The following is a 60,948-nucleotide window of genomic DNA, read 5'->3' as shown; positions in this document are numbered from 1 at the left end:
AGGCTGCGCCAGGGCAGCTTCAGGCTGGACAGCCGGAGGAATTCCTCTACAGAAAGGAATGATTCAACATCGGAATGTGGCACCCGGGGAGGTGGTGGAGTCACCATCCCTGGAGGTGTCCAAGAAAAGACTGAATGTAGCCACAGCCAGTGCCACAGTCTAGTTCCCATGGTGGAGTTCAGTCAATGACATCAGAAATCTTTTCCAACCTGATCCTGGGAGCCGTCTTGTACTGTGTATGAAGCTCAAAACCTGGGGACGTCCAGCTCAGCACACAGGCCTGAATGCTTGGTCTCACACAACCAAAGCAAACACAGTAGTATCAAGAGACAGGAGGATCCTACTTGAGAAGTGTAGCTCATGGTTATGTAGTTACTGTAAACTGTGTGTCTAAATAGGTTGAGTTATGGCAGGACAGGAGGATGAGGAGGAGGAAGTAAAACACTGACTAGTCAGAGCATACCTTTGGAAAAAAAAAAAAAACCTGCACTTTGCTTGGGGGAAGGGAGGCACAGCTGGATTATTGAGTTACATGTTCTGCAGTTAAATTTGACAGTTGTTGCTTAGGCTCTGTAGCAGGATACTTGCCCGGAATGGGGAAAAAAATTCAAACAATGATTATTGGAAAAGCTATCCATGGTAAATGAAGAAGGGGTCATAATGCTGCTTTTGGTGCTCAATAATGCTGAAACTAGTCTGACTCATCAGTCTCAAAGTTAAACATCCTGATAGTGGGATGAAAATGTGGTAGACCTGGTAAAATACTCAAAACAAGTAAGTGATACTACTGATAATTTATCTAAAGTTGCTGAGCTGACACAGCTGGCCTGGAGACCTGTGATTGACAGTCAATAACTTCATACTGTAAAAGCCCAGTCCTTAAATTTAAGGGCAAGGTCTTCTAACATATCCCCTCTTGAAGTATATGTGTGGCAATTTCTCCCTTGACTCAGGATGCTGCTCAAGGTTACTCCTCATGACTGAGCAAAAGAAATTAGTCCACAGTCATTAGTATGGGTGAATAACATTACCTCTACTTAATTGGTTTTTTCCTAGCTTTTAATACACTTGCTTTAAAACAACAGCTTCAATATTGTGTCATAGTGCACTATAAGAGCTGTATACCTTTTATACTGTGTAGTAAATAATTCTGATTTAAATCTTTTTGTCCAATCATTTATCATAATAAATCATACATATTTATATATCTGGTTTTCCATCCTTAAATCCTCCAGAACAAAGTTGTATAAAGGTTCATTTACACCTATATAATCCATTACACATAAACCACTGCCAGTCTAGGACTAAGATTGGATCCAGCCACATCCAGGCTCCTCTCTGAGAAGGATTTTAGAAAGCAAGGGGGCCCTGTCTGCACCTTGTGACTCAGTGCGAGGGCTTACTTAATAAACTTTGTCTGAAGCTCCCACTCTGCCTGTGACAGGCTCACCACACGTGGTATATTTTTCTTGCACGAGATTATCAGATTGGTCTTGGACTCCACAGATCTGTATGAGTTAAACACCCTTCTGTGATGGTCCCCTTTCACTAGCACCCCTTCCCAACCCTTCCACTGATGCTGACAATGTATTGCTCTGAAACTGTCTGAGTGTCACACTACCTGACAGCTGTCTTCCAAGGGAAAACACCAAGTCTTGAACCTGCCCTGCATCATCTGTGACCAGCTCAGCTGTAACCCACCATCTGGAAATGCTTGATGCCATCCCAAGACAGGTAACAGTTCAGGGATAACATCTCCAAGGGCACATCCAAGTAGACAACCAACTAGAAGAAAGGATCCAGACCTTATAGCAAAGGAGATCACACTGTAGATATACAGGTCTGCTTTTGTCAGTGAAAAGCTTTTGTAAGTGGACAGTATTAATAATTAACCTCTCTCTGTGGATGTTTACACATTGTGCACCTTCCAATAAGAGTGAAAATAATCTGGAATACACCACTAACATTCTTAGTGTTCTAGCGAAAAGAGGACACACTCAGAAATTAAACCAAAGATTATCACTCTGTTACCAGGGGAAGCATTACTGAATAAACGCCAACATAATAAAATAAATATATATTTTGCAAAATGAAATGAGAAAAAAAAGCACAGCAGTATAGAAGAGATACAGAGTAGAAGAATTTGCAGTCCTACGTAACCAGAGTATTTTGCTTCTACTCCTCTTCATCGGAAATGCCTGTTCCACATCTGCCTAATCCATCAGCATTTTGAGGAATGCTCTTCTCTCATCCATTCTAGGAAGCATCTATTCACAAAAGAAACTCTCAAGAATACATAAAGAAAGTGAACATTAAAGAAGAAGAATACAGATGTAATGTCTCCTTCACAAAAGAAACCTTACACTAAGGTTTTAAGCAAGCTGCCTGGCCCACAGATCAGGCCTCCCCTGTTTAAATCCCACCAATCAAATTTGTCAGAATACACTACTTCCTTAGGACATTATTCATGCACCTTTTTAATGGTATCTTTCTTGGTGGAAGAAGTAAGAGGTATGATTGTAGCTATTAAATTAGCATTAGGGTAGTCACAGTCTTGAAGGATTGGGTTGTCTTTTATCGGTTTCTGATTACAAAAGTCTTTCAAATAACTTTAAAGTAGTCACACTGTGTACAGCAATCAAAATATGAAGCAAAATCATCAAATTATATAGTCTGTTTTCTCAAAAAAGTCCAAAGACGACTAAAAGACATTCATCTCAGTTGCTGCACCAAAGAAGACTAAAGCAGAAATGGATTTATATTTTCATTCTTAAACAAAATAAACATACAAATGAAAAGGTATATACAAAGAGCCAAAGTAGTATTACAGATGAGAAGGGCTTCCCCATCCTGTTCTCACAGTGTAAGAGTCCTTTCCGTGTAACAGCTACGTCAAAAGCATGAGTCACTAGAAAATGGATCTCAATAGACAAATACATGATCGGATGAGGCAAGACTTGATCAGTCTCTTATGAACGAGTGATTTGCCGTGAGGGTAGTACAATCACAGCTCGACACTTATGTCTTGTAAACAATAAAACAAAGTGCTTCATTCTGTACCTTGTGGTTGGCTACAGATGCTGCTTTCCTACCCTGCCAACAGGACATTTCAATAATTTGGAGAGTGACACACCTGAAGAGGCAGAGATTCCTCTCTTGCTGCTGATTATATGTTTTTTAAGTCATTGCTAAAAATTTCTGGATGTTCTGCTTCCCAGTTCTAAAACCCTTCATGCAAAAGCCTGAAGAGGGAACAAACCAAAGACACTATATTAAAAGAACACTAGCTAAAGACTCCTGGAAGATTTAATCTTCTCCATCCCCATCTAACAGAAAATGGGCTCCATAAACAGAGCAAGCCAATGACCAGCAGCTAGCTTACAATGCACTTGCAGCCAACAGTGTCTGTATCCCACCCTTTATTACCTTTAATGCCAAAGGCCTGAGATGACTCTAGCTGCCATATGAAATTCAAGAGGAAAACCCACATTGGCACTTTTTCCTGACATACCTATCTCCTGCCTGCTGGTGGGGAAGGCCATGTCCTCAAAAGGCTTGGGACATTCCTTCTGCTGCCTGAAATAAGGGATGCTGATGCAAACATGTAATTTACTAAAAAAAGAGCAATGATGTAATTCAAACTATTTCATTACACTGAGCAGGTCACAAGCTAAGGTGGAAGTTTAGGGTTTGTATGTCAATTAGCCAGCATAATGGCAATCTGTTCTCTCACAAACCCAATTTTGTTTTAGAAATCAAGCTTCTGTGCATTCATTTGGAAATCAAGATCCTTCTTCCAAATGCTGCTAGTTTACAGCTCCAACCTCTTCACAGGTCCTTCCACTCCTCCAGCAGCAGTCAACCAAACACCTTTAGGTTCCTTCTAGGTAGCACAGGGGCAATGAGTGTGCAGTAACAATGTTCAGGTTACATGGTAGGTTTCACTATAGGAAGAATCCTCCTCAGAGTCCTCACTGTCACAACTGCTCATTGACAAGATGGAGTAGGTGGAAGAAGGGACATAGTTGTCATTGTCTTTGGCTGGTTTCACCATCACATTCTGTTTCTCTGCATTCAAAACACACAGATACAAAAGTTAGCTGTGACCACTGTACACACAAGTGCTACTTTTCTTTGAAACTATATTTTAGCTTCTCATTGTCAGTTAGCAATAGGTCTTTCAAGCTGCAGGACATAGGCCTTTTTCTTTTCAGTTTTCAGCATAAAAGAACAAAGGTATTGGAGTTATTTGTTTGCTGTTTTCTTAAGAGTTCTAAAGTGTTCTCTATGTCTTTTCCTATTAAGGTAACACAGATGAGGAGGAGACATTCTCCACCCCTTCACAGGCACACAACTGGCAGTGGAAGTGGCTAACTATTTCAGCATCTTGCCAGGTAAGAAGAGGGAAAAAAATGTGATAAGAGGCTCTCAAACAAGTAGTGATTGTTCAGGACATTTATAGTCTCATCAAAAGCTTCATCTATTTAAGACTGCAAGCCCTCCTTCTAGTGCTGGGGCTACTACGCCTCTTAGAAAGGTTTCTTGGAAAGCCCTGACGGATTCTTAAGTGCCACTTGCAACAGCATTAAATTAACAAATGGTTATCTTCATTTCAATCAAAATGTTACCATCACTGCACAGAGAGGCACAGAAACCATTTCATCTTCCAGCTGAAGCGTATCACGGTAAATTTGCATGATTTCCTACAGGCAGTTATTTCTGAAGGTAGGCTATGAACTCATTCACTTTTTGTTCAAACAGGGATGAAAACCCTGGTTTAGCATACAGTGGGCTCCAGTGAAGGCAGCACTTCAGCTAGAGCCCATTGGTACCTGACGAGACACTTCAGGAGCACTGTGGCACTCTGCAATGCATGCACTGTGCAAGGGCTGCCTCAGCTCCGCAGAGGTAAAAAAGCAATTCTTGTAGCTGAGCTGGGCAACCTCTCAGCAATGCAGCATTTCCTGAGGGAATCAGACAAAGGCTTACATAGGTTATAATTTCAGGCTTGAACTAGCACTGCTTAGTGATGTCATTCTATGTCACCATGGCAGGTCTGAAAAGTTTCAAAAGCACCTTTCTTTTGGTAAAAAGCTTGATACATTGCAAAATTGAGGATCATGCACTTATCTCTATGAAGGGAAAACAAAGACAATTATTTAAGAGAACATAGCAATAGAAATTTAAGGGATAGCAGGAACAGACATTTATATTTCAGCACCTAGATACCAGTGTCAAATGCTCTAGAAAGAAATTTAGAAGAAGGAAGCAGACTAGGAATAACCCACACTGGGGATTTTATTAAAGTAATCTCCATTATCCACAGTATTTTAGCAGCAACTAGGCAAGATGTTATGCCTGTAAGCCACAGCGGCTTTAATTACACAAAAATAAACATGTCAGAGCAACTGTCAGTTCACCTATACACTTACATGATATATCAGTGTCTCTTTCAGAGATTTCCTACATAAATCTAGCACACAGAAAAAAATTCAGAGCTTCTTGTCAGGTGTGCTGAGTTTCTGTAATTATGTACTCCACAGATTAATCAAAGTGCCTGGTAAATTTTTCAAGGACCATTCGATATATTTTTGCTTTTATTAAGTGATCTCTTTAAAAGAGCATGACCTTTAGCATGGTTAAATTAAGTTGTCCCACCAGACCGTGGAATTCATACCAAAGTTTTTTCCAAATTTTATATTAATTTTATTTTACTGTGCAGTAAAGCTAGTTAGTCAAGAGATCTCATTATTATTTTTTAGTGTTTGTACAGCATTCCCAGAGCATCTTCTTGGTATATAGGTGCCAAAGAAAGTTGTACAAAACAGATGGAATAAGAGATTGTGCTCATCATGCCACATCCACCCACCTCTCACCTTTCCGCTCTCTGATAAGGTTCAGGCGATGCTGTTTCATTTCCACATCCAGTTTTTCTACCATCCTGTTAATGCAGTTATCCAGCACCAGAGAGCGTGTCTTTGATTTGATCTCCTGCCTGCAGATAGGGCACTCCACTTTCCTTTTCATCCACTCATTGATACAGTAGGAGCAGAAGCTGTGTGCACAGTTCAGAGTGACTGCCTGTGGAATTCAGCACAAGGACACTGGTCACAGCATGCTCCCACAGACACTGTCAAGCAAAAACATACTGAATACAGGGAATTATTAGATGAATATTTTGTATAGGGAAAGGGACTGGAGAGCCCAAAGCCTTTAGGGCCTTTGCAGGAGTCATACACAAACTCCACCCTCCGTGCCAGAGGTCAGGCCTGCTTTACAAGTCAGTTAATGGAGTCACTGTAAGTCATAGCAAATCAGAAAGAGAAAAAATTCATTAATTTTATAACAAGTTACCCCAATTTGAAAAGGATAAACTTCAGAAAAAACCTCAGATACTGCAAAATAGCATCTTAATATACTGAGAAACCAGAAATTAAAATTTTAGCTAGCTCTTAAGCCATTATAACAAGGCTAACACATCAGGTTCCCCAGAGTAAAAACTAATGTAATGAAACTGACCTTCTAGCAAAACATGAACAAAAATAATGGCCTACATGACAAGCATAGCCTATTACTCTTAGAATCAAATGAAAACAGACAAATTTCTCAAAGAAAGAGCTTATCTGAACAACATAAAAATCTCAGAACTTGACTGAATACTGTACCTCCCTCCCTTTACTAACCTCTCCATCTATCTAAACCTCAAACAGTCCAACTCTAGTCAGCTTAAAGCAAGGTCAACTATAAAATAATTCTTCCCCAAGCAGATGTCAGCAACAACTAAGAGCACCAGTTCAAAGACCTACAAAGTGCTCCAAACTTATGTGCATTTTAGGATTAAGCATTCATGTCTATTCAGACAGAAACATTAAAGCTGAATTTGCTGGCAAGCAAAGAAGAGTCAGGGCAGACAGAACAGATTTCTGGATCAACTCTTTCCCATAAGAACTCACTGTGGGTCTGTTGGGACTGTTAAACAAGTGAAGTAAGGAAAAGGGCTCAAATATTGTGATACTAGAACTATGGAAAGGTTCTCAACTCTTTTATACTGGCAAAGCAATACAGGTTTAAACATACCTCAATAAAGTGCTCAGAACATATTGTGCACTGCAACTCATTCTCCAACACATCATTCATCTGATTCAACACCTCTTCTTTTTGGGCTCTCACCTTTTCCTTCTCCTCCTAGTGGAAAAGTACATGTGGTTGTGTATCAACAAAGAACAAAGGTTTTCTCAATTGGCAAGAAGTGTGTGTGCAGGGGAAGAAAATCATACTGTAAATCTCCACATGTCAAGTCAAGTGGGTATCTATCATATACTCAGACCTGTAACCTCTTTCCTCTGTGTAGTCTCAGCAGTATTGAGAATATTCCCACCCACTACACAGAATTTGGAAGAACAACAGCAGCCATTACCAAAATGAAGCACCTCAAACACTTTTGGTTTGTCAATGGATATTTTTCCTGTTATTTCTGGTTTGATGTTTTGTTTGTTTTTTAAAGAAAGGGTGCAATGGGCCCATTTCACTTCCACAATGCACTGTTCAGGTGCTTTGGGCTTTCTTTATGATCAAAAAGGATCTAGGAAAAACAGCTGGACATTAATTTATGAAAAAGGTAAGGTATCTCCTCCCCCAGTGCTGGAAACCAGAGTCAGCTGCCACCTCAAAACACAGATATTTGTACCACAGGAGGCCAGGCAGTACCAAGACAAATGTTAAATAAACCATTTTCTTTGCTGCAGCATCTCGTGTTTCACTTATGAATAAAAGTAAGAATGCAGTTATTCCTTACCTTGGTTTCTTCCAGTTCTTTATTCTTGGCTCGAATTATCTCCTCAAAATCTTTTTTATTACGATTCAGTTCTTCCATCAAAGCACGGTGCTGTAACAACACCATTCCAGAAGTTATAAGAGTACCATGATAAGCTATCCTATTAAAGATACATTGTCATAGTCATAAGGTTCAGCATACCCATTTCTCCTATTTTCTTCCTAGAACAGCAACACATTTGAGAAGAGCTCAGTGTTAAGGCAGTTTATCCTTAACTTAAAATTGGAATGCACTGCCAGTTATTTATGACCTTCCCAGTGCCATCACACTCTGCATTCCCTCTTCCAGGTTACTCTTACTTCAGTTAGGTTTTACAATCACTTAAGGCAAAGTGCTTGTCTTCTACCAAGAGGCCACAGCACTTGGAAAGATTTAAATATCCAAATTGCACAGTTAAACCAAACCTAGACTCATAATCACTTGCCTCTTGCAAGACCTGGGCCAGCTGCTCCTTCAGATTCTCTTCCCCTTGTTGACACTTTTCTCCCTGGGTGGGGTAAGAAGTGGGACAAAAAAAAAAAAAAAAAAGACTTGAAGAACATAAGAGACATAAAATTACTACTCTGGACACTCTTTTTAGAGGATATGCTTAAAGAAACAACACTGATATTCAACAAATGGCGAGATGTTCCACTCTAGGGTTACATGCGTACAACAGAAATTAGAGCTATCATTTACTGTGAAGAGTTAAAATGGATATGTATCATTTACAGTTCTATATTTGGAATATCTCCACATTATTCTAGCTCAAAAGACACCAGCATATTCATAGAAGCAAAGAGATCAGCAACAGCTTAAAAGCTGCAACTCTGAGCACATTCAGGTCAGAGGTACCTAAAGCTCCAGGTAAATGTCCCATTGTTTCTAAGAATACAACTCCAAACTTTCTCTACCTCTGATACTGGTATCTTGCCTTTAGCAGCAGATTTTAGGAAGTAACTAATAAATTATTAGATTCACTCCAAGATGAATTTTCACCTTCTTTAAACCAAATTTTGAGCAGTCAGTCTCAACTGTTCAAACAGGTTTTGGTCTGTTACCAAAAAAACAACTTGTCACATATACTTAATCCTTAAAGGGACTTACAGATTGTAAGAAAGAGTTTTTTAAAGGAGGAAAAGAATCTCCTCCTCCCCAGGGATTAAGACATGCAATATTTCATTGATTGTAAAGACAGTGCATTTACCATGAAAACTGGGCATTATTTCACCCACATACTGAGAGAAATTCACACTTAAAGTGATTGCTTTTCAACCTGTCCTCTCTATAAGCACTAGAGATCAGGCAAAGAGTTTCGTTTTTTTATTTAAAAACATGCTTCCTTAACGACTGAAATGCTTCATTTTGCACCCTTTTCTGAATTCCCCATACAGTTAAATCTCTTCTGTCTCTGCACTTTCTTTTGGTACGTGCACTGTGTTACACGCTAAGTTAAATACTTCCACAAAAATTTTAGCACGGGTAATTCACACAAACACCATTTATGTTACTGTATAGTTCAAGACCTATTTTGGATCAATGCCTTATACAAGGCATTCCATAAAAGTGAAGACACAGGCCAAAATTATTACCACTATTATACCTCTAGCCTCTGCTGCTCTTTACAGAATGTCCTCTCCAGCTCTTCCACTTGCTGCTGCTGATGCTCTTGTTCCATGCAGAGTTGGTTCTGCAACTCCTGCAGCTCCTGCTCCATTACCAGGATCTCCTTCTGATCACACTTCCTGCGCTTCTGCTTCACATTTAGAACTGCAGTCTGCTTCTCCTGCACTTTGACCTTCAATTTCATTGTATCTACTAGAGATTTCCTCAGCATTTTCAAGCCAGTCCATGATTCTGCAAGACCGGAGCCTTTCTGATCCTGCTGGGGGAAGGTCACAGCTTTCTTGGAGTGAACAGGGCCACCATGCACTGGACCACTGTCCCCCTCACTGGGTCCAGGAGAAGGCAGTTTGACATCCCACTTCTCCGTTAGCCGTTTGGCCTCTTCTGCCTGTCCCCATGATTTATCTAAAGGTTCATTGTCACAGGACATTCTGTCCCTTTTGCACCTGGAGTTTGAAGGGCCTTCTGATCCAGATGTCTCCAATTCCTCCGAACTAAATTTACGTTTATTTCTTGAACTCTTAGCTTTCCCCAGGTCACTTTTTTGGGCTAAAAAAGGTCTAATTTTTTCCCATTCGTCTTTAATTACTTCATACTCGTATTCAGCAGTCTCTCTGTTTTCCAAAGGCACTCCCAACTGGATACGGTCTCCTTCAGCAATAGGATAGACTTTTGATGGATCCAGGCGCTGTTTGTTAAGCCAGACTCCATTTAGACTCTGCCAATAAACACAGAATCACCAAAATTTACTATGTAGTTACAGAGTCCTCTGAAAGTTATTTCTGGGAACTGTAAATAAACACAGCCAACCTCTTCAGTGCTTCAATCACAACAATTCACCTCTTTAAATAAACCTTGTAATATCCAGTTTATTGGCTCAGTGTTGCATTTATTACAGTTACTGCACTGTATTATTTACTGCACGTTATTCTTGCATTACAGTTTTGTGTACAAGCACCAAGAACAACATTTTGACATATGTGCTTGTGCAGAAGGAAAACAATGAACTCTGAGGGAAAAAGCCTGAAGAAAACCTTCAGAAATAAGAACTAACTAATAAAAAGATCATTGTCAGGAATATAGAATATGACAGTAATTATTCTTGACAATTAATGTTACCTGAAATTCCAGAAAAAGCAATAGGAAAGAAAAAGAAGCATTGGTTATACTCCTTGAAGAAAGCAATGTTTTCCATACATACAAGGAGACTATAAAGAAGAAGGAAAATGTTCTTCTAGAGATAATGTTCAAAGCACAAAAAAGGTTTCAAAATTAGCTCAAGAAATAGTTGTCAAAAACACCAAAACTGGTCTGTGCTTATGATGAACTACAGAAACAATAGGAACTGACAAATCTCAACGAGACTCAATGAAACAAACTGACCAACTGGTCAGCAGTGAAAATAGACAGGAATTGTTAATACTTTACCTATGGTAGATGTTTCCTATCATGCAGTAACATTAAGTTTTCAAGTTTATACATGTACTACAAGAGGGTTTTGTTTAAGACCAGTGTAATTTTAATAGTAGCCACTCCATTCCTTTCTGACTAATCTGCTGTCAACCCAAACATCCTTCAAATCTGCATGATGTATTGAACACTTGTTCTACCAGTGCTGTTTTAAAGCAATTTACTGTTTTCAGACTGAATGAGAAAGTGGAGAGTTCATGATAAAAACCAGATTACTCAAGTCAAAGTGAGGCCCAGGTGAGGACTCTGACATCAACATTTTATCCTAATCAGCTGAGAAGAACTTTCAGGAGAAATTCATTTGAACACAACATGAAGCAGGGTTTTTCTAACACTAGATTCTTGTGGAAATTAATTATAATTAAAACAATTGAGTCACTACAATAAGGAGTTGCACTTTATCTTTTCATTAGCACTACAAGAATGTTATCCTTTTGAAAGGATAAGATCCTGTGTCAAAATTCATGCAGGATATTTTTTAAGAAAGCAGCACCAAACAGCTTCACAGACTACAAAGTGTCCTTGGCAAGGCCACACTGGCCTGAAAAATGCTAAACCAAGAGGTGGATCTACATACATAAAGTAATACAGTTTGCATCCCAACTGCAGCAGACTGAAGTTTCCTGCTGGAAGCACACAACAGGCAAGACACATTCCCATGGACCTTCTATCACACTTATACTATATCATAGCCCATACATTGCTAGATCCAAAACAATGGTACTCATCCATTCAATGAATCTCAGAGGACAAGGTCTTCAGTTGGTGTCTGTACCTTGTTATCCTTGACAGTCCACTGCCCTTCTGCATTCTGCTGGAAGACACAGTGCTTACGAGAGATCATCAGGGGACAAGTTTTTGACACCAGCTGGTATGTGATATCTAATCCTCGACCTATAGTCACCTAAAAATAAAATGGTTTAGTTACTGCAATCAGTAATGACATGGTAAATTCAGTTTGTCATTTCAATTTAAGTACAGCAAAACTCTAGATCAATAACTTATGGTTATTTCCAAGAAGTCTGGCATAATACGATTTTTTTTTTCATTTAAATTTAAGAGTAGACAGAAAATGGAAGCTTACAAAGTTTGAAGTATTATCTTTCCCTCCCACTGAGGAAAATTTGTTTTCTCTGAGGCACATTACAACCTTAGTTTCATGGAAATCTTCCTCAGCAGCAAAGCTGCTTGAAGCCACTCACAAACCATCTGTGTCCCACCTCAATCATGACCTAACCAAACACCATTTCTTCAAACCAGCACTGTTGTGTGTGGGTTTCAAGATTACTTCTTACCCTCTTCCTTTGCTAGTTGCATCTGTTCAACCATTTGTGAACAGGAAAGATACAGGAAAAAATAGCCCAGAAAACTGCCATCAAAAAAAGTGCACACTCAACGTTGCCCTAAATACACAATACTTTTGTAACTCACACCATTGATCTTACATTCAGAATCTAAGCTACATGCAGCTCATAACCAGCAGTACAAGTGATCTAAATAACTGGATTAGACTCTATTAGTATCTTCTGGAAGAAGGGACATAACTTAATTGTACTATTGCACAGTATCTTATTAAACCTCATCTAATTTCGTACTGCCATTTAAAGTACATCCCTGCTCTTCCTCCTTCTGCTGCCTCCTCTGCACAATTCTCTTAATTAATCTGTGCTCTGCATTACCTGAGCAGCTCTCACCTTGAGTTTAGAGCAAGAACTCAGACCCCCATGTCATAACCAAAGGCAAGGAAGCAAATTAAGATGACAAAAGCAAACTTAACCACGTTAGTGCCTACCTCTTAAATGTTTCATGTAGTGTTCTGTCAGCATGGATTGCACATGTAAGAGGTACAGAGACTCGAATGGATAAAGAGTCCCCTCTTCACGAGGATTCAAACATAAAATCAGCTTTGCATTTGTCCCTGTGGTGGCATCCTCAGGACCCAGTCACACACATATACAGGATCTCACACAGCAGTATCAGTAAGAGCAAACAGGGCCAGTCACAAAACTCACCCTTGATCAAGCTCATTTAGTAAACAGGGGTCCAAGATGTCACCACAGGCCTGCTGGAGTTCAGTGCTGCTCACAGCAGACTGGCAAGCCACAGCACATCCCCACAGCTCAGCAGAGTCCTCTGGCACCAAAGTGGTCACTGCACCAAGCCTGACAGGGGTCAAAAAGTGTTTGGACAACACTCTCAAACATGTGGTGTTATACCTAGGGCTGTCCTGTGCAGAGGCAAGAATTGGACTCAATGATCCTTGTGGGTCCCTACCAACCCAAGATATTCTGATTATGATTTAAATCTCCAGCAAAAGCAGTTTGTGCTCTGTGGCCTGGCACAGCAGCAGAATGCTACCAGCCTCCCTGCTGTCTAAAACAACCCCTGTGCAGGCAATCAGAGCAGTAACATCCCAAACTGGATTCTCTGCACAATTATCAACATCCTGGCTGCAAGTTGTGTTACCTCCAGCCCTTCACCAAGGAGATCTGCCCATCTCAGGACTTCAAATCCATGATGGGAGAGTAACAAAAGCATACAGTCGGATGGGTGCCTTTTGCAGTGTGTGAGCACAAGGCCCTGGCCACAGCATCACCCACAGCACATAACTACTTGTCTGATTTTGACCACCAGAACAGCGATCCTTTTACACCGCCCCAACCCCACCACACATCTTTGCCTGCTGAATTTCAGGGAGGAGCATCAGGGCCAATTTTCCAATTAAAAAACGCTGAGAAACCGGCTATTCCTGTACCGAGCCAAAACATAACCAAAACCATTAAACATGACCTCGTTTACACGAGGTTTTCACCTGAATACCTTATGCCTTATCTACTGTTAACCCTCACCAAAGCATCGCCTTGTAAATTAGGCTACAGACTCCCTTCGTCCTCACTTACGTTACCGTCACACGAACAACTCTACCTAAACACGACAGAGGAATTTAAAGATATAAACAAGCGAAGGCTCGGTCAAGGCCGGGTGGCACCGGGGCAGAACGGCGGCGCTCGCTCGGGCGGGGAGGCCCCTCCGAACGGCCTCGAACGGCGGCTGCTCCTTCAGCGGGACGAGGCGGTGCTTTTTCCTCCTGGGAAATGCTGTAAGAAACAAGGAGACCCCCTCCTCCCCCGCCCCGAGGGCCGGATCCGCTCACCTGCGTGCCCGCCTCCAGCAGGAGCCAGTCGCAGCTGGCCCCGACGCGGCGGAGGCACCAGGCCAGGCACGGCGCCCCGCGCACCGCCATGGCGCCCGGCGGGAGGGAGCGGCCGCTGCGGCGGGGAGGGCACTGGGACCACACGGGACCACACGAGACGACACGGGGAGGGACAGGACGGGACAGGAGAGGGCGGGGAGGGGCGGCCTCCCCCGACCGTGCCCGTGCCGTGCCCGGAGCCCGCGCCTGCGCCGCTCGGGGCCGATGGCGCTGCTCTCCCTCCCGCGGTCCCGCCGCGCTCCCCGTGTCCCGCCTCTCCCTGTGGCGCCGCCCCTTCCGGCGCTGCCATCCGCCCCGGGCACCATGGCGGCGGCCGCCGGGCTGAGGCGGCGGCTGCTGCTGGCCGTGCCGTGGTGCTGGCGCTGCAGCCCCCGCCGCGGCTGGGCCGCCTGCCCGTCGGCGGGGCAGATCCGCGCCGCCTTCCTGCGCTTCTTCGAGGAGCGCCACGGCCACCGCCGCCTGCCCTCGGCCCCCGTGCGGCCCCGCGGAGACCCGCGCCTGCTCTTCGTCAACGCGGGCATGAACCAGGTGCTCTCCCCGCTCCCGCCCGCCCCTCCTGCTGCCCCGGCCCCGGAGGGGACAGGCCTGTGCCGTGTGTTGTAGAGCCAGCTTGCTCAAGCGGGGAGCTTGGACTGGATGACCCACTATCATCCCTTCCAGCCTGACCCGTTGTGTGTTTCAGGAGCCTGAGGCGCAGCTCCCTGCGCTGGGTGGCCTCTGTCCACAGCGGGTGTCTCTCGTTCCCAGTTCAAGCCCGTTTTCCTGGGCACGGCGCACCCCCGGAGCGAGCTGGCCCAGCACCGGCGGGTGGTGAACAGCCAGAAGTGTGTGCGCGCAGGGGGGAAACACAACGACCTGGAGGATGTGGGCCGAGACACTCACCATCACACCTTCTTCGAGATGCTGGGCAACTGGTCCTTTGGGGATTACTTCAAGGTGAGGTGACAGGAGTGAACTCTTTGTGGGGGAAAACATAGCCTTTTTGTCAGAACTGTACTGTAGTGCCGTAGGGCTGTGTGCAGAAGGTGTTTTGGTAAGATTCAGGTTCATTCCTGGGAGCTCTGTGGCCTGGAACAGAGGTGGTCAGCTCATGGGCTCTGTCACTGAATGTGTTCTTTGGAAAGAAAATAATCTTTGTAACTCTGCTGGTAATCACATAGACGCACACCATGCTGAAGGTTTCACAACATTTCAGGAATGTCAGTTTTCCACTGGCAGCAGTGAGCTGTCTCACTCTTCTGACCTTCATCCTGCTCTTTGCGATACACCTGAAAATTAGAAAGGGAGATGAACAGCTGAAATGAACTTCTTTGTTGTTTGACTCCCATTGTAAAGACCCTTCCTGAATTACTGTGCTTCATTTATGTTCCCTATCTGCAGGAGGAGGCATGTAGCATGGCCTGGGAGCTCTTGACAGAGGTCTATGAGATCCCCAGAGATCGTCTCTACGTCACCTATTTTGGTGGAGACCCCTCGCTGGGGCTGAGGGCAGATGAGGAGTGCAGGGACGTGTGGCTCCGCCTGGGGTGAGTGTGTTAGAGAAGAGCTTCTGAGCAGCAGGTGCTGACATTTCACTTTCCACAGTTTTGCTTTTGCTCGTCAGTTGATCAGCTATAGGGGCCAGAAATTATGTTTTAAACCCATTTTGTTTCTGGTTTCTTTGTGCTGTTAAAAGTCAGCTGGGCTCTGAGCACACTGGGTCTCTTGAACTTCTGGTTCATTCTCAGATAGTATCCATGGGGGTGGGTATGTGCCTAAAACTGGCTGTCCGGGATGAAGTGTGTACAGGATCTCCAATCCTTTGTTTCCTCCCCCTATGTTCTCCTCTGAAAGCGAGCAATAGCTGCTTCAGTGAGAGGGTGTAGCCAGTGCAGAGAGCACTGCTGTGCTTTGGGAGCTTGTTCCAGGCTGTACATAGGCTTTGAACCCAAGGCAGCCCTTGTGCCACTGATGGTGCTCAGGTCTTGCCTCTGCTCCAAAGAGCAAAATGCTCCACTGACACAGTGGAGAGCCTGTCTTGGCCAGGCTGTGTTTGCCAGTCATTCTGGGTGGACACTAGGGTCCTCTCTGGTTTGGCCCACTTAATCTTGCTAAGAGTAATTCTGTGTGAGCAGAAGCAGAGGAATTCTGATGTGCTTGCTTATTGAGTCTGTAGTAGGAAGAAAGGATTCCTTTCTTCCAGCTTTCTCTGTGATCCAGGCTACTGTGTGGTTTGTGTGTGTGCCTCAGCACTGCTACCTCTGTTGTTTGCCTTTCTAGGGTTCCTGCCAGTCATGTGCTTCCTTTCCCATTGAAGGATAACTTCTGGGAGATGGGGGACACAGGTCCCTGTGGTCCCTGCACAGAGATCCATTATGATCACGTGGGTGGTGGCAGAAATGCTGCAGCACTGGTGAACCAGGGCAGCCCTGATGTAGTGGAGATCTGGAACTTGGTCTTCATGCAGTACAGCAGGTATCAAGCATCTCTTCTGAGCCCCAGAGCCTTTCCCCCTAGCCTGACTCCAAAATCATTTATGTGTTCTCAGACTTATCACTGTTTTCCAGAAGGTGGCAATACTAGGAGCAAGAGAGAAGCTATGGAAATTTGTCCAGCATGGCTCTTGGTCCCCTTTCCTTTATTTCCCTGTCTTCTTCAAACTTCAGTGCTTAGTCTCCCTTAATGCTGCATTCCAGAGATCTATTGAGGTCTGCAGCAGCCTGGAGGAGGAGGAGAAGGCCTTTGGCCCTGTTAGGGAAGGCCTTTTTCCTATTGCAGCCTATCCTTACTATGTGATGGTCAGATCCTGGCAGCCTAGAAGGCTGCTGTCACTTGTCCCTGAGCTTCTTTATGCTGGGTCACCCACTGTTTACATCCCCTGTCACTTTCCCATTCTCTTTGATTCACCTGTTCTTTATTTTTGCCCATGAACTGATCCTTGCTTCTCTTTTGCCTTTTATTTTTCCTGCCTGGCTGACAGAGAGTTGGAGGGGAATCTTCTTCCCTTGCCACAGCATCATGTGGATACAGGAATGGGTCTGGAAAGGCTGGTGACAGTTCTGCAGAATAAACGGTCCAACTATGACACAGATCTCTTCACTCCCATCTTGGATGCCATTCACAAGGTGATGGTGCTTCTGCTCAGAGTCACAGCTCACAAAAGTTCCTTGAACACAGACTGCTTGCTGGGTAGCATAGTACAGCCTTCTCTGAATGTTAATGAGCAATATTTTGAGACAGGAGGTTGTGTCCTGCCAAGTCCAATGTGTTCTAGAAAAAAGGGAGAATTCCAGATTGGAAATCTGGAATATAAGCACTGCTGATGCATTTTTCCTTCAAAGTGTCTTAAATTGCTCAGTGCCAAGACATTGGCTGACCTGTGTTAGGTACCAAAAGTCTTGGTCTGTAGTGCTGTGGAAGGATTTAATGAGTACATCTTAGGTACACAAGGTTCAGAGGTAGTTGAAAAACACAGTGTCAGGCTGCCTCTTGCATTGAAACTTCTTTCTGCTAATTTGTCTCTCTACTTTCTCTTTCAGGGCTGCAGGGCACCCAGATACCAAGGTTTGGTGGGGGAGGCTGATGTTGGGCATGTGGACATGGCCTACCGCGTGGTGGCAGATCACGTGCGCACCCTGTGCATCTGCATCACTGATGGCATCTACCCAGGCTTCTCCGGAGCAGAGTAAGGACATAAGGAAATGGCACGGGATGGAGAAAATCAGGTCTACAAAGGAATATGAACAGCCAGGGAAGAGAATCTGGTCTAGGCCCCAGACAGGGAGTGCATGAGCTTTTGGGGAAGCAGGAAGGTGAGAGCCAGGAAGTGGTTCCAATCTGCAGACTTCCTCTTGGATGGGTTTAGAGTGTTGGGAGCAGCTGGCCTGTGTTGATGAATCAGACCAGAGGAGCTGGGGAATGTTGAATGTGGGAGCTGGGCAGGGATGCTCACAAGGCTGCCTGAGAAATCCTGCCCTGTTTTCAGACTGGTGCTGCGTCGGATCCTGCGCAGGGCTGTACGCTTTTGCTCTGAAGTTCTACAGGCTCCACCCGGGCTCCTGGCCTCCCTGGTGCCTACTGTAGTGGAAGTGCTAGTGAGTAAAACTGCTGTCTTGGGGTAAAAAGATCATCACACATGTCCTGTCTGGCCCCATATCCCTTTTCTGCACATTGTCAGAAGTCAATCTTGGATGTGAAGGAGGTCCAGGAAATTGTACCTGATGCATTCCAGCATTAAATGGGAGGGAGGGGGGCCTAGTGATAGGAGAGAGGGTGCCTGGTGTCATCAATGGTACAGTCAGCACAAGCACGTGTAAGTGTAAAGTGTATGCCAGTAACCTCTATAATGTTTGTGGCATGTGAGATCCTCTGAGGAAGATGCTGAGGATGTTTTCACTAACCAAGGCTCACTTCCACAGGGAGATGCTTATCCAGAGCTGACAAAGAATGCCAACCAGGTGAGCAATGTGGAATTCCCCTGTCTCCTGTTATCCTTGTGAGGCACTGCTCTCAGGGCCAGAAGTCAGCCTGCCCTTGGGACTTAGCTGGAGGGGTTTGTGTAGCCTCCTCCATAACCATGTTCTCGTGGGTGGGCTGAGATGTGCTGAGCACAAGAAGTATCTGTGGCAGATTTCCATGTGGGAGCTCCGCTAGGTCCTTACCAGGGACTGCATGTCCTGTGTAAGGCAGCTGTTGCTCTAAAAAAGCTACAGTAGCTTTTTTGGTTGAGTGCAAGTACAGCCTGTCCTCACCCGGGTACCCTTTGTCTAAAGTGGAATGATGATTTAAGGCTAAGATCCTAGCTTGCTTCCACTGACAGCAACTTTTCTGGCTGTTCTAGACATACAGTTGTAATTGGGTCACATATATGAGTACCCAATAGGGAACATTTGTCAGCCTAAAGCTTTCCCCACGTGGATGGTCAATATTTCCTTGACAGGAATGATGACAGGAGGCACAATGACTAGCACTATTCAATAATGCATTGGAGCCATGTTGTGATGGATACGTGCAGAACAAAAAGGCTGGTTGATATGCTTTGAGCTGACTGAGCAAGGCTGAGCTGAGGAACTCCCTGAAATGTTGTGGCTAACCCTTCTTCTGATCCTTGGGCAGATCAGTGATATCATCAATGAGAATGAGGCCGCATTTCTGTCCTCCCTGGAGCGTGGGAGGCACATCATTGAGCGGACAGTGCAGCAGATGGAACCCTCCACAAATTTCCCAGGTGAGTGTCCCTCCTCTGACAAGCTGCAATTAGAGACAGTTTGCTCCAGGTCCTCACAAGCATTGCAGTCAAACCTGGTGGATGTTTGCCTCCCCTGCTTTTCTGTGACTGTCTAGCCCCAGACAGAGGAGCAGATGTTCCTTTCTCCAGATTGCAGTTGTTTTCTAGTACTTAGTCCTCACAACAGAGTAGGCACCAGGCAAGTTAGAAACATTCCCTTGCTGTTTTATTGACTGATCGACAAGGTCCTTATCAGGCACAGCTGAGAGGACAGCACAGGACCCCACCAGTGCAACTGCCTGTCTAGATGTGCTGCACTGTATTTTAGCAGGGAAGGGGCTGGTGGAGCATTAATACTCAGTCCTGTGCAAGAAGAACTCCATGGCTTCTCTTTCCCATTAACCATACAATTGCACATAATACAGGTGGATCCAGTTACCAAAGCACACACTAGATTGGTCCCATGTCTCAAGACAAATCTTGAGATGCCTTTGCTTTCTATATTCACACAAAGTTCCTGTCCTTTTTGTCTTACAGCTGAAGTAGCCTGGTCTCTCTATTCGAGTTTGGGATTCCCTGTGGATCTGATTGACTTGATGCTTGAAGAGAAGGGAATCAGTTTGGATTCAGCTGGTTTTAACAAACTTGTTCTGGAAGATGCAAAGGTAAGAGGGAAACCTGTCTTGTCAGAATAATACAAAGCCTTACCTGTCTCCTGTGAACATGGAAGCAGGACCCCTTTCACTGCTGAGACTCTTCAGTGCACCACAGGGAACATGCCTTTTCCCTGAAGGGAAAGTGAGTCTGAAATGGCAGTGTCATCACAATCTCCTTGTTTCTGAATGTGGAACTGAAGTATTGGTTTGTGATTTTTTTCTTCAGGTATTTTATGATGCTGACTGTTGCTGGAGTGAACGTTATGAAAGATTTATATAGGTTAAGACAGTCCTCTGTTAGTTATGTAGTCTAACTTCTCACACAAAGTAGAACCAGCTTAGACAGCTCAAGCAGCAAATTATTTATGAAGGGTTTACAAAATCTCCTTGATCTCTGTAATGCTGAAATACTGGCACTGCCCACCCACCACCACCACCCCCAGTGCAGTAATTGGTTTGAGGCCTTGCTCTCCTGAGCTTTAATGGCCTGGAAGCTTCACAGCTACACAGCAAGTTGTGCTGGAGGGATGTGTTAATAGTTGGTATGGCCTGGCTCAGGGCTAGCACGGAGTGGTTATTCAGTGCTTGTGAGGTTTGAAGGGATGGGGTTAGCTAGCAGTAGCCTACAACAGCCTGGATCTGAACAAGCCTTTTCTATGAAGATGGAAGAAGTCCTCCCTAGCCTTATAACTCCAGTTACCTGTTTGCTTGCCCCCAGGGATCTCCCATCTAACTGTGCCTTTGCTCTGCTGCAGCGGAAGAGTGGTGGCCTACAGGCAGGACAGCCAGGGAACACAAACACGCACCTGGATGTGCACTCTCTGGCTCAGCTGCAGAGCAGCAACGTGCCTGCTACCGATGACTCTCCGAAGTACTCCTACACGCTGGGGCAGCACGGGCAGTACGGTGAGTGCCTGGTGCACCTGCAAAGCAAGCTCTACTGGAGGCCCTCACATGACTGCTTCTGCTGCCTGACCCCATGCATGCACAACGTGTGCTTTGTGGTCCAAATCTGTCCACCTTGCTGCCACATCTTTTCCCTACCCCTGCACCTTGTCCCAAACCGGCTGCATTTCTTAGTGCTGTTGGTACATCCCTAGGAAGGCTCTGGGCTGGTGGCAAGTCTGAGCTCTGGGTTGGCACCACGGAGTGCAGTGGTGAAACAGGGACTGTTGATTTCTTCTAGAGATAAGTCTGTCTCCAGTAATGAGGCTTCTGGGTGTGTGTGCTCGGGAGAAAGAAGGATAATTACACAGAGGTTTTAGGTAGTTGTGTGAAACTGTGCCCTTGCTGTTTCCTGGCAGACCACTAGGTGCCAGGGCAGGCTTTTTGTCATATAAGGGTAACTGAGGTTGCTGATGCTCTATGAAAAGCATGAAGATAAGCCACAGGGAGCAAGAGGTGGTGTGGCTGTCACAGACAATTAGAGATGGCCAACTCCCTTTTACCCAGTGTGCTGGTGGCAGCCCATGCTAAGCAGAAAGTGTGGCAATTCAAGCTATATATACTACAGCAAGAGAAAAACAGAGGAAAAAAAGCCTAGCAGTGACATTGGCTGAAATATCTAAGCTAGAACTGTCCCACCTTCTCAGCTTCTGAATCGTGGAATAATTTCGGTTGAAGGGGATCTCTGGATGTCCAATTTCTTGTTAAAAGTAACATCAGTTTCACAGTTGAATCACATTGCTCAGGGCCTTGTCCATTTTTCAGTATCTTCAGGGACAAAAATCTCACAGCCTATCTGTTCCCTGCTCTTTATCACTCTTAGTGTGTAAAGGTTTTTTTCTTTACGTACAGCCAGAATTTCCTGTACTCTAGCTCTAGTCTCCCAAATGCTGAATAGGGATGAATAACTTATTTCTTTGACCTGCTGGCTATGTTTGTGTTCATACAGCTCAGCAAGCAGGCAGCCTTCCTTGCTGTAAGGGCACCCTGCTGGCTTGTGTTCAGCTTGCTCCTGAGAAACTAAGATTTCCATCACTTCATTTCTGTAGACTGCTCAGATGCCTTCAAAAAACAGTCCAGTTCTTCAGTGTATCAGCCAGTCCCTGCCAATTAAGTGGGATATGGGTGCATCCCATCTTGTCATGGATAGTCATTAATGAAGAAGTTTAGTGATGTTGTCCCTTGTATCAGCCACCAAGTAGCTCTCCTAGTAGCTGAATATCAGTTGAACATTGAGCTACTGAGCAATTCTCGCTGGGGCCCTCTGCCCAGCCAGTGACACATCCATCTTATGGTCCACTTGTCCATAGTGCCCAATTTTAGGTTCAAGGAGCCTGTGTGAGAGCACATCAGAAGCTTGCTGCATCCAGGAAGGTGACATCCCTGCTGTCCCCTATCCACAACATCTTCAGAAAAGTCAGTCAGGTTTGCCAAGCTTGCAGTGTGGCAAGATGCAAATGTGTCTGTGCCACATTTTCTTCTGCCAGGCTCATGTGGAGCCAGATTGGGTGTCCCTGCCTGCTTAGCTGCTTCTCAGCAGTTCTGTCATTAGGTAAGTGAGGGGTGACTTAGTTCCAGTCCTTTGTCCTTTCTGCCAGTAGCTGTTCTTCTACCATAGCCAAGTGTCAGCTTTCAGTATAGCCTGGGTGCTGGCAGGGTCGGCACAGGGAAGTGATCTCTCCTTTCCTGTTGCAATCTGACAGGCTGTATGCACTAAATGCTGCTGTCTTCTTCCCCTTGACAGAGTTCAGTCCGTGCCAGGCCACTGTCCTGATGCTGTACAGAGATCAGTCTCTCCATAAGGAGGTTGGGGCAGGGCAACGCTGCGGTGTCATCTTGGACAGGACTAACTTCTATGCAGAGCAGGGAGGGCAAGACTCTGACCAAGGCTACATGATACGTTTAGGACAGCAGGTAAGGCCCTTTGCTACCTAACACGGGGCTGCCATGGGTTCTGAGGCCAGGCAAAATTCCCCAAGTGATGGGTTGTTCTACTGTGTTAATTTGCAAACTGCTGACTCTTGACAGTTCCCTTGGCTTAGCATCAGAGTTGGTGGGGTAAGGCAGAATCAGCAGTAACTTCACAAGGGCATTCTTGCTGCTCTGGTTGTCTCTCACAGCCCTTTGCAATTTCATCTTGCTGAGGAAGATGAAAGTCTTCTCAGGTCTTCCTTCAATATGCTGTGTTCTTGCCAGCTGGAGTTGTAATGGAGAGAAGGCAATCATTGATCAGAGAGTCTGTGAACTGAGTAACTTCTCTCTGGTCAGTCCTAGACAGCTGCAGGTGCTGCCCAACCTGAGACCCAGTGCAAAAACTCTTATTCCCCCCAAGAGTATCAAGGAGGACCTCCACTTCTGCAGCATATTCCTTCAGCCTTGCCAAAGGGAGAGCTTTAACCCTGTCCTGGGAAGTTACACAGGATGCAGCCTTTTCTCCTTTCCCCATTTCCAGCTCTTGATAATCACCCCTGGGCCTTTTTAGCCTTGCAGAGTGTTACAGTGCCTTGATCAGCACTTCTCCCCAAGCTAAAGTGGTGGTTCAGTTTTGTTGCCATCCCAGTGTAGCAGAAATGGTACCTTGGATGCCAGAAACAGGTGCTTTGGGAGATGCTGTTCATTTTCTCATGGATGAGCATACTCGTTAAGAAACTTTGTCAGCATGGATGGTGTTACTGCCCCTCCACTGCAAGCTGGCAGCCTGGGCATACTGTGTAGTGAGTGGCTGGGTACAGGCGAGGTCTGAGACACTTTGGCTATGTTTGCAGTAAACCTCTCTCTGCTTTTCTCACCCCATGCCTGTCTTTTAGGGATTGGTGGGAATTTCCCAGTTGGGTCAAGCAGGTACATGGTACAGGTATTTGGATTTTCTCTGTGTCCTAACCGATTTTTCTGTCTCTTTGCTCAGGATGTACTCTTCCCTGTAGAGTCAGTTCATCTCTGTGGTGGCTACGTGGTCCATGAGGTCACTGCTGTGGAAACCCTGCGTGCGGGCGACCAAGTGCAGCTCTTTGTGGATGAGGTGATAACTGAGTGCTCTTAACATTTTCCTTGGGATGTGCAGAGTAACCTGGGCACAGCAGATCTTTGTCCCTTGTATTCTTGAGACTGTTCTTCATCATAGTGTGCAGTAGGAAGGAGATATCACAACTGACTCGGTAATCTTTGTGAGTCATTGGTCTGTCAAAAAGTATCCAGCCTACCTTTACTGTTTTACAAATATGATCCCATAGAAAAAGGAGTTAGATCTGCCCTGTCACATAACTCATTAGGCAGCTGTACTACCCGTTGTTCTTACTCCATCTTCTATCACCTCACATGCAGTCTTTTCCTTATCTCTTCATGCCATCCCCTGCTCCCCTGAGCTGTGGAGAGCCAGCCCTCCCTGCTAACTGGTGTGTGCTTTCAGTCACAGCGCCTGGCCTGCATGACAAACCACACTGCCACCCACCTGCTGAACTTCGCTCTCCGACGTGTCCTGGGGGACAGCACCGAGCAGCAGGGCTCCCACGTGACAGCAGAGCAGCTGCGCTTCGACTTCGATAACAAGGTGACCCTGAAATCCAGTTTCCTAGCTCTCAGCAGTACCAGCATTCCAGTAGGGCTCTTCTCCCCAGGGATTTTTCCCCTCTCCCCATAATCACCCCCTTAGAGACAAGGCACATTTTATCTGAGTAATGAAGCTTTGTGCTCTGGATGTGACTGTCACATTTTGCATTGACTGACACAGAATAGTGTAAAGGAGTCTTGGAGAGATGGTGCTTGGCTGTGGCACATATCTGATGACTGTACTGGACATTCAGATGAGAGTATTTGTGAAGCTTTGGATCAGGCTGAGTGCCCTGGTAACCTGTCACTCATTCCAGTATCTGTTTTGAAGACTAGCTGATGCTCTTGCATCAAAAATCCTTATCTCTCATGGGAGGAGAAGGTGGGAGGGCCATGATGTTCACAGTTCCCTTTTACAAGCAGAGATGATGATATGCAGGGAAAGAGTGGTGTGCCCAAGCTGAGTCATCTGGTGGCTGTGCCCCAGTTCTCCCTCCTTCATTCTGTACCTCTCAGGAGGCTTCTCCTAAATGTGGCTGATTTTCTTCCTCAGGGCCATGTGACCGTGGAGCAGCTGCAGCAAGTGGAGCAAGTGGTCCAGGACCTGATCCAAAAAAATGAGGTGGTGCATATGGCTGAAGTCCCCCTCACACTGGCAAGAAGAGTTCAGGGACTCCGTGCAGTGGATGAGGTATGACAGGATGGCAGCACACATCTTCATGAGCCTTCTCCTTCTGCAGGAATCATCTGGGACACGAGATGTTGACACAACATGTTTCTGCAAGGGAATTGTCTCCCAAAACCCAGAAGGGAAAATAGGACAGAGATGAAATCTCAGGACACTGTTGTAAAACATGGAGACTGGTGATGCACAGGTTTATGCCTGTGGACCAAAAGCCTGTCATGTCACCAACTGTTTCTTTGTCCTCATTGGTGGCTGGTTGTGGGGCAGAAGTAGTGCCACCCTTGACTCAAAGGCTGCTCTAGAATAGGGGAAAAATGAGGCAGACACCTGAAGCCATGTAGTTAGTCTGAAAGTGCCCCTAAACAACCATGTGGTTAGCTGCTGATCCCTGTCTCCTCTGTCAGGGGTATCCAGATCCGGTGAGGATAGTGTCCCTGGGGGTCCCTGTGGAGAATGTGCTGACCTGTGACTCCGAGGCTGCAATGCAGACCTCTGTGGAGCTCTGCTGTGGGACGTAAGTGACTTTTACTTGCAGCCAGAAGGCACGTTTGTGGGCACTGGTGGCTGAGGTAGAAACATCACTAGAAGCTCACCTCCCTGTCCCTATGAAACTAAGTTTCCTCACTGGAAAAATATTGTGAGGGCAGGATGGGCTAGTTACAAAGCTTTGGAAGTTCCAGGGTGAGCAAACTTTAATGAAATGCACAGCATTTTTCCTTACTTCATAGTCTGAAACCAACCTGGAAGCCAGAGAGCAGCAGCAGAGTATGGGAAAGGTGGGAAAGATGTGTGTGACCTGTCACACCACGGTTGTGGTACTTTGCCTTTGGGGTTGCAGGAGGGCTGGGGACCTGGCTGGAGACTCCAATTCAGCTGTGAGAACTTGAGACTGCTCTGATTATTTTAATTAATTATCTTCACCCTCTTCTGCTTTTAGCATTAATGAGAGTAGAAGAAAAGTTAATCGATCTTAGGACAGTGCTGACACCAAAAAAAAAAAAAAAAAAAAGGAACAAACTGGCCTTAGAGCAGATAGAGCTGAAAATGACCAATTTTGTAACCATGAGATCATCTTGTGGGAGTAGAGGGACAAGAAACTGCGTGGGAGAGGAGATGATCAGTTCTTAGGAAGATGTCTGGAATGATTACTTGTGGTCACAGAACCTGAGACACCGTAGTTTTCATATCCACAGTTGAATAAACAAGAAGGAAAAGGGAAGGGGGGTTGTCAGTGTCCTGAGACTGCACAACTATTCTTTTTCTGGAGTCTACTGGCCAGGTCTGCTGGCCTGACAAGAGAGTGGTGAAGTAGCAGCTGAGTAGAAGAGAAAAATGCCAACTCATCTCTGCTGAAAGAGAAGAAAGGAGACAGAACTTAACTGCACCCTTTAACTGGAGCCTGCTGGGCAGGTAGCACAGAGGTTCCTCTGGAGTAGCCTCAGCTCTGCTGTCTCTTGCCTGACAGGGTACCATCAGGATTGTAGGGATGGGAAAGGATTCAAGGTATTGGGATTAGAATTAGGAAAGGGCTGCTGGACTTCAGAGTTTTCAAAAAAGAAAGCAAGGTTCCTGACTTCTGTTTGCAAAGACCAACCTGCTTTCTTTCCTGTTCTCTGCTGACATTTTAGGCATCTTCTCCAGACAGGATCTGTGGAAGATCTGGCCATCATCAGTGAGCGTCAGCTTGTCAGAGGGATTAGCCGAGTCATTGCAGTGACAGGGGGACGAGCCAAAGAGGTAAGAAAGAGGAAATAGATTTCTGCCATGTCAAGGTAGTGCCAGAACGACCAAACTTTGTAGGTTCCTCGTAGACAATTACCTCCCCACTGCTTTGGTTGGAGCCTTCCTGCTGTGTCTCATCTGGCTTCCTGCTTCAGCCTTGGACTCAGCTCTGCTACTGTATCTCACTATTCACTTCCTTTCCCTCCCATCCTAGTTCTCTGTCTCCTTGACCTTCATTTCTCCCTTCAGAAACCCTTTTCCAAGATAAAAACTTGCAGAAAATATCAGGAAGCCTCTAGTCTATAAATTTCAATCCCCCAGTAGGTATTTTAAGGTGTAATTCTTTGTGCATTGATTTTGCCTCCTGCCTATCACAGCTGGATTTGCACTTTGTGATTACAGGGTTTTGGCCTCATTCTTACAGCCCTTTTGCTTCCTTTTCTGTAGTATTTTTTCCTGCTAAACTGGATTCTGGTCTGGCTGGTTCTGTATAAAAAGTAAGCAACCTACTATTGTGATTGTGAGATCACTCTGTCCTTTGAGAATTTGGAAGTGTCAGGTGCCCCATAAGCCTTCCCTCTTCCTTTAAGGCTGCTGTCAGAGGAGAGTGACTCATAGTCACTGGAATTGGAAAGACTAAAGGCAAAGCCCACCCCTGCAAATCTGTTACTTTTTGGCTGGCCATTCCCTGTGCATCTGTGTCCCAGAGAGGCTTTTCTTCATGCGGAAGAACAAAAAGCTGCAGGGCACATCTGCATGCTTTGCTGGAAGTGCTGACCTGGAGAGCCCCCGAGAGGAGCTCTGTGCAAGTGTTAATGAGACAAGGGATATTGCAGGCATGAGAAAATTACTCAAAACAAGGGTTGTCTATCCCAGCTAGGAAGAGCAGCCCTCTGCTGTCCTGGGCTAAAGCCTTGCAGGACCATCCTGGGCACAGAGATCTGGCAGGGAGGAAATGCTCCAAACAATAAGCGTTGACACTGGTGAAAAAAGCTTGTAATAGCTTTTTAAAAATTATTAATAGTAGCATTGTTGGTGAAAACAATAAGAAATATATTAGGATAGGTAAACTCAGGAAATATGCTTGAATGGCCGATGAGGTTTCTTTCAGTGTGTTTCTCCTGTTTCTTCAGTCAGCAGTTTCAAGATTGCATTTGCTAATGGAAAAATATTTCTAAGATGTTCCACAGAGCTCCCCAGTTTTTCCTCAATGAAATCCTGATGATTTTGGTGCAAATTTTTGAGGAAACATGAATTTTGACCATAAATATCACATAAAGCTCAACACCTGGGTCTGCCTGAGTGTAACCATCTCGTGTTGGTTGCAAATCTAGAGAGGAGTGTTGTATTTCAGAGTCTTGCTGGAACAGCCATTCCTAAACCATCTGTAGGTGTCTTCTTAATGGATCCTGAGCAACTTCTGTGTTCATGACCCTGCTGTCTCCCTGCTTTTCCCATCCCTGTGGACTGTTTCTGTTGCTGCATTTTGAAACATGCATTCCTTCCATCTCTGCAGGCCCGGGAAGTAGGCCAGTGCTTGGCTATGGAAGTGGACTCTGTATCCCTACGAATGAAGCAGAGGATCACCTCTATTCCTGAGATGCAGAGCATTTCCAAAGAAGTGGGCCAGTTGACCAAAGTAAGGATTACATTCCTGTACAGAAAGAGCTCAGCATGGGCACATGAGACACAGGACTTTTTCCATGTCAGGTTCACATCTTACCATGGTCAATAGCAAGGGCAAGTTGCTACCTGCTGTTGCCTCTTTGGTCATAAGGATTTTTGCCAGTGTCCAGGTGGCTGTGTTGCAGATGGCCAGCTGAAAAGAGAAAGCTGCTCAGCACAGTGACTGGCTGCCCTGATCACATGGGCTGAAGCAGGGTCTGGGAAGAGGCCATGCTTCAGCCTGACCTTTAGAGAGCTAGCACTTTTTGTCTAGGGATACAGTTTAATGTTCTTACAGAGCAGATTGTCTTGCAGGTGGTGTCCAGCACTGCAATGCCCCAGTGGCAAAGAAGAGAACTACTGACTATCTTGAAAGCCTTACAGAGAACAGCCAACACAGCTATCAAGAAACTGGAGCTGCAGCAGGTACTGAGGCAGCAGCACACTGACTTGCAGCCAGCTGATAGCACACACCAGTGGACCTGGTGTCTCTGTCACACTTCACAGCCACTCAGTCACTAAGGGAGAAGAGAGCCTGTACAGTCACATGCAGTGCAACACAAGCCCTGTGTTGGGTTGATTTCACTGGCCATTGTTTATGGGGCCATTGTTTAAAATGCAGAGAATGACTGGCTGGGTTTTTAGGACCTGCAGAATTTCCATGTCTCCCTGCCTGTGAGAACAGAGAGCCCCATACCAGCACTTTGGCCGACATCCAGCAGGCATTGGACATCACCTCCTTGTTTATGCATGGAGAAGATGAGATGGTCCTCACAGTGGGCTTAACAAAGTTATGCAGTCAGTGTTAGGACAGATTCTTTCTTCCAGCTACATGGATATTGCTGTGCTTCCCACACGTGTTTGTGTTCTACCAATTTGCATTAAAAGCAGATTAGAAATACTTATTGGTAACTTGGAGATCTCAGGAAGAACTATCCCTTTCTTAAAGCAGGAGCATTTTGCCACAGAAGCCTTCCTGAGACATGTGGCGCTGTATAGGTCCAGGAGAGAGGGTGGGGACTGAATGAATCACTCTTTATTCCACTTTTGACAGGGGTTCATCTCTGCTTGTATTTGGGGAAGGAGGGGCAGGAGGGCTGTTCAGGTCTCCACATGGAGATTTCAGTCTGCTAGTCTTACTTTGACTTCTGCTATCAAACATCTCCCATCTATCCAACAGTGCAGCGCTTGCGTTCCCTTTGTGTATATATTTCATGGATATATCCCCATCCAGCCCACCCTGTGCCCTTCAGAGTGCTGTATTTTTTCTCCCTCCAGGCTGAGAAGGAAGCAAAAATCTTGCTAGCAAAATACTGCAACCAGCCTGTCATCATAGACACCGTCCCAGCTGATTCCCTCTCTGTGAGTAATCCCCATTCTTTGTTGGCCCAGCAGTACTTCAGATGCTGCAAACAGCAAGAGGGAGTTGCTGGGCACATTTTCTGCTGGATGCTGAATTCCTTTCCTGTTGCCTGACCTCTCTTCTCCCTGCCTCTCCTAGATTCTAATGAAAGTAGTGAACCAGCTGTGTGACAAGTCTCCTGGCACATCAGTCTTGCTGCTCAGCCCTCAGGCTTCGGGTGAGGTGCTCTGTGCCTGTCAGGTATCCAAGGTAAGCAGAACCCTGATAGAAACAAGGGGAACCTGCCTGCCAAGGGGGACTGGACCCACTGCTCAGCAGGTCCTGCTTGAGGCTTTTCCTGGGTTTTTGCCCTGTGTTGGTGGTTAATCACATAGGGGCAGGACCTGAGATGACTGTACTGGGACCAGATGTGCTTTCAGTTTCTGCTGGGCACAGATATCCCTGGATCCTCCAGGCTGTGTTTGCCCGGGGGCAAGACACGGCATTAACATGTAAGCTCAGCCTTTGTGGTCCTCAAGGTCATGACTGCCTCAGGCTAGGTGAGGAGAGGATGCTGTTACCTTTCTTTGTTCTTAGACTGCAGGCTGCCCCACAGTACAAATAAACTTGCTGTGTCTCTTCCCCAGAACTGCCTCCCTGCGTTCTCTGCTGCCGACTGGGCCGTGGCTGTGTGTACACAGATGGAAGGGAAGGCAGGAGGCTCTCCCATCGTAGCTAAGGGCAGTGGAAGTGCCAAAGGCATGCAGGGAGCCCTGACTACTGCACTGGAGTTCGCTCAGAGCAAACTGTGATGCTTTAGTGCCCAGACAGCTGTAGGCACCCAGCTGGACACTTCATACCAAGCACATACTCTGCACATCTGAAAGGATTAGCAGCTGAACATTGCTGCAGCCACTGCCTTGGAGCACTTGACTTGTGGCCATCCAGGATCAGCAGAGACCCCACACTGACAGAATGGTGCTGCCTGTTCACAGCAGGAGCATATGGGGATGGAGCCTTGGAAAGCAACAGTTGCAGCAGCAGATCCTGCTTCTCATGGAACAGTGCAAACCTTGCCACAAGACCAGCACAGAGGTTTTGTGAGAACATGGGGAGTTGGCACTGTTAACTTAAAGCCATTAAAGGGTAGAGAGTACCCAATCACCTGATGTTTCTTGTTAGCTGCACCTTTTTTATTTTCTGCTCTGGCAGAGGGGTTTGTTCTGCCCCTGCAGCTCCAGAAGTCAGCATGTACTCGTGTCTAAGCAGATCCTTCCTACTGCAGACCTCAGACACCCCTCTGATTAAAAATGCAACTCTAATTTAGAAATTAGAGAAATCACACCTTGCTTGTGGGCTCAGGCTTGTTAGGCTATGCAGTGAGTAATGCTGAAGCCAGTCCTCAGCACTGAGGGGACAAAATTGTCCCCCTCTGCACCTCTTTGCTTTGGATGAATGTTGTTATCTCTGTTTCTTCCTGCCACTCCTTTGAAATTCCTTCCTTCTTACGGGCTCATATCCAAAAACCAACACTGATATAATGAGTTGGGAGAATGGAAACTGTTGCTGGGTTGCAGCATGGAAGTCCTTGCAGCAGGACTGTACCCTGCTTTGTCTTGAGGTGAGCAGTTCTCATAAGCTGGTTATTTTTCACAAGCACTGGTGGACCTAGCAAATTCAATTCATAAAGACGTTTCGGACTTCAGTGTTAGAGTGATGTGGAAAGCTCCTGCCCAAAACATCGTTATTTTAGATACAATATTGACCTAAATAGAGATCATAAATGGTAGCTGAGGCAAAAGTGCCACAGGATACTGAAACAAGCAGGTTTTCAACCTGTGAGCAGCAAGAGCAGCCTGACACAGATGAATTTCACCAGCAGGTAGGGTTGCCTGTGACTGTGAAGGGAGATGGAGGACCAGTAGCTGTCTGCTTTTGGGGAGAGGGAGGAGGGATAGAAGCACAGTGATGCTGATGGATGGGTAGCAGGAAATGGCTGTCACATTGATATAGATTAGTGAAGATGTAGTGGGGAATGGCTGTGTCCAAATGAGAGGCTTCCTACTTAAGTGTCTGCCTGAGGGAGGGGGGACAACTGAGCAAAGCCTCATTTCCCTTCTCTTCAGTGAACAGCTTATCTTAGGAGAAAAAGGGATGTGGACTTTGACGGGCATCATTAGCAGACAGGGGGTTTTCTTCCATATCCCAGTGGTTGTCCAACCCAAAATCTCATATGTGGTCCCTATGACTTAATGTGGCTCCTACTCATCTTTACTAAGTGCCAGCAGCTAGTTCTGCATTGGAAAGTGCCAGATATAAATGTGAGGACTCAGAGGCAGAAGGAATGGGGAGCCTTTAGAGTCTGATGGTGCTCCCAGCTGTCCTCCTCTTCTCCCCCAAATCATTGACAGCTACAGCAAGAGTGCAGACCTTAAGCCTTTGGTTCAGTAAATGCTGCTTTCAGCCAGGAAGCTTAAAGCAGGGCTTATTGCAAAGGGATCTGTGAGCCAAGGTCTTGGGCATCTGCCCCTGCTGCCACAAGTTCAGGCATCAGAGGGGTGCATAGGCCCCTTTCTTTTATCACTGCCAGTAGGGCAGGTTCTGCTCATCCCAGACCCTGCCTGCATTCCACTGTCACACAGCAGCTTGGTGCCATCTCAAAATTCTTTCCCTTTCTTGATGCGGAGGTGCTACTGGTGCTCCTAGCATCCCTGCATCTGAGCACTGGGGAGAGCTGGAACACCTAGCCCAGTGCCTCAGGGCCCTTGTGATGAGGCTGGTAGTGTTCTGGAGAGGGTATGTGCAGTCCCAGGGGATGGTTCATGCCATCAGCTGAAAGCAGCGTGAGTGCCTGGTGTTGCACAATTCCTGTGTTTCACTTGGGCCTCAGCAGCACCAGGTGGGGATGGGAAGGGGTGCTCTGTGTTACTGGGAATGCACTTTCCCAGAGTGCTGTTGTGTTGCTTTATTAATAGCTGCTGCAGATGATATCTCCTCTCGGTGTTGGAGAGTAGGTGTGAGGAGGAGGAAAGGAATGCTGGCTTGAGCTGCTCCTGCATGATGCTCCAAAAGCAGAGCCTGAGCTTGCCAGCAGCAGCCTTATGGAATTAACCTGCTTTGGCTTGATTATTAGCTTAAAAGCCACTGGCCTCATAGATTTTTGCCCAGCCCCTTAAAGGGCAGAGGTCTGGGTGCTGCCCTTCCAGGTAATGCCTTTACTGAGCCCCTGACACCACTCCCATGGAAGGTGAAGGGCTGGTGCTAGAGGCACCACAGAGCAGTGGCTCTTGGAGCTGTTACAAGATCATTCTCCACTGCAGGAACTGTTGGGCTCTCAGCACTGTGGTGAGTGAGCAGCAAAGACCTGATGCCTTGGCACTTCATGTCTTTGTCCCCTCCTGTGTTCTACAGGAGAATGACTCTGTTCCCAGGGTATTTGCAGCAGCCCCAGCACCCACCACAACCAGGGCTGCTGCATCTCCTGCACCACCTTCCTATAAACCTTAAGAACCACCTGGTCTGTTAGCAGGGCTCCAGCTGCTGCAGTGGTGCTCTTCTGCCTCATCTGGAGCTGCCTTGGGAACCCCATTTTCTTCCTCCTCCTTTGCTGCTCTTGGCTTTTACAGGCATGAAATTCATTATTTCCCATATCCTTTCTGAGCTTGCCAGAATCAATGTCATCGCAGCATAACCAAATCCTGATCTTGTAAGTGCAATAGCACTGAAAGCCTTCTGGAATTGAAAGAGAAAATGGATCTTATCCTACCAAGAGTGATTCTGTGGAGTTATCCATGGTGCCCATATCACCTCAGGCTGGTAAGGTAGACTGATTTCACTGCAGTAGAAATGCTGGAGTTTCTGCTGCAGCCATGCCAGGCTGCTGATTCTAGGAGAGGGCATTTCCTGTTGTTCTCCTGGTGAAGTCTTAGTGTGCAGACTTACATCCCATCCCCTTTCCCTGCTGCAGGAGGACAAGACATTCACATACTGTGCTGCAGCTGCAGTAGCTGCCACATTTGTGCCTGACACGTCCTGCACGGCAGCAGCAGGTCAGGCAATGCTCAACTGGGAAGGCTTTGGGAAATGAAATACAAGTTTGAAATAAGAGTTCTCTGGCCAAAATTGCAGCCTACATTCCCTTACAAACATCAGGGATCTGAGGTGTGAGCAGTATCCTGGGCACACATTTTCACCTCCAAACACATGCACGCAGAAGGGACGGCAGGAAGTGGGAAACTAATTAAAAGATGATGGGGGTTTTGCTGCAAGCCAGTGCTGTCAGGTTGGCAACACCTTCCTCAGGCCAGATGGACCCTGAGGTCCCTTAAGGGCACCTGCAATGCGAGGGGCTTGCCAGCATCAACCCCAAGCAACTACCTGGCACTGGCAAAAGGGGAGCAGAAAGTACCTGTGAATCTCTTCTCACACACTTTGCTCCAGGAGCTTCACCCTCAGTAGCCTGGGCTGCAGACTGGGAGGCGGGCACACAGTGTCTGGGAGAAGCACATCTCACTCTAGGCACTCCTGCCACCCCAAGCCTTGGGACAGGCTCCTGCAGGACTTTGATAATGCTGCACCTTGGGTGCCATAGGATCACCTCAGGAAGGTCCTGGGATGGTTGTGGTGGTAGCAGAGCTGAGCCATGGAGAGGATGTTAAAAGCATGCTGAGCCACAGATTCAAAAGCTCTGGGGCTTAGTCCATCCTATCTGGTGCTCAGGTCAGAGTTCAGAGACACTGAACATAATGTAGCATTTCCAAGCTGAGTCCCGTGAGAGGGAGAGCACCTCAGGGGCAGAGAACCAGAGGTGACCTTTAAACGTCCTTCCCAACCCAAACTGTTCTATAATTCTGTGATTCTACACGCATGGTGATAGTGTGCACTGAATTGGTCACATCACACATGTGCATGTGTAATCCAGGAACCCAAGCATCCACGTATCTGGGGTTCTGGGTTACACTTGCAGGCTCTCACCTTCACACTGCCCTGCACCACAGGCTCCCTGTTCCTGCAGCAGCCAACACTCACTCGTGGGCAGCTGCTGCACAGAACACACACCATGGACTTGGCAGCCATGGCGAGGTGAGACTTCCCATCCCTCGGGAGCAGCTCAGGGCTATGTCATGCTGGTGCTGCTGCTTCTACATCCCAGACGCTTGGGAAAGGAGAGAAATGGTTCTGTGCTGGAGGTGTTCAGCTGCAGGATAGGCAGCATGGGCTGGGCAGGAACACCCCATGTCTGAATCACCCCTCCAGCTCTGGGTCCCTGGCTTCTGGGAAACATTTTTGAGGAGAAGTTTCCACCGCGGGAGAACGCTGTCCACAGCAGCATGCCGAGAGCCCGGGGAGACAGGAGAGGCATTTCCTGGGGAATCCCAGCAGCCCGCCTTTGCCGCGTGTCCTTCACGGCCAGCCAGTTCCCTGCAGGAGAGCACTGGCACTCTGCATTCAGCTCCTCAGCCTGGATTGCAGCTGGCCTTTCCTTGCCGCTTGCAGAGAGGTGTGTGACTCCCTCAGCTGCAACCCAAAGCTCCTCCCCCCTCCAGAAAGCACCTGGTGAGCCCACAGGGCTGGGAGAATGCTTCTGCTTCCCCTTATATCTCCTCCCCATCACCATCCCAACTTTTGTCAGGAGCACCCTGCTACTGAGCCCACCCTCCTGACCGGGACCAGCCCGTTTCCATCGAGGGCTGAATTTTGATTGATTGGTGTCTGGGTCACTGGAAGGTGGCTGTGGGGTCCCAAGGGTGTCAGCACAGAGGGAATGCAGTGTCATGGTGTTACTCAGCCTGCATCCAGAGAGCCATGTGCTGCTGCATCCCCCGTGCACTGTACAGCAGCTCATCCTGCAGGTGTCTAACAATGGCAGGCTCCAGTGGAAAGATGAACAAAGCTGCACCCAAAGCTATATCCATAACCAACCCCAGGCATTGGGATGCTGCTGCCCACCACATGTAGTGACTCCCTTGAGACTGGAGGGGATGGAAGATGACCCTGTAGAGTCTGCTGTGGTGTAGACTAGAAGGAGCTCTGTTGTGCCTGAGTCCGTATTGCACCCAGTGCCCAAGTGTTCAATTTTGCAAGCTGGAGGGCTTCAGACCAAGTTATGAAGTCCTACCATGCACAGTTCCTTAAGACTCCTATGGGGGCTGTCAGTCTCAAAGTACTGATGTAATTCCAGAACAAAACCCTTCCTGTGTTTTCAGCTGGCTGTGGGATCCCTATCCCAGAACTGTTGCCATCAGATAGTCTGTTTTTTCCCTGAGCCTGCTGCAAAAGTCCCTGAGGCTATGCAGACACTGGGTTACTATTCCAGTCCCCAACTAAGATCCCTGCATCTCCTTCTAGTCCTTGCCCAGCCTCATGTCACGCACTTTCCTCTTGCTTTGCATCAGAGGTTGCCTGGGCTTGAGCTCCAGGAACAGGAAGATAAATCTGAGCCTACGTAGACCTTCTTTTCACATGGTGAAAAATTATTTACACTTGGGTTGGGATTTGCTGCTCTACTAATTTCGTTGTCTCCTCGTTTGCCTGTTTGTCCCACATTCCACACAGTGTTTCCTCCCTCCCCCTTCTTTCTCTCACTGCCCTCATGGGTGTCTTTCCTCTCTCCTCCTCCTGGCTCACCAGGTTAGGCAGGTGCAAGAAGATGCACAGGGAAGATAATCCACCAACTCAAATATCACCGAGTTTTACAGAAAAAGAGGGAAACAGAGGCAAAATTAAATGATCTCTAAAACAAGCAAGTTCTCAGGTTCCCTCCCCCACCCAAAAGTGGCTCCTCTGCTCTGTAATAACCTTCTCCTCTCTGCCCCAGCATTTATTTATAAGCACCATCAATAATTAAGAAGCTGCCTGCCTGCCTGCTTGCCTCAGCTGCAGTGTTGACAGAGGCATTTCTGACGTTTCCTGGCTCAGCCTGGCTGCTTTGCTCACTTGGGCTTTTCATTTTCTTCCCCTGCCTTGTCAGAAACACAGGAATCACCCACCTGGAACAGACTGGACACTCAGAGAGCCAGGAGAGCTTCCTGCTAGAGCTGGTTGCCCCAAGGGTTCTTGGCTTTCACAGCACTGCAGCAGCAGGATGAGCTGGGGTCTCTGGGGTGTCCTCACCATGGGCACCACTCTTCCCTACCAGAGGCAGAATCTGGGAGAAGAGACCTCCCTGTCCACATTTGAGGGCCATGGAGCACGCACACTGGCATTTCTCTGTGGAAAAGGCAGCAAGTGAGGGCTCTGCAGCTGGGGTTCCCAGCCCTGGGGGAGCAGCATTGCCCTGGGCACCAGCCAGGGAGATGGAAGAAGGAGAGACCCACCAAGAAGTGCAGCCAAAAACCACAGCTGAGCAGGAGGAGCTGGCCCTAGTAAGCAGAGCCAGAGGCCTTACAGTGGAGGGGGACAGCTGGACTTATAATCAGGGATGGAAAGCTTTCCTGGTCCAGAGGAAGCACCACAGGGCATAACTCAGGGACAGGCCAGGCACAGAGGCAGCAGCTGGGCTTGGCACATTGCTGGCGCTGCAGAAGTCCTTGGGAACACTCCAGGTTGCTCCTTGCAGGTTCAAAAGCACCCTGCAGGCATCAGGCAATCTCTGACCCTTGAACAAATCCTCAAGTGTAGAGTTTCCAGACAGCCTGGCTCAGCAGCTGCAGGCAGAGCCTGCAGCATGCCAGCCCAGCTCCCTTTGCCAGTGTAATCCAGACGCAGCAATGGGGCACAAGAGAGAAGCCCAGTGTTTCTCCCTGAGCTGGCCTGCGATGCTGCAGGACATGGCAGAGACTTTCAGGGAGGGAGTGGCAGAGAGCTGCAGCGGGGGGCATCTGGCAGTGTGCACCCAGCTCCCCCCAGCCCACACCACGATGCTTTGGGCCCTGCTGCACCAGCCGAGCCCTGAAAGGGAACACCAAGAGGACCATGGCTCTGCAGTGCGGCCAGGGAGTGCCCGGGAGCTGGGCGCAGCAGCAGGAAGCAGATCTGTCACAGAGCATGGCTCTGCAGGGACAGTGATGGCAGCTGGCAGCTCCACTGCTCTACCGGTGCTGGGCTCCGCTGGGTTGGGGAGAGGGCACCAAAGGACAGTGTCAACTCAGCAGCCCTTGGAGCACAAGCTCCCAGGCTGTCCTATCCCATCAGTGTCCAACTCCCACCACAGTGACCGCCCCGACATTGTTCTTGCTGTAACGGGGTGAACAGGGCCCCTCCTGCCCTACACCAGGCCCTGCAGCTCCTGACACAAGACACATGGAGCTGCTCCTGGGAGACACCAAGGGTCCGAGAGATGGAAAATGTGCGTTCTTCCCCATGTGGCCCCACCTCCCCAGCCCAAAACAGCCCAGCTGAACCCTCTCCCACTCCTCTCCTTCTGTGGGTCAGGCTCCAGGAAGCGTCCCCAGCCTCCAGGGAAGGGGTGTCTACCTGTGAGGGGTGTTGGCTGTTCCCTCTGCAAAGGATATCACAGCCAAGCTAGCCTTGAAAGTAAATGAGGCAAGAAGGGAGGATGCCCTCATTTCAAATATAACAAGGACCATGGACCTCTGAGCTGCTTTCTGGTGGCCACACAAGGGAAGGATGGTGCACTGCCTCCTCTGGGATTTTTAAAATCTCACAGTGCACTGCGTGTGCTGTAGGACCTGATCCTGCTTCACATCCCTCTAGTGCACCTACACTGTTGCAAGCACTTGGATTTATGTAAATACAGCACAACAAGAAGAGGTGGAAATTGGGGCAAGGAAGGGGATGACACAGAGTCACAAGCTAAAATGCAAATCATGGACCATCCTGTGGAAAAAAAGAGACTGTGTAAAACCAATGGATCATCTCCATGAGAGTGCTGAAGCCTCCCACTAACTCTCATCCCCAGCCTGGTAAGGGAAAAGCTTCACACCTGCTCTGAATGTCGTGAAGTCTGCAACAAGCCCAGACAGGAATAGAAGTCACTAACTAGAAGCTTTCCCTCCTCCAACCAAATCTGCAGCCAGCTCCCTTCTCCCGCATGGCACCCCAGCTTGGCTCACGCGCCCGCTGCCAGGCTGGTCGGGTGGTGATGCCACATGTCCCTGTCACAGAGCCCTGAAGCCAGCAGGGTGGACAGGGCAGGGCAGAATGTGACCAGCATGGCCGAGGGAAGCTGGCCACAACTGGCATCCTTGGCAAGGACACAACAGCACCCCATTCACAAAGAGTTGAGGAGGAGGGCTAGCAGAATCTTGGTGATCAGTGTTTCTATATTAACTACCTCCCTCATGACCTGCCCTCTTGCAGCAGGATGCATCTCATATATTCTGTGCATGTCTTCTCCTGGACTCATCTAAGGATCATGTCTTCCTCACCCCCTCCAAGGAGTTGAGTGACAGCAACCTGGCAGTGAGGAGACACAGGCCCCAGGGACAGGACGTGTGGGGATTGCTGTGACACAGTAGTGACAGCAGGGACCCTAGAGCTGAGGCAGCACTAATGGAGATGCCCATCCCTGAGTATCAAGAAGAGCCAGCAAAAAGTACCAGAGTCCCTCCAGGAAAGGAGGGATTACTCAAGGGGCCAGCCAGCAAGTTCAGAGCCAAAAGCAGAGGGCACTGTGCTAACGCAGCTATCTGAAGCAGAAAGGCTGGGAATATCTGAGCACATCCTCCCCAAGTTCCTTTTGCTGCCCAAACACAACCCCATGCTCCCAGCAGGACTCACAAACAGGATGTTTCTGCTGCTCACAGCCTCTGCAACCCACCTTCTGGTGGGGCAGTCCTCCTCCTCCTCGTTTCAATCAATATAGGCGACCTGGGTACTTGAACTGCCCAAGAGGAGCTTGCTAAACCTTCAGACTTTTCCAGGCAGTTACCCAGTGCTGGTGAGTAACCCTGGACAAACGAATTTTCCAATAAGAAAAGAAGGAAGCAGAGCTGGTAGAGCATGGAGGAAGCAGTGGCTGTGGTTGTGTCCTCGGCATTGGCTCTTAATTATAACACAGAGCTGGGCACGGAGGGGAGCTCCAGAATAGGTCCTCTCTTCCCTGGCACCCCTCACTTCAGGGTTGTGCCAGTACCTCCCATGTCAATCCCACTGCAGCTGGGGCTGAAGACCACAGAAGCTGGCACAAACACGGCAGCCTGAAATCTGGCAGTGCTGGTTCTCTGTCTCTTTTCCATAGATTGAAGGGTGGAGAGAAAGGGAGGGGAGCCTGGCACAGCTTCTTCTCGAGCCTAGAGTGCCATCTGGCACTTGGATGCAACACAAGGGGTTGAGTGGGAGTCAGCAGAGGGACTTGAAACTTCTGACGTTGGAGGGAACTCAGAGAGAGGGAAAAAGAAGGGCTCCAGAAGCAAGGAGGCAGGGGTTTGCAAATAGGAACCAGTAGGTCCCTGGGCACAGATCCTGCCTGCAGGAAGATAATTATTATTATTATTATTATTATTATTATTTTATTTTATTTTATTCAGTCAAGAAAACATATGATCTGGGGAAAAAAAAACTAATTAAAAACTAAGAGGCAAATAAACTGTCTTGCCTGGGAAGTTTCATCTTGGCAAGATGGGGCAGCCTTTTCCCCCTTGCCCTGCTGAAAGCAGCAAGGGTCAGTGAAAGGAAGGGGTTCCTATGGTGGAAAGTGTTTCCAGCTGCTAAACTGAAAGAAGAAAGGAAAAATCTAAGTTTTCAGGGAGCAGTAAAGACTCATTGAGGCACTGTGGCTGTTCAGATGGGCAGGACAGCACAGAGGTGGGTTTGTAAAGTGCATCCAAGCATCTTGGGAAAACACTAATGCAGAGAATATCCTGCCCCAGAGTCTAGGATGTACAAGAAAGATTTAACAGCCATCTACATTTGCTTCCATCTACTTGGAGGCAATTCCTAGGAGGAACAGCCTCCCAGTGAATGAAGAAAACCTCCTGCACTATCTATGCAGTATTTTTGAAGTAACCTGAATGCAGGAAACCTTCTTGTTTTAGAGTTCAGGCCAGAGGTGCAGTGGTGCGTGAAAAACAAAACCATCTCCCTTGTGCAGGTCATATCCTGATTAACCCTATGGCAACTAGACTGTGCCCTGTGGAAGATGGGGGGCAAGTCCAGGAATATTCTGGGACTGGTTTTGCACTGGTCTTGCACCATAATGGCACAATAATGGGGATGTCAATCACAGCAACAGGTCAGACTTCCTGATTATTTGTTCCCCTGTTTTGTTTCTTTAATTAATCTCAAAGAGAGGGCATCCAAGCCACCCGCACCCTCACCCTGTGGTGGGATCATTTATCTCACTCCCCCCCCCCCCAGGGCTCCTGTGTGCCACTGGAAAGGCCAGGCTGAGGGGAGCAGCTGCAGCCTGTCACCTGGCAGGCTCTGCCTCCTGCCCTGTGCCCAGCATCCATGAGCAAGGCCTGTGGGATGTCCTGGGGAGATGAGCCTCCACTCCTGCTGTCAGGCTCTGCTCCCCACAGAGCCAGTGCAGGCAGCAGATGGGCTGGTCTCTCCCTGCCAGCGCAGGCAAGGGGGCTGGAAGGTAGGAGGTAGAACCAAATCCAGTCTCATTAAGGGTAATTACCATTCATCCCAGGAAGCAGTAGGAAAAAGAGCCCACGTTCTCCCCATCTATTAATAGCTGTCAGCAGCTGCATGGTTCCTGCTGGAACCCAGGGAGAGCAGAAAGCTCTGGGAGAGCAGCAGCACAGAGAGCATCCTGCTCCCCCATCCTTCAGCATTGGCTCTACAGGGGCAGTTTACCTCCTTCCAGGATGTCATTTGTTTTGCTGCTTCCCCCAGGACTCCAGGAACTGCTGGCTGCTTGTAAGCAGTGTTTTCCAGCAAGAGCTGCAGGGAGCCAACCACAGGAGGGCCTGGAAATAGAGCCTTGGAGCCAGTCCCTGCTCCTTGGCATCCTCAATTTTCTGAGTCCTGCCCAGTTTTGGCAACTTTCTGTGCTTCTCATGGAAAGGGTAGAAGCCATTAATGAAAGAGGACTCCACCAGTGCCAAGAACAAACCTCACTGGCTCCTACCCTAATGAATCCCTTTGGTGTCAGGCAGACATCTCAAACCTGACCTTCAGCTGTGCCCACGGTTCTTCCCCACGGAGAGATGAACCACATCTGACAGATGGAGGTTGCCTTGCTGCAGGCATCAGCTAGAGAGGCTGCCCCACGTGGAGTACAGGACTCAAATGAAATGATATCCCGGGCTGGTGTGGTGACTTCTGGACATCATGGTGTGATGTGAGGACACAGGAGATGCACTAGCAGACCTGACCAGGAAGGACACATGCACAGAGAGATTTTTGGGGTTTTTTTTTCACTCCTTCTACCTCCAGCTTCCACTGCAAAGAAACAGCCTGCTACTTGCTGTGGGCAGAAAGCTCACCAGATGTGTTCCTGCCGTCCCTGAGGAGACAGCTGGTGCTGGTATAACTGGAGAGAAAAAGAGAGGGAGAGGTAGAGGGAGAGGAGAAATGCTTGGCTGCAGGATGTGTTGGTGGTTGGGCAAAGCCAGGGAGGATAATATTTCTAGTCCATCATGCTGGGACACTAAAAAAAGCTGTCACCCCACAGCCATAGCTCTGTTTCCGGAACAGCACCTGAATCTTCACATTAGCAGCAGAAGATGCCCCGTGGGATGTGTTCCTCCCACATGAGGCACTGCAGGACCTGGCTCCTGTCCAATTTATTTGTTGTGATATAGGGTTTAACTGTTGTTACACTGTCCTCCGACTCCAGGCAAAGCTGGCAGAGCTGATAATGCACAACACCATCACAGGTGCTGTCTGGGGGAAATCTGAGACCTGGTAGCTGGAGGGATACAGAGGGCACCTGGGGTCTGCTGGTAGGATGGTGCTTTAGTCACTAGGGTCAGGAAGCAGCACCTTCCCTCATCCTCATTCTCAGATGTCAACAGTGGGGTTGGGAATGGGAATGGACACAATACTTTACCCTGCATTCCTACTTCACAGCATTTAAGGAGCAACTGCCACTGCACACTCCATTGGGAAAAACACTACTGTCTACTCATGAAAATAAATGCTAAGGTAGAGAAAGAGTTAACACAGCTATTTTTTGAGTACAACTTCTTTTCAGCATATGATTCAACACCTGATTGCATCCATTTTGACAACTGACTGCAATATTGGGCACTGCTGTCCCTGGGAATCAATGACTGGGTGGACACAGCTGGACTCCAGTGGACTGTGAAGTCTCCAAAACATGACATTTGCATTATGTTGACCATGAGGTGGGTTAAAAACCTCAGTGTTGATGACTTGCTGTAGGCTCAGCTCAAAAATTGGTCATTGTTATGCAGGCAACTCAGAGGTGCTATTTCTGTGGTGTGGCTATCTCCTTTGCAATTCAGGAGTCTGACCAAACGTGTGCATGGAAATCAGTGCAAGAAAAAATATCCCTGGCTTTACGTTGCTCTCATTTCCGCTTTTCAAGGTCTCAAAAGCCCTGGAGATGTGTTCCCAGGAATAACATGGTCAGTGTGAGGCCAGCGTTTGTGAAGGGCTTTGCAAGGCTCCTGACTACCCCACTGTGTAAAACACCAGCTTGACTCACAGGCAGTGTCACTGTCTTCTGGGGAGTTGAGTGACAGAATCAGGCCACACCTAGAAAAAGAAGTACATTGCTGCCAAGGTCTAACTTTCCATCTTTGAAATTCGCAAAGGAAGCCTCAGAGTCTTGATCTTTTTTTTTTTTTTTTTTTTTTTTTTTTTTTTTTTTTTTTTTTTTAAATCTATGCCTCTTTGCATTTATTATTTTGTTGCTGAGCCTTTGGGGTGATCTGGGATCATGCTTTTAACATCTTCTTCATGACCAGGAGGTAAATTTTATATGAAAGTCAGCACTGCTTCCTAAAACTGCCAGCTATTATGGGATTTGCAGGACTATCATGAGAGCTGGCACCAGTGTTATGTATGCTCCCACAGGGCACAGGCTGGCTGCACTCCTCTTGTGCCTGTTACATCAGCATTCCAAAGGTGTGAAAGAAAAACCTGTTTCAGGCTGGAAATGCCCTGGCAAATGCTGCAATGCTTAGATCTGAGAAATAGGAAAGAGGAGACGCGTGTTTTCATCCCCTTGTTTACTCTTTGTATTCCACAGCATGAGGTGTGCCTTGATGAGAATTCTGGTCTTTCCCCACCTCTGTAGAGGATGCTTAACAGCAGAACAGGTCAAGGAGAAGAGATGAACATACAGCAGATGGACCAAGATCTTCTTGCCATCAGTGGAGTTCTCAGATTTGCTTTCCTCCCCCTCAGACCTGCCTGTGATGTCATTCTGCCCCAAAATACAAGGCCTCAAAGCAAGCCCATTTCAGGCACAGACAGCGTACCTTCAGCCATACAAACATGCAACAAAACGGATATCTTGAGGACAACCATGTAGTAACCCTTTGAACACTGACTGGTACCGAACCATTCACATTCCACACCTTGCCCCATTCTTTCCATGATGCGACAGCTGCTGCTGCTGCTGCTGCAGGAGTGTCCGGGACTTCAGCCAATGCCACCTCCCTCCCCACCCAGCACTGGTGGAGCACGGCGGTGAGCTCACACATCTCCTCTGTGCTGGAAGAGGAGGCTCCTACTCACCACGGCAGTAACTCTCAGGAGCTGCAGTGGGGCAGGGTGGCGGGGGAGTGCCATCCCAAACCCTGTTCTGTCGCTATGTCGGACACACAAAAGACATGCAGGCAGCAGGAGGTCAAGCAGCAAAGATTCTAATTTAGTGTCTGACTCCATCCTTATCTACATTTTGTACAGAAGGCCAAAGATTGGCCAAAAAGGGTCACCACCTAATGAACATCATTGGTGGACTTGACCATCAATCATATTCCTCCTCCTAGAGAAGAAATATGTAAACACATAGATAAGTTGTAAGAAAACCAATATTGTTTATGTGAAGCAGCGTGGGAAAGCTGCTGCAAAGGTACAGAATTTCACAGGCAAGAAAATTCAGGGCGACACTGTTCCTCTGCCTTCCTGCCGCTGCCCCTTACGCCCTGGCAGCGGGCAGGGCTGTGACAGCGGGCAGGGCTGTGACAGCGGGCAGGGCTGTGACACCGGGCAGGGCTGTGACACCGGGCAGGTCTGTGACAGCGGGCAGGGCTGTGACAGGGGGCAGGTCTGTGACAGCGGGCAGGGCTGTGACAGCGGGCAGGGCTGTGACTGCGGGCAGGCCTGTGACAGCGGGCAGGGCTGTGACAGTGGGCAGGTCTGTGACAGCGGGCAGGGCTGTGACAGCGGGCAGGGCTGTGACAGCGGGCAGGTGTGTGACAGCGGGCAGGCCTGTGACACCGGGCAGGTCTGTGACAGCGGGCAGGTCCTATGACAGCGGGCAGGGCTGTGACAGCGGCTCTGCGTGGGCCGGGCTGGGGCGAGGCCGCGGCCCCTCACGGCGCCGGGAGCGGCTCCCCCGAGGGCCCAGGGCCTGCCCAGGGAGCCCCGCCCGGCAACGGCCGCGTCCCTGGAGACAGAGCGGTGCCGAGCGGGGCCGGGCCGCTCCCCGCCCTTCTCTGCCCCAGAGCAGCAGCAGGACAGAGCCGGCAGCCGAATCCCCCGGGCACAGGGCTCTGGGCCGCGCTCACAGCCCGGTGCCCCCGGCGCTGGCGGGCCCGGGACACGCAGCGCCCCTGGGCGGGCTCTCCCCCGGCGGCTCGCAGGTCTGACTCGGAACGGAGTTTCCTTCCCTCTCGGGGTCTCTGGAGAGGAGCTTTTGGCCGGCAGGGGGGAGCGCAGGGCCGGCACCCCATGGGGTGGGCTGGTGGGGCTGGCGGGGCCGCGGCGTTCTGGATCCAGCAGCATCCAGGCGTTCTCCTTGCCCCCCGGGAAAGGGACCCCTCTCCAGCCCCGAAAGGCTTTTGTTTTTCTGACATCCCACTGGGGCAGCAGCCCTTTCCAGGGCACGCTGACAGACATCCAGGAACACAGTTTTGGGCCTTGAGGCTGCCAGGATTACAGTGGTGACATTAACCAAATTCCCAAACGGCCAGCTGGCCTCACTCTGCCCAATCTCCCATTACAGACAAATTTCATTATATCTGAAGCTAAATAGATTCCTCACTTTAAAAAAAAAAAAACTCACTTAAAGCCCATTGCAATATCTCAGGCCCTGGATTAGCCTGCAACACAGTGTCCTAATGCACACTTAGCATTAGCCTTTGGAAGTGCCCCAGAGCATGGCAAGTCCCCACTGGTGTCAGTGGGATCAGTGGTGTTAGCCAGACTCTGGATCACTTGCCTAGACTACAGACAACAGCATTAAGGTCAGAACCTGCAGCACAACTGGCATTTTCGAGGTGCTGCTGCAATGATGTAAGAGCTCCCTCAATTAATGGGCAGACAGAGCTTCAGTGCAGATACTGTCTTGGCTGGGGCATAACCACCCTCAGAAATAATTCATCCTGCTCTTACAAACTCTTCAGTAAGCACAGTGTTTACAGTTGTTCCATTTCTTGGATCAGCAGCATCAGCCAAAGGTCACCAGTTTCCATGCAGTTCTTCTTTTTTTGGTCTCTCTGGGATTTGGTGTGAATGAAAAGAGAAAAAGAAATCTTTTCTTTCCAGATCAGAACAGGTTCAGCTGAAGAAGGTTTGTTAGGCATGTGAGTAGCAGCATAATTTGGTTGTTTGAGTAGATTTCTGTCAGTTCCTCCTAGGGAAGGGAAGTGTGATTTCCTTTATTTTTTTAAGACGTTCCTAGCATTATTTGCTTTTCAGTCTGATCTGGGTGGTAAATGACAAAAACTGGGAATTTACTACCTGACTCTGTTTATTGTATATTGTCTAATAAGGCTTTTTTAGGATAGGTGACTGATATGTATGTAGAGTGGGTGGGAAGGAGTGTGCATTAACAGTGTTGACTTGGTTTATTGATGGTGAATAACAGTGCTGCCCCTGTGTTTACATACATCCTTAGCAAACCCGGCTCTGGAAACTGGCTTTGAGTCTCAGCTCTGGCTGGGTGAGACTCCCACAGCCCAGGCAGAGGGGGTGAGCAGTGAAAGAGGCCCTTCCCCTGGTGGTAAGGGCACCTGGAAGGTGTGTTCACCACCTGGCATGGTGAGAATGGATGTATTGGGAGCAGTGGCTCAGCATCAGACCTGGCACCTGAGGCATGGGGTTGATTTGGATGCTTTGCAGCCTTGCTCCTGTTGGCCTCATAGTGAATAACAAGTGGGCATGATGGAGTCAGCTGAGCTGACCTGCTCTGGGGCTCAGATCAAGGGAAAGCTTCTCAGCAGCCTGGGCAGTTCTGCCTCAGTGCAGCTGTGCCTCCTGCCTTGACTCTTGGAACTCATTCAGCAGCCCTGCATGTGCCATGGGTTACCTACCCTCTGAAAATCAAACTGCCATTGGTAAACAGGCAATTGGGTCATCTGCTGGAACAGACAGGAAAAATCCTAGGCCACCAATGCTGCACTGGCTCTCCCCAACAGCTGGCCTTTAATGGTTGTTTCCAAAAGGTCAGGAAAGCCATCAGAAACTCCAATTAGCGATTGGCCTGGGGAACAAAATGATACAGATGCTTTTTGAATAGGACAAAGGTCTGAGCAAGGAGAAAACAATTCTCCCAGTCACTTCTATTAATGCCACCTCACTGCCTTCTAGCTGTGTTTTGCCCTTCCACTGAAGTCCATTGAGCACCAGGAGCTGGGTCTCAGCTGGGTTAGTGTGCTGTGGAGAATCAGGTCTCTTCTCTTCCCCCTGAAAGGTGACCCATCATCATAGCACCTTCCTTAAGGCACAAAGGCCTTCACAGGGAAAGGATCCCCAGTCCATCCTCACAGCTGCCTACCACTCATTCCTTCTCTGTCCACATCCACCCGTCATCAGATCAGGCTTCCTTTTCCTACAGCCTTTACCTTTGTCATCTGTATACTACTGCCTCCCAGGAAATACAGCTTGCCTGCCCTTGGCACCCTTCATCCTCCTGCTCTAGGCCAGAGAATGTCCTTCCACTGCCATCTCCACCCTTTTCTGATTGTCACTCTCAGGCCTGCCTCAAGTGCATTTGAAGAAGCCTTTGCTCACATATTTTTAGCATGAATCATTTGCTCCTCTCTTCTAGACCTCAGCATTTCACAGATCTCCTCTCTTCCCTCTTTTGCAGGCCCTTCCTCAGCTGCATTTTGGAAGGAGAAGGAGCAGAGGGAGTAACACTAGCAAAGCCTGCTCCAAAGCTTTCAGGGGGAGGGCAGTGCAGACAGAAGCGTCACAAGCTGGGAAGGCAAAGGTGAAAGGAGCAACCTTGTGTAGGGGAAGGAAAGACTAAGATGGTTCATCTAGGGACACTGTCTGGGTCACATCCTCACAAAGGAGGAAGTGGTTTGGATCAAACCACCCTTAGTGTGAGGGATATGGTGGCCATAGATACTATATGGCAGTTCTCCTTCCACAGGATCTTTTGACCCTATGGTGGTGCAAGGCCACCACTGCCCTGAGATATCCTCTTGGTCTTGCAGGAAGGTGTTCTCACCTCTGACATTGCCATCCACCTCTGCTTCATGCTTCTTTTAGGTGTCCTGCAGCCTGTAACTGCCCAGCCCTGTGCTGCAGCCCTGTTAAGTCCAGTTAGCCCCAGTAAGGATCAGCGTGGGTCTGTATGCCCTGGGGGATACTCACCAGACCTAGATGCTCTTGTGGAACCCAGAATTCAAGTGCATGATTCCTTTCTGGTGTCTTTTCTGCTTCTTTCAGACTAGCTGGTTAGAGAACCATGAGGACTTCCAAGTAATAACCATACATGTGAGATTCTGAGAGCACTGGCCTTGAGGCTGGAATAGGAAACGGCAAATGGAAAACTTTGGTCTGGGAAAGCTCTGCAAAATTAATAGGACCAGGCATCCTTCCTTCTGCTCCAGGCTGGTTCTTGTAGCTCATATCTGCTTAGGCTCAGTGTGGTCTGAACAGGTCTGACCCATCTCATCAGTTAATGGATGTTTGGAAGGAGTTCAGCTGGAGAATAATGGAGAAAAGCAGAAAAAGAATACACTTATAATGTATTCATCTGTGAAGCATCTGTCTTCATAGAGTCATAAGAACAGGCATACTGGATCAAACCAGGGGACACCTGTTCCAAAACCCCATCTCTGACAGTGGCTAGAAGCAGACACCTGGAGAAGAGTAGAAAAACAATACAAGTGTGGGTTCTTTCCTCCAACACTCTCCCCACCTCCAGCTGTGTTCAGCTGCTCACACTGAGCCACATGACTTCTGTGTATTTCATCATTCTCTTCCACATTTCTCCATGGAAGGGTTTCTCTTCCACGGACTTTTCTTAGAGCCTGCACAGACTCCTATCATCCTGTGGCAAGGAATTTCCCAGTTCATATGCTGTCTGTGTGAAGAACCCTTTGCTTTAAGCCTAGTTCCTACCAGCTTCCCCTATTACTTTTATTGGAAAAGACAGTAAACAATCAATTCCTGTCCATCCTCTTCAACAGCACTCTGAATTAACACCACATTATTATCTCCTTATTGCATGTGGTGTCTAGAGACCTCTTTGCACAGGGCAGGGTATAAAGATGAGGCTGAGTAATAGTTGTTTGGCTGCAGTGCTTCCAGTCCAAAGCAGAGGAGGCAGGCAAGGGGAAAGTGTGTTACAGGAGAGCAATGTGGGCTGACCATTGCTACTGCTGGCTTCTTTCTAAAGCTGCCTTTTTCTTTTGCAGGTAACCACGCAGTGGTGACTCCTAAGGAATTTTCCCCTTGCTTCTCCTGAAGCAGAAGTAGGTCCTGAGCAAGAATGCAGCAGCCAGCAGCTGGTGACAAGGGCACCACTCCCTCACCACGTCCATCTCAGGCCAACCTCGCTGATGGCCCATTCTACACACGCCGCTGCATCACTGAGGATCTCAGTTGGTCCCTGGTCACTGTCCCTCCCCTCACTGAGCTCTGCCTCCAGCACATCGTTCACAATTTTGAAAGTAAGTGGGACCACATTTACTTTAGGACACATGGAGAGACGGTCAGTCCCAGAGAGCAGAGGGTCAACAAGGGAGGCAGATGCATCTGAAAGGCAGTATGGCACCCAGCCCTGCCAAAGGAACAGATGGGGAGAAATTTCCCCTTGGGCAGCTAGTTAAACAAACTGTTTAGTTGCTAACTATGTATTTGTACACTTCAGGGATGGCTGTAGTCCTCTGGGCTGCAGTCCAGGATGTGACTCTGACCTTGTTCCATCACATCTTCTTCCATCCATGCTCTTCTGGACTCACCTCAGCCACGACCGGGGCTGTGCAGTTGCTGTTTCCTGCTCTTCATCCATAAAGACATTAGGATAGCGCTCCAGGATGGAGCCCTGTTGTACCAAGTGCTGTACAAAGAGATGGAGAATTGCTCCCTGCCCAGAGGAGCTATCATCTCAGTATTGTACTCACAGGCTCACCCCTCCTCCATGGCTTTTGGTGGTGATGTGACAAGTTATATCCTCAGGCAGGGAATGTGCTTTTGAAGCAGGTGGACTGATGAAACACAGAAAAACAGAAGAAGCATGTCTCATCTGAGAGCTGACTGGGAGGGGGGAAAGAAGGGCCTACCTGTCTTTTTGGCTGACTCAGTGAAGTGGCAGCAAAGACCAAAGATAGTTTTAAGGCTATGTCCACACTGGGACTGTAAGACAGTACAGAGGAGCTCAGTGCTGCCTTATGTCACGAGCCAATGGTACTTGAGGGTCTGAACTGGGACAACCTTGCAGTCCTAGCAGCCTGATCAGTCAGTTTGATGCCAAATGCATTGGACCTGCACTGTGCACACATAAAAGCAATGTGCTCATTTTCATGGGGAACCTTGTGCTGTTACCAGAGCTGTGAGGATGCACCTTGCCCACGGTGGGGCCTGAGTGAGCCTGAGTGAAGCTAGCTCAGCCCTGCCCATATGTGTCCCACCTCTGCTTGTCCCATGGGACTTGGCAGAGAAGGCCACTGCAGTGTCAGCTGTAGGACACTGGAAAACAGACTCCAGGAAGAGGCTGTTGTAAAACTATCAGTGCCCTTAGGAAGGAAATGCCCCAGCAATAGGGGAAATATAAAGCTAACCTGACTTTGTGTTTCATAATCTGCTTTCCCATACACAGATAGGTTTCTCCACTGATGATTTATGTTACTCAACATAACTGTATTCACATTAACCAAATATTCATGGTGTGAGTACACATGGCTTTTCCCTGGCATTTCTTGCCACAAAGAACTTCCACCAAAGAAGAGAGCTGAGATTTAGGGCAAGCATTGGAAAAGAGACTCAGGGGAAAGAGTACCTGGAAACACAGAACTTTTATTTAAACAAGGTGGACCTAAAAGCTAGGAGTATGCCTCAGCAAAAAGGAACAGTAATCAACTTGAGTTAAGACCGACACTCGAATTAAAATAAATAGGCACAAGGACCTGCATGCAAAGCACACAGTTGTTCTCAAATACTGTTCTTCAATATGCTTAGAAACCAAAAGGGAGAAAGTTGAGCAAATGGCAGGCCAAGCTCTCCCATCACTGTAAGGCTGAATTAGTTCTCTTGGGAGCAGAATTCCTGCTCTGAATAAAAACTGCATTCAAACTAAGTTTAAATGGGGAGCGCAGTTTCTGGCACAGTTCCCAAATATTATGAGAGTAAACCCAATTACGCTGTTTCATTTTAAAAGCTAGAAATTGTATATGGAAATGTACAAATAAATCCTACATTCCTTCTGCCAACTTAGCTCTGTGCTCCAGCTTCTAGCAACCAAGGAGAGAGCCAGTATCAGCAGAGGGAAGGGCATGGGCATACAGCTGGGGGCCTGGGCAGAACCACAGTGCCAGCAATTGTTCCTGTGCTCAGACCAATCTCTCATTCCTTTTATCTCTTCCAGAGAACCCTATTTTAAACTATCTTCTGCCTGAGCACCAAAAGAAGGTGGTGGACAGACTCTCCACCAGCCTTCCACTCACCGTGACTGCCAACATAGTAAGCCATGAGGAGTACTGGAAGAGGCGCTGTATGGAGCGCTGGCAAGTGTGTGATGTCTCCAACTACAGAGGCAGCTGGAAACGGATGTTCTTTGAACGTCACCTGGAGAACATTCTGAAGTTTTTCATCCCTAACACCACAGACCCCAGAGAGGTCCTAGACCTCATCCCGCTCTGCAAAGGCTACGTGCGGAAACTGGAGATTGATCAGTTCCTGCCACCTTTGTGGGTGGAGCAAAAGAAGGAGAGCAATGATCTCTCTGACACAGAGGAGGAAGCTGAACTTGGTGAGGTCTACATGCATCACTATGACCTGAGAGATCTCCTTGTTGATCTCCCTCACCTTCAAGAGCTTCATCTCACTTATGGTGTGAAGAACTGTGGCATGAACTTTGAGTGGAGCCTCTTTAACTTCACTGATCTGGACTGCTCCAACTTGGCCACTGCAGTGAAGATGTGCCGTAACTTGAAAGTAATGCACCCCAAACCAAACATTACTCCCTTAGCTAGATCTTCAAATTGCCTGTGGATAGAAATACAGGCACCAGTTTTGCTTGCTGGTAGCACCCTTCTTTTGCAAGTCACATGCTCTGTCAGAGTGCAGAGATGTTAACCTGCTGGCCTAGAGCTGAGTATCTTCTTCTGCCAGGTCCTTGTTAGAATGGGTTGTCAAAGAATCAGAGAGAAAAATACTTGCTCCCACAAAACTTGTTGCCTGTAGCATAAGGGGCAGCAGCACTCCACTGTTTTAACTCTTCATATAGTCCTGGGAGCAAGGAGAGAAAAAGTCCATAAGGAGTTTTTGGTAGTTTTGCTTAGTAAATGCGTGCCAGCCTCTCCCAGAAGAGCAAAGACCCGCAAGAACAGCATGGGGAAACACTCACACTTGCCTTAGAGCAATGAGGGATTTTCCTCCTAAACACTTACAGTATCTTCAGCTCTGTGGCAACCGCAGTGCAGATACTCAGCACCTACAAAACATCAGTGGGCACTGCTATCCAGAGTGGAGCCAGAGAAAGCTGGATGGACTCCCCACAGATTGGCATGCTTTGGGAAATATGGCTTCCAGAAGACAAATGACCTCTCTTGTGGCTGTTAATATGCTGTGGCCACACAGGACATTGTGCTGTGGTTACCACTGGTGCACATGTTCATTCAGACAGGTTTGACTGTGATCTGGGGTGGGTTCTGCTGCTAGTTGCTGCAGACATTTGGACAGCTTTATCTTGCTTTAATTTGGCCTCCAGTTAGAGTTCTTGTGCAGCCAGATGAGAGGAACAGGCGTTTCTAGGAGACAAACCCTTTTTCCCTAGAACAGGCATGGGACATCAGCAGCATGCCCTGCTTGCTGGAAGTATCTGCCCACTAGGACAGTAACTACTTGAGCCTGCTAGCTAAAGATGTCTGAAGTGAAGGGAGATGAATCCTGTTTGGTGGACCATAGGTTTAACTCCATGATGATCTTGTACAAAGCTCAGTCCAAAGCACTGGCTGTTGTAGTGACTGTGGTTTTTATGCCCACAGGTTTTCAAGCTGACACGAAGCAAAGTGGATGATGACAAGATCAAGCTCCTGGCCCGTAACTTGCAGCATCACCCTTGCTTGTTGGAGCTGGACTTGTCCCATAATCTCATCAAGGACCATGGGGCACAAGCTCTTGGCAAGCTGATCAGCCACAGCAAATTAGAAACCCTCGATCTGTGTAACAACCAGATCTGTCACCTGGGGGCTCAGGCTCTAGCTCAAGGCCTGGCTGAGAGCTCCACCCTGACCTCCCTGAATCTGCGCCTCAACTTTGTGGAGGACAAAGGTGGGGAGGCGATTGGCCATGCCCTGCTGACCAACACCAGCCTGAAGTCCCTCCATCTGGGAAGTAATAACGTGTCAGAGAGAACCGCAGCAGTGTTCTCCCAGGTCCTGGCTCAGAACACCACTCTGACGAGCATCAGCTTCTCATGCAACCACCTGGGGCTGGTAAGAGAAGCCTCTTCTCCCTGCAGTCTGCGAGCCTGCATGGTGGCCTTGCAAAGCAGTGCTGAGCCTGTTTCAAAGCCACAGAAGCAAATGCATCCCTCATTTTGCATTCTTGCTATGATAACAATCAATCGTGAGCAGGGAAGAGACTGCAGCAGATGTCAGGAAAAAGAAGGACACCTTCTCTGCATGAACATGCATTTACCTCGCTTGTTACATCTAGCTCTGTTCATAGGGCTGAATCTGTCTTTGAGGCTTTGGGCTTTTGGGCAGAGAGGGATTTTCCTCCCAGGAAACTGAAAACCAGGAAGCATGTCTGGGAAAAACCACAGACGCTTCACACACGTGAGCGTAGTTAATGATAGGCAGCATGAGATGAGGGTCTCATGCATATCCTCTGTGCTTTCGATCTGCTGTGCCATCTGTCACTCAGCAGCATACAGATAGTGTCACCCTTCCCAGAATTTCTCCTGTCCATCACACGCTCAGAGGAGACTGTTAGAAAATTGGCTTGGTTGTTGAGCTTCTTTAACTCACCCTGCAGCCCGGGAGTGGTTGTGGTGGGTCAGGAGTGTCATGTCTGCGTGCTTGTAAGTGACTCCTAAAACATAGAATTACATTTTCTAGACATAAGAGCATCCACAGATCTTACTACATCCCTAAGAGCTGCAGTATGAAACATGCCCACAAACCAGATCGCTTCTCTTCTGCTGATTAAAAAGAGCTTTAGAAATCTGAAACTAGACAGCCAAAAGCAATCATGCTGGCTTTTAAACTTTCTGTGCTGCCTCAATTATTCTCACTGTCAAATAAAGAGACAGCAAGACCAGCTGTCCCTGCTGGCAGGAATATTGGCATCAACGTGTTTGACAAGGGTTTTAAAAGGATTTGATGGCAGAAAACCCTTTTGTGAGTTCTGAGTTTTATGGTCCTGGATGTGAAAAACCATTTGAGTTTAATGATACAAGGGGGCAAAGATTGGAAAGGACAGAAGGATTTTTGTTTAGTGAATAATAATCTCTGTGCTTAGCATCTTCCTTCTGATGAGGTCTCCTGTTACCCATTTGTGAAGTTCCATGGCAGCCCAAAAGATGGCTGGTAGTATTATCTTTGGGAAAACTGGGAGTTTTGCTAGAGATGCATTCAATTCTGACCTATGTATCCCATTAAAAAGAGACCTCTTCCCAGTCCTCTTTGCTCTGCCCTTTTTGGCAAAAGGGCTAAGAGGAAGGATGTTGAGATGAGGGGACCATCTGGATGGAGGATATAGGGCAGGAGGTGTATTTAGTACCTGAAACTGAAGAACAACAGCAGAAAAAAGTTCAAATTGGCACACCCTTGAATACAGTGCTTCATGTATGGGGGGGAAATGCCTCAGAGTGTGTTGCCTCCCTAAGGCTACATGACAGTTTCTGTCTCATGCAGCCTGGTCTTCAGTTACATGAGATACTCCCCTCAGGAAAGCCAACTCAGCCTGGGAAATGGCATCCAGACACAAATATGCCAGTTCTGGGGCTCTCAGGACTGCCAAGATGAGGAACAGCACTCTTAATCCATTTGTCCTCAGCGAGCAGTAAGCTGGGAACCGGGGAACAGGGGGGAGCAGACTCGACTCAGGTTATCATTGCCAGATGTGTTATTAACCAGCATGAGCTTGAGAAGTCCTGACATGGTACCCAGAGGGAGTCATTAGCATGTGTCATATCACAGAGAGGTGCATAAGGTTACACTCCTCCTCTGCACTTCTCCTGTGAGCAACATTTCAGACCTGGGTGGAGACCTTTATCCCTCTTGGCACCATCTCATGGACCTTGCACTGACAGCAGCAGAAGTTGCCCTGGGGAGGAGGGAAAAGGAGCAACATACTTCTGTTTCGGATGTCCTGCTTTAACCATCCCCTCTCATCCTTTTGCAGGATGGTGGGAAGCAGCTGCTTAAAGGGCTGGCCAACAACAAGACTTTGATTGAGCTTGATCTCCGGCACACAGAGGTGGAACAGGAGACTGGTTTCCTCATTCACGAAATTGTGTGGGCCAACCGGGAAGCAGTGAGGATGGGATCTTTGCAGCAACCCACCACAGAAGCCCTTTGAATAAAGTGCTCCTGGGAGCAATGAGCTTTGGGTGTGCAGTCTTGGAAAAACTTTACTTCAGAGTCTTGTTTTTATTTACTTTTCTGAGAAACACTTAACTTGTGGCTGTCACTGCAGCCTTTCCCAGAGCCCCTGTGAGTTAATTGGAGACATTAGAGCTCAAGACACTGTAGTGACACCACAGAGCAATCTGCCTCTTAAGCCCTCTCTCTCACTGCACCCTAAATCTCACCTCCCATCATGCTTGTATATGCTCCAGCAGCAAGCTTAGTTCAGACAACTGAATATTGTTCCACCTGTAAAGCAGCAAAGTCTCGGCCACCTAAATGGTCTAGTCCAGACTTAACTTAAAGGTTTTGCTGAGGAGGATGTGAGAGGATTGAGGGAATGTTGCTTCTAGTTCCTCAGCAGCTTTTTCTGGCTATTGCTCTGCTCAAAAATCTACTTCTATTTATAGTAAAATCTGTCTGGAGTCTGATACGGATGGTGAAAAGTAAATAGAAATAAATTCAACAAATCAAGAGGTCTCACCACCATGGTTTCCTGCTTTAGGTTGCTCTGCTTTTGTACAGTGCTAGTCTGCTTTGCAACAGGTGAGCTCTTTACAACCAGATGCTTACCTTACCTAGTAGTGCTCTTCTGTGCAAACCTGTCCAAAACAATCTGTGTTTTGCATAACTTCAAGCTAGAGGGGTCCCTTCAGGACTGCTGGCTCACAAGTTTGAAAACAGTGCAGCTTCCTTTTGTTCTACAGGCTGTAATCAGCTGAGGATGGGACAAGGCACACACTTGAGTGAGTTGGTCCATTGACCACCCTGCTCAGGAAATATCAGGGAATTAAGCAACTGAGTTGACTTCCAGCCCCTCCCACCCTATGAGCAATGCAGGAGCTTCTCATGCCTCCCAGCCCTTCCCAACACCAGTGCTCACAGACCCACTGCTGGCAACCACCTCAGTGAATCATCTGAAACTTTTATTACACCGATTTGGTTTACAATCTTTGTACTTCGATATTTCCAACAAAAAAGGCAACATCGTGATATACTGTTTGTACATATATAGAGAGACAGACAGAGCTAGATCATATTGACAGAGTTGAGAAGTAAAAACCATTTCCCAGTGTTCACAAAAGAATTTATTCACCACATACCCGCTTTTGCCTTGCCCTGCCTGATGGATACAGACACCGACGGTGCCACTGGCCCCTGGCTGACAGGACCTTCACCTGCACCATGCCACGCCCACATAGATCGGAAAGGATGGAGTGCAAGGCTGCCCTGACAGCAGGGGCCACACAAGGGGTGCTGACAGGGCTCAGCCCCAAGCCCTCACAGGCTTGTGTAGCTCCCTTCCCAACTATTGATGGATGCTCCAGGGGCTACGTCCAGAAGAATTCCCAACCAGCAGTAGCAGCTGTGAAAGCTCCCTACCTGGGCGTCTCCCACTATTTGCTTCCCATCCTCGAGACCGAGGTATTGAATATACTTATTTATTTTTATTTGCATTTACAAAATATTTTCACTGGATGACACACCTCAATGAGATGAGAACTCATGTTCAGAAACAGCAGAAAAGACCCAGATCAGCATCAGGCTGATGAAGCAATAGCTCCAGCAGCGAGGGTGGGGGTTTAATGGGGGTGGCCTGGTCCTAGGCAAGCCTGCCTGTAGCTCCAAGGACAGGGCTGCAGCTGGTCAGTCAGTTGTGCAATGAAAGCTCATGCTTGGTGGGCAGCGATGAGATCCTGCAGACATGCTAGCAGACACATGAGGAGGAACTGGCCACCAGAGCCAGTGAGGACAAGGGACGGAAAGAAAAGGGCTTGGGAAAACATGTCATCACCAGAACAACTTCTGACTCGCTTTCCAGGATACTTACTGCTCATTTTCCTGCTAACAGCTGAGACTGTTAACACCACTTAAGCACCCTTCAAACCTATTCCTGGGCTGCCACGTACAGGAATGCCTGGACAGGTAACTGTTGTCTAGAGAACTCTGCCAAAAAATAAAGTCCAAAACAAGCAGCAAGCACCACTTGCCCACACGCAAGACCAACAGTCAACTATTTGCCAGTCTGCAAGGGTAGAAACCATTTCAAATGCCATGAACTCTGGTCAGACAGCAACAGCAGATTGTTGGAGTATGAACATTCCTGCTGTTGGTGAGTTACTTGTCAGGTCCAGCTACCACAGGGTGGGTAACTAGCTGTTCACTTTGTGCTGAGTGCAGGGCCAGAACAGATACCTTAGCTCTCCCATGAGATCTATCCCCAAGGAGTACTGGCAGGCTTTGAGGAGGGGGTTAATTTGGGGTCTCCATCTGGAGGAGGGAGTGAGCTTGGGCACTACACCACCCACCAATGCAGCATCAGCAGCACTCAGCAAAGTCAAGCTGGGAGCATGCCCTCACCCATGGGTCTGTGCTAGAGAGAGGTGACAAACAGGGGTGGCCAGAAGGTAAAGAAGGGGGAATGACACGAGGGCTTGCACTCGGGCTGTGCCTGTCCCATCAAGCGGGAGCAGGGACACCCGCCTGGCTCCCTCCCACAGCAGATGGTGACTGCGGCTTCCGCTGCTCTGAGCGGAGCGCACACGGCAGCAGGAGACAGTGGCCAGCTTCCCAAGCCTGGCAGTTTCTGCTCACAGAGACCCAGGCAGCGATTTACAAGGTGTCACACTGGCATATGTCGCAAACAGGATGGCAGGTTGATTTTGAGCACTGACTTGGGGAGGAGGAGCAGGCTGCCACAACAATGAGCAGAGGCTGTGCACAGAAATGGTTGCTGTGTTCAGTCTCCCTTTGCTCCCATGGAGCTGGATTTGTCTTGGCTGAGCTGTCTCTGCCTGTTTGGTACCTGCTGGCCCCCTGCACAGTCAGCCAAGGTGCTGGTGGCTGGGATTCAGCAGCACAGGGGGTCCTGAAAATGGGGTCCTGTGCACTGCCTCTGGGACAGCACAGTGGGGTGAGGAGGAAACAGCACACTTCTAAAACATAGTGCCAAGCACTCCTGGCCTGAAACACACCTAGACAACTAACACAAGCTCTCCCAGTCACTGGAGACCCATCACTATATTCCATCATCCCTACAGCACCTGTGCCCTGTGTCCAGCAGCCTCCCTCCAAACTCAATCACCAGCTATGTACCACCCTGCTGACAGGGCACTTTTGGCTAATCTAGATCATTTCATGCTTCTTCAGTTGCAGTGAAGAGGGATGAAGCCTGAGCTCATGTGGCTGGGAAGATGGGAAGTGGCACAGAGCCAAGCCCTGCATTGGCTTCCTTAGGTGGAGGGGACGGCTCAGAAACGAAGCGTTCCTCCTCCCTACAGGGTATGCCTGAAATAGCCAGGCTTGTCATATCCCTGTCTCTGGCCATGATGGATTAGCCTCTCCAAGGCACAAGGCAATTTATTCATTAGTGACATTTACACCTTGTGGCTGCATTAGCCATCATAGTTGATGACACGTGCTCAAGCTGTCAGTGCTGGGCTTGGAGGCGACACTGCTGTTCCAACAATGCAGCAAGACATGGCCTGGGCACCTCGGTTTAGGATATACCTCCTGCCATTCTCCTCAGCCAGAGCATGCAGAGATTGCTTCAAAAGCCCACTCTGTTCCCAAGCTTCTCTAGGAAATTCCCTGCTCCATTTCCCCCCCATCCTCCCTTGCCTTGCAGCACCATTGCTTCTGCACCGCATGCTCCTGCCCCATTTTGCCTTCTGTCTCCTGTAAAAACCAGCACCTCTGCAAAGCCTTTTGCAGCACTTCTCAGCCAGCTCTCCTCCTCTCATATCTTACTGAGTATTCACATCCTATTCTGCCCTCTGTCAGCTGCCCATGGCCCCAGTGGCGAAGCACAGACCCCATGTTTGGAGACTTCTCCAGCAGATATGCTGCTTTCACCACGATGCTCTCCCCTGGTCCCACACTGCCACAACAGCTGACTTGCCTCTCTTCTCCTCCCTGGTCTGCAGACCAGGAGCACCAAAACATCAAGGCCTTCTGTTTTCTAACTTAGGACAAGTGCTATGAAATTTTCTGGGAAAGTACAAAGTGATGCCAGGATGTGCTGTGGTTGTTCTGCAGCAAGCAAGCAAGCAGTGAGCACACCAGGGCAGGGAGCACTGCTGGAAGGCTGTACACAGGCAGGGTATGGTGAGGTCTGGCCACCAGCATGCCTGTGGTCATCATGCATCTGCTGGCATTTCATGGCTGGCCCAGCAGGAAGGGGACCAAAATGATGTGAATACACGGCCTCGGAGGAGTTCAGGGGAGGGGAGTGCTTTGGCTAGCTCAGAGGAATGACAGTTTGCACATCGGGTTTGGGGAGGGTGAGAAGAGCTGGAAAGCGTTGTCCAGGGAGCAGATCCAGCAGCCCTCCAGTTTCAGGCAGCCAGCAATGGATTAGCTTGTTCTTGAACACAGCTTGCTCCATGCTTTTATCCCTGCTCCCTGCCACTCACTGCAGCAAATGTGACACTTCACACCATCTCCTCACAGAAACCAGGTCAGGAGTTTCCTCTCATGAGGAACAAGCAATGCTCTGTCACCCTGAAAAGCCCTTGCTGCAAGGATGGATGGGTGTCTCCACACCAAAGCCACAAACACATCAACCCTCTGCAGGGCCACAGATCCCAGCTGTGCAGGAGCACACAGAACCCCACCCTGCCATGCCTGGGTGGTGGCCATGTCACACCTCCAGGGGCAGAGAAAGATTTTAAACTCTGGCCTCCATTCCTGATCGACCTACCCCACTGCAAAGCCACAGGGCCAACATCCTGATCTGCCTTGGGCATTCCTTCTCCACCAGCATGGCACATTACTAACAGAGATGGAAGGAGCGGAGAGTTTAAACCCACATCATCACCATTTTTTTTTAAGCAAGGAACAGCAATGCAAAACACTTCTCCACAGCTGTTAAGGCCTTCTAGTTGCATTTCAGTTTGAAAAAGCCATTGGCATTTCCAAAGTGAACTCCTGTTATTTCAGAGGCCAGCTGTCACCACTGTTTCCCTAGACAGCTGAGCAGGGCTGCTCCATCAGACACACTGCTACTCTCACTCCCCTTTGCTCAGCCCCTGGAGA

At 48.1% G+C, this 60,948-nt stretch overlaps 3 protein-coding genes across 3 annotated transcripts; 2 read left to right on the top strand and 1 right to left on the bottom strand.

Moving 5' to 3' along the window:
- Nucleotides 1-1,876: 1,876 nt before the first annotated feature.
- RNF8 (ring finger protein 8) lies at nucleotides 1,877-14,153 on the bottom strand (the record flags this gene model as incomplete). The annotated part of the gene is made up of 8 exons (XM_083857557.1): nucleotides 1,877-4,068; nucleotides 5,877-6,081; nucleotides 7,078-7,185; nucleotides 7,796-7,885; nucleotides 8,259-8,321; nucleotides 9,417-10,157; nucleotides 11,685-11,813; nucleotides 14,064-14,153. The coding sequence occupies 8 exons, from the start codon at nucleotides 14,151-14,153 to the stop codon at nucleotides 3,923-3,925; spliced, it is 1,572 nt and encodes a 523-aa protein (XP_083713683.1). The 3' UTR covers nucleotides 1,877-3,922.
- Nucleotides 14,154-14,426: 273 nt separating this feature from the next.
- AARS2 (alanyl-tRNA synthetase 2, mitochondrial) lies at nucleotides 14,427-31,059 on the top strand (the record flags this gene model as incomplete). Its single annotated transcript, XM_083856725.1, has 22 exons — nucleotides 14,427-14,651; nucleotides 14,871-15,059; nucleotides 15,504-15,649; nucleotides 16,383-16,577; nucleotides 17,083-17,227; nucleotides 17,642-17,787; nucleotides 18,088-18,196; nucleotides 18,521-18,559; nucleotides 19,218-19,329; nucleotides 19,867-19,994; nucleotides 20,741-20,891; nucleotides 22,675-22,844; nucleotides 23,836-23,949; nucleotides 24,337-24,477; nucleotides 25,030-25,167; nucleotides 25,566-25,675; nucleotides 26,790-26,898; nucleotides 28,400-28,522; nucleotides 28,864-28,974; nucleotides 29,827-29,910; nucleotides 30,050-30,160; nucleotides 30,538-31,059. 22 exons carry the CDS (start codon nucleotides 14,427-14,429, stop codon nucleotides 30,700-30,702), a joined length of 2,961 nt encoding a protein of 986 aa, XP_083712851.1. The 3' UTR covers nucleotides 30,703-31,059.
- Nucleotides 31,060-49,607: 18,548 nt separating this feature from the next.
- DRC5 (dynein regulatory complex subunit 5) lies at nucleotides 49,608-55,864 on the top strand (the record flags this gene model as incomplete). The annotated part of the gene is made up of 4 exons (XM_083858393.1): nucleotides 49,608-49,788; nucleotides 51,702-52,270; nucleotides 53,323-53,772; nucleotides 55,688-55,864. The coding sequence occupies 4 exons, from the start codon at nucleotides 49,608-49,610 to the stop codon at nucleotides 55,862-55,864; spliced, it is 1,377 nt and encodes a 458-aa protein (XP_083714519.1).
- Nucleotides 55,865-60,948: the final 5,084 nt, after the last annotated feature.

The sequence above is a fragment of the Zosterops lateralis genome (assembly GCF_965231275.1).
Source record: "Zosterops lateralis genome assembly, chromosome: 3".
Lineage (NCBI taxonomy): Eukaryota > Metazoa > Chordata > Aves > Passeriformes > Zosteropidae > Zosterops > Zosterops lateralis.
The sequence above is the reverse complement of the archived record's forward strand: the minus strand, read 5'-3'. Positions and strand labels throughout refer to the sequence as shown.